This window comes from Thamnophis elegans, chromosome 4 (genome assembly GCF_009769535.1).
Source record: "Thamnophis elegans isolate rThaEle1 chromosome 4, rThaEle1.pri, whole genome shotgun sequence".
NCBI lineage: Eukaryota > Metazoa > Chordata > Lepidosauria > Squamata > Colubridae > Thamnophis > Thamnophis elegans.
In genome coordinates, this window is record NC_045544.1 from 7584936 (window position 1) to 7657024 (window position 72089).

Consider the following 72089-nt stretch of genomic DNA (forward strand, 5'->3'; position numbering starts at 1 on the left):
AGATGGGCTTCTCCGGTGCCGTCAGCGGGACACTGCCGACTGGCGACGTCTAGGAGTAGGGCCTTCTCTGTTGCCGCTCCGGCCCTATGGAATGAGCTGCCCCAGAGATCCGGGCCCTCCCCACTCTCTTGGCCTTTCGCAAAGCATTAAAACCTGGCTTTTTCCGGCAGGCTTGGGGCCTGTTGACCCTTGATTGAGGCCAGCCCCCTCGTGATTGGGTGCTTGTTGTGTTTCCCTTTTAACCCTTGTTGTGTCCAATTGGTGTTAATATTCTTTTTAATCTTTTTCATTTCTGTAAGCCGCCCGGAGTCCTCCAGGATTGGGCGGCATAGAAATTTAATAAATGAAAATGAAATGAAGCGGCCTTACCTGCCACCATAATTCACACTGCCACCTGAAAAGCTGTTAGGAGGATTGGGGCACATGGCATAAAATGTGCACCATGGTGAATATAGGTAAAGGTTCCCTCGCACATATGTGCTAGTCATTCCTGACTCTAGAGGGCAATGCTCATCTCTGTTTCAAAACCAAAGAGCCAGTGCTGGCTGAAGACTTCTCCATGGTCATGTGGCCAGCATGTCTAAAAGCCGAAGGCACACAGAACGCTGTTACCTTCCCACCCAAGGTGGTTCCTATTTTTCTACTTGCATTTTTACATGCTTTGAACTGCTTGGTTGGCAGAAAGTGGGAGAAGTAATGGCAGCTCACTCCATTACACAGCACCAGGGATTCAAACTGCTGAGCTGCCGACCTTTCTGATCGAAAAGCTCAGCGTCTTAGCCACTGAGCCACCATGTCCCTCTTATATGAAAAAAGACCACTATAATAATGGCACACAGATAACCTATGGAGAATTGCATACATTTAAATGTAAGAAAATATTCTAATATGGAATTCTAGTTAAAGTGGTCTCTGGAATCTTGGGCCATTCATCTCATCCTGGCTGAGAGAATCATAGCGCAGTCTTGTGAATATGCAAATTACTTAGTATTAATTACCACCAGAAGCCATTTATTCCACGTTAAAGTGTTAGAACTCAGACAAGGCAGTAAGACCAAAATCAGGTCAGTCTTCATAATTCACATTTTTATCATTCTTCCTAAAGCAATCCACAATTGACTTTTACTGCCATGAGAGGGCATAATGCTAGTATATAAATGTACTTATGGCACTTAGTTATAGCTGTTGCTTTAGAACAAGGCTGTCAGGCCTGCAATTATATTCCTGTTAGGATTTTTGCCTGCCACACTTTCTCTTATTTCATTATGCTGTTTCATTAGTATAGTTGATGGGAGAGGGGAATAGAAAAGAGTAGGATTGTGGAATGTATTGTTGTCATTCTTTCTAGAAGACCAAGATCATCTTTGTTGCCGCACTTTTACACCTGACAGGAAGCAGCTGGGTGGAGACGCCAGCATGGAAGAAGAAGATTGGACCATGTGATGGATTGTGGGTGTGGGGACAAGTTCATGAACTTTTAACTGGGTGGAATTCTCATGTCATTTCCAGAATTGGGATTCCACAGCAATGTGATAAGATGTCTGCTTTATTAAATTGGAACTTTAAGGATCGTTTTGCCTTGGACTCTGATTTAATTCTACATGATACTTGGAATGCTGACAAAGGCTGTACTAGTCACCTGTTTTAAATACCTGAGTAGAAACAACAGGATTATCAGTCCTAGAGCAATAGCTAATCACACATTCAGTTTGGCCTCAAATTTATTTGCTTCAGAAAATAGTTAGATTTAGCCCATATCAAATCAAAGGTTGCCAGACTTGGATTTATGCCTAGAACAAGAATATGACAAACACTTGTAACTTTTTGATCTTCTCATCCTAAATGAATAGAATTAAAGTTCTAAGCATAAACATCCCAAAATCGGTGAAGTGAAATTAGACCAGGGCTCCCTCCTGATTCATCTGCCAATCTAAAACCGGTACATACAGTATGATCCTGTAACCTTTCAGTAAGTCCATGGGAAACATCCTGAAGACAAGTATCCAGCGAATTGAGCTTGACGCTTCACGGCGTTATGAATGTATTTATGCAGGTTTTGGATAAACACAAGGTTTTTTTTAAAAAAAAGAAAAAGAAAACTTGTTCAATTTTCAAGAAGTAAGATGTTCCTCTTGTTAGAAGAAGAGAATGAAACTTCCCAAGGGTTACCAACCATTCTAAGTGTATGGGACAGTTCTTTTGATCTCTGGTGTGTGTGTGTGTGTGTGTGTGTGTGTGTGTGTGTGTGTGTGTGTGTAGATAGATAGATAGATAGATAGATAGATAATAGATAGATAATAGATAGATAGATAGATAGATAGATAGATAGATAGATGATAGATAGATAGATAGATAGATAGATAGATAGATAGATAGATAGATAGATAGATAGATAGATAGATATTTCCCATACACTCAGAATGATTGGTGACTCTTGGGAAGTTTAATTATAAACACATACACATACACATATGTATACATACACGTACACATACACATACACCAGCTGATTGGGAGGAAATGGGGATTTTACAGTATCCTTCCCCCTGCCATGCTCACCAAGCCAAGCCACACCCATCAAACTACACCACGCCCCACCAAACCAGGTCCACAGAATTCAGAATTGGTAATAACAATTTTGAATCCCACCACTGACATACACATACATATATATAGTATGTGTAACAAAAATATGAAATAATAACCAGAATAATATATCCTAAAATTCAGTCATAGTTCCCATATATCATTAGAATAATCAATATTAGGCATAGAATCATAGGGCTGGAAGGGATATCCGAGGTCTTCTAGTCCAACCCACTGCCCAAGGCAAGAGTTCTTATACCATCCCAAGCAACTGACTGTCCAATCTTTTCTTGAAAAACTCCAGTGATGGAGCACCCAGAGCTCTGGGAGGCAATTGTAAACTTTAATTATTGGTTTATATGGTTTAATTATTCTCGCAGTCAGGAAATTCCTCCTTAGTTCCAGATGGACCTCCCTCTGACGAACTTCCACCCATTGCAGTGGTGGGATTCAGCCGGGTTCGCGCCTATTCGGGAGAACTGGTTGCTAACTTTCTAAGCAGTTCGGAGAACCAGTTGTTGGAAGAAATCTCCTTTTGTTTTTTCCCACTTTGCAGAGCTAATCCTGTAAGGATGGCAGGAAGGAAACATTCTGGTGTTGTTTCTAGCCTCATCTTTATTGCCCTGCTTACAGAAACTGCCTCTCCAGTTAGCCCTTATACATTATGACAGCTAATGCAAACCACCCATCGACCTGAGTGACATTGAGTTGGCCACGCCCACATGGTCACATGACCAGCGAGCTACAACTACCCAACTGGTCATTAGGGCAGAGATCAGTTGTTAAATTATTTGAAATCCCACCACTGACCCATTGCTTCTTGCCACATTCTCTGATGCTATGGATAATATTATTATTAACATATATAACCCTTTCACTTCCAATAATATGCAACTCATCCCTTTCTGAATTTAATATTTAAATTTTATCACTGAGTTTTCCAAGAACAGCAACAGACGGACGGCAATTACCTCCACTCGACCAATTAGATCCCATAGATTAGGCCTCCTCCGAGTTCCATCTGCCGGTCAATGTCGACTGGCAACCACGCGGAGGAGAGCCTTCTCGTTGGCAGCTCCGACCCTATGGAATGATCTCCCCGTGGAGATTCGTACCCTCACCACCCTCCAGACCTTCCGCACAGCCCTTAAAACCTGGCTGTCCCGTCAGGCCTGGGGTTAAAGACCGTAACCCACCCGAATTGTATGAATGTTGTGCTTTTAATGATGTACTGTCTTATGTGTTAAACCTGTTTGTTCTCTCCTTTCCTTCCGAATTGTGAGCCGCCCTGAGTCCCCCCAGGGAAAAGGGCGGCATATAAATAAACTACTCATACTCATACTCATACTACTCATGCCAGTTGTCTATCCAAATTCTAGCCATGCCTAGATTTACTTTGACTCAGAGTGGTCGCCAGCTGTCACCACCAGCTGAAGCCTCTATGAACACTAGTTCATGTCATGTTTTTTTTTAGAATGAAAAGCATTTCTTCCTTAAAAATGTTCTCAAGTACTTCATATACTGGGAGATGGAAATATTCTGACTATCTTGCAGGATAAACAACAGACAATACCCGTTTATCCATCAATCCAAAACTACTCTAGTTATTAAAATTAATTGAAGTGGGAAAAAATGACGGGGGGGGGGGAAGCTCTATCCCAATCAAGCTTGACATAATAGCTGGGAAAATCCCGGGAAAGATAATCAAGCAGTGGATGTGTGAGCATCTAAAAATGAACACAGTGGTTGTTGGAAGTGAGCATGGGTTTCTTAAGAACAGAACATGCCGGACAAACTTTATTGCCATCTTTGATAAAGTGACTAAATTAGTGGATCAGGGAAATGGTTGTGGGTATTGTATACTTGAACTTCAGTGAGGCATTTGACAAAATAGACCATAGCCTACTTCTTGGAAAGATAAAACAACGTCGAAGAGACATACTACTACCAGGTGGATTTGTAGTTGGCTGGCCACCGCACTCAGTGCATGGTCCTCGATTGAACTGTAGGAAGTCCTTGACTTACAACAAAGAGAAGGTTTAGTGGTGACATGATGGCTGTCTTCCAATACCTGAGGAGCTGTAACAGAGAAGACAGGGTTGACTTATTCTCCCAAGCAGCTGAGGGTAGGACAAGAAGGAAGGGTGGAACAGAACAAAAGAGATCCAACTTAGAACTAAGGAGAAATTTCTGACAGTGAGAGCAATTAATATGAATAGCTTGCCCCCCAGACACTGTGTGTCTGTCTGTCTGTCTGTCTTTCTGTGTGTGTGTGTGTGGTGTGTGTGTGTGTTTCACAATTTTTTTTTGAAACCTCTTCTGTAGGTGTGGCCTGCTTTCCGGGTCCACTGATGGAACTTCTTCTAACCGGTTCGGTAGATTTGATGACCGGTTCTACCGAATAGGTGCGAACTGGTAGGAACCCACCTCTGGTTGGTATGTATGTATGTATGTATGTATGTATGTATGTATGTAATAATTGCTATATATATATATATATGGCTGTGAAAATTGGACCACAAGGAAGACTGAGTGCTGAAGAATTGATACTTTAGAATTGTGGTGTTGGAGACGACTCTTGAGAGTCCCTTGAATTGCAGGGAGATCAAATCAATCCTAAGGGTAATGAACCTTGACCGTCCTTTGGTAGGACAGATACTGAAGCTGAAGCTCAATACTTTGACCACCAAATGAGAAGAAAAGACTAGTTGGAAAAGACCCTGATGTTGGGAATGATTGGCGGAAAAAAGGAGAAGGAGACGATGGAGGTTGAGATGGCTAGATAGCATCACTGATGTAATGAATATGAATTTGGACAAACTCTGGGAGACAGGGGAGGACAGGGGAGCTGGGTATGTTATGGTCCATGGGATCTTGAAAAGTTGGATATAACTTCCAGATTGAACAATAACTATATATGTAATATATAAAATTATATCTCATTTCAGTCTTTTTAGAAGTCATGTTTATATTGGTCCCATAGAGGCTTCCCTTAAGTATAAAGAGGACTATGCCACAGGAAGGAGTTACAGGCTGTTTTTCCATCCATAGTTAAATTATCATTTACTCAATGAACCCACATTTCTAAATTCTTAGGGGCTATATTATAACATACTGCTCTACATATGAGCCAACCCTGTTTTAGACTAATGGGCTATTCAAATCAAGTTAAACATTCACTTTTCTCACCAACAATTCAAAAGCTGGCTCATTCACAAAATTAAGATCGGTTATTTGACCTTGGAAAAACACAACAAAAAATGCTTCTTTCAATTTGTATTATACGCAACTCGATAAGAAATCACAGAATCTGCACCCAGCATCCTATTTAGACTTTGAGATTTTAGGTCAATAATATAAGAAAGTAGGAAGCACTTTGTGCTATTTTGAGGTGGGAAACATTAATTCTGTTCCTTTCTTTATTTCTAGTCTAACTTACGTACCTTGTAAAACAAAATTATGGTATACTAAAGATTGGGTTCACCCACGTGCTAAATCCCAAAATATATTATTTTTAGTTCGGCACATTACATGAATTGATTCTATGATGATTGTTCAATAAAACATGGCTAAACAAACCATGACTTCATGCTATAGATAAACATCATCTCTAAGTTAATAAAAGAAACCAGCTACCTTTTATAAATAGACACAAGTTTAAAACCGGGACTCATGACAAGGATAAAAGAATACAATTTAATATCCCAGGATACTCCACAGCAAATTGTTGACCTTATATACATTAAAAGGATTAAAACAATTTCAGGTTTCAATAAATACAATGAGTTTTTAATACATTGCAATTGTTATCTGAAAAACACTTTTGTCCCACACGTACTTCCAACTGCATAACCAACCTATCTTTTCCTTCCATTTCCCCTCGCATCGTTCCTTTCCCAACTCTCCAATTTAAGTCCTGAATCACCCAGCTACAAGTGCATCTGATGAAATGAGCTGCAAGCATGAAATCTTACACCTTATCATTACATTTGTAAGTTGGAGAAGGTGCAACTAATCTTATTATTGTATGCGCTCTACATGGGGCTGCCCTTGAAGAGTGTTCAAAGACCTCCATTTAGTCCAGAATGCAGCCACGCAAACGATTGTGGGTGCACCAAGGTACACCCACGTTACACCTATCCTCCGCGAGCTGCACTGGCTACCTATTAGTCTCCGAATCCACTTCAAGGTGCTGGTCGCTACCTAGAAAGCCCTACATGGCATCGGACCTGGGTACCTGAGACACCGCCTCCTGCCGATTACCTCTCTCAGACCAATAGATCGCACAGGTTGGATCTCCTCCGGATTCCATCTGCCAGCGAATGTCGGCTGGCAACTGCCCGGGGGAGGGCCTTGTCTGTTGCAGCTCCGGCCCTCTGGAACGAGCTCCCTGTTGAGATCCGGACCCTTGCTACCCTCCCGGCCTTCCGCAAAGCCACCAAGTCCCTGGGCTGTTCCAGCAGGCTGGGGGGGGAGCTGAGAAGCATCTACCTCCACGGAAATTGTGAATGTTGGTTTTGTTTTTAATATGTTGTCTTTGTCTCGTTCCCCCCTTTCCCTTGTCTTTTGTGAGCTGCCCGGAGGTCCTCCGGGGAGTGGGTGGCATACAAGACAAACAAACAAACAAACAAACAAATAAATAAATAAATAAATAAATAAAATAAATAAATAAATAAATAAATAAATAAATAAATTCTTAGGATCTTTGACATTGTGGATTAACATGGTTCGCCCCCCGCTCACAATGAGTTGTCCCTTGCAATTTTTGCAAGTGGATACCACTGCTCTGGACAATACATTTGATGCATTTGAAATGTAGCCAATAAAAGCAACTAAATTGACCCTGGCATGATGCAATTTTAATCCAATATTTCAATAACTCATTAAGAGAGCAATCCTATTTTCAGCTCAGCTCATCAACACCAAGCAACAACCGTGAGCCTTCTTTCCATAGCAATGGGAAGAAATGAATTTTGATGAAACAATTATTAGTTTTGGTAGTTAAAAATACCTTCCGTATTCAGAACCAGCATGTTTTTAGTCCCAATTGTAAAAGCAAAGGAAAAGAAGAAAGCTTGAGCCTTCATATTATGTTCGAAACCTGGTCATTGATCGGAGCTGAAAGCTGTGCTGAATGGGATGATCTAACAAAGCTCTTTCTGATTCAATATTTTCTTTCTGTGTAGGCCACTGACCCAGAGATAAGTTGGATCTGTTTTATCAGATACACACTGTGCGTAGGATGGCTGTTCTGACCTCCCTCGTCCAACACCAAAGCATGCCGAGACAAAGATACTGCAAGGATTTATTAAACACACAGACAGGACCTTGGCAGCAATCCAGCACAGACAGACGTTGGCAGCAATCCAGCACAGACTCACCTTGGCAGCAATCCAGCCTGCCAAGCTAGCCACGAGAGTTCTCCAACTCTAGTGAATACGTTGACTACTGCAAAAGGGTGTGTGCACAATCATTCCTTTTATAGTCTTGAGAGGAGCCTAATTACCACCAGCTGAGTGCAATTATCTCCTGTAACTGTGCAACTGTTCTTATGCCTATTAGCTCTTCATTGCAAGCATCCAGGACAACTCCCTTGGCTCCTCCCCACTGCTCAATGCATGATGTCTGGATCACTCTCCTTTTCTCTCCCCACTGGTCCATGGCTCAGGCGCCTCCTGGTGGCCACCAGCCTCTCTGCGCCCTGCTCGGAGTTGGAACCCTGTCCAGGGTCCTCCACATCTCCAGAGCCGACTCATTACGGCCCTCGCTGTGGAGTCTGGTGGCAGCTCCAACGGCTCCTGCTGGGCCACAACAGATGGCTATTAGAACATTGTCTTCAAATTGTATAGAGGGTTTGACTTAAGCTGTCAATGGCATGAATTATCTAAATTGATTTAAATCTTAGCTTCTTCCAGAATAGAAAGACCCTTTTAGAATTTTGGACAAAAATTTGAGAGATTTGAGATTTGAGAAGTTATTTATATGCCGCCCTTTTCCCTGAGGGGACTCAGGGCGGCTACAACTCAAAAAAGGGGGGGGGGAAACAAACATTTAACAGGTAGGACAGTACATCATTAAAAAACACAACATTCATACCATTCGGGTGGGTTACAGTCTTTAGCCCCAGGCCTGACGGGATAGCCAGATTTTGAGGGCTGTGCGGAAGGTCTGGAGGGTGGTGAGGGTACGAATCTCCACGGGGGAGATTGTTCCATAGGGTCCGGAGCTTCCACCGAGAAGGCTCTCCTCCGCGTGGTTGCCAGTCAACATTGACCGGCAGATGGGACTCGGGGGGAGGCCTAATCTATGGGATCTAATAGGTCGAGTGGAGGTGATTGGCAGTAGGCGGTCTTCTCAAGTACCAGATCCACTACCATGAAGGGCTTTATGGGTGACAAGTAGCACCTTGAAGGGTTACACGGAGATTGACAGGTAGCCAGTGCAGCTCGCGGAGGATAGGTGTTATGTCGGTGAAATGAGGTGCACCCACAATCGCTCGCGCGGAAGTCTGTGATTTCTACCATTAAAAAGATGCATTTTAAAATCACGTCTACTGAATGATTGCAGGAGGTGTGTGTTTGTCATTTGGATAAGTTTCTGCTTCAACATTTTACTTTAAAATAAGATGTTTGATGTCTTAAGGAGAACAGTGTTTTTATCATAAAGCTCAGGCCAGTTTAAAGTTAAACCAGACACTTGTTCCATGGTACTAAGTAAATTCACTTCTACACGTCTCTGCAACCTAGTTAATGTTTCTGCTTTGCTTCTGCTTTCTCAAACAAGTACTTCCAGTAACTTCTCTGTCATATCCTGTGTGTTTCTTTAGGTCTTCCAGTTTGCTTCCTATGCTTTTTTTTTAATTGGACTATATTGGACTGATACACCTTTCTTTCTGTAATTTTATTAATAGTTTTCGGTTGTAAACAAACTATGGAATTAATAAAATTTATGTTCTTTAAATCTCTCTCTCTCTCTTCTATATCTATAATTATCATCTATCTATCTATCTATCTATCTATCTATCTATCTATCTATTTATCTATCCATCCATCCATTAATCCATCTATCTATCATATCTATCTATCTATCTATCTATCTATCTATCTATCTATCTATCTATCTATCGTATCTATCTATCATCGATCATCTATCTATCTAATCATCTATCTATCTCTATCTATCTATCTATCTATCTATCTATCTATCTATCTATCTATCTATCATCTATCTATCTATCTATCATCTATCTATCTAATCTATCTATCTATCTATCTATCTATCTATCTATCTATCTATCTATCTATCTATCTATATCTATCTATCCTATCTATCTATCTATCTATCTATCTATCTATCTATCTATCTATCTATCTATCTATCTATCTATCATCTATCTATCTATCTATCTATCTATCTATCAATCATCTATCTATCTATATCTATCAACAATCTAGATCTGTTTTTGTTAAAGATTTATTCCGAACCGGTAGGAACCCAACTCTGGGCACACTGCAGATCCTGTCAGTCAAAGAGTGTCTAGAAGGGCATTTACCGTGTATGGGTTCTGGGAAGTCGGGGGAGGGAAAGGCTGTGGGGGGGTTGGGTGGGAGGGGTGGGAGGGAAGGATGTATATTAGGCTTGATGAGGGGTTGTTAGATTTTAATGTAATATGATTGCACATGTATACTGTCCTTCTCTTATTTTTTCTTTAAAACTACGATATGTTAATTATATTGATATGGAAGCATAAATACATCAACATAGAATGGAGTTTGCTCAGAAACGGAAATACACCAATGAGAGGAAGAGTGGGAAACAGAGGAGAGAAGAAAGATGGGAAGAGAGGGATAGGAGAGGGTAAGGGGGGAAGATGAGGAGGATAAGGAGGAGTGGAATGTAGAGAGAAGAGAAGGAGAAAGGAAGGGGAAGTAGAGTAGGAAAGGAGATGATGAGAGAAGAAAGGAGAGAGGTAGAAGAAAGAGGTGTATGGAGAGCAGAAGAGCTAATAATGGGTTTTCATCTTTCTGGGCGTTGATGACAAGAGGAACTGATGTAATTACTACTTAATACAATAGGATATTGCTATGTAATAGTATACATGTGATTGTATGTTATGAAAATGGAAATAAAAAAGTATATTCCGCCAAAACAATCTAGATCTATCCATCTAATCAGTTGGTCTACCAGGTATCATTGAAATCAATAGGCAAGTATATAATTACATCAAGATAGTTGATCAACCTATTCTGAAGCTAATAGGTTGTGCATTTGTAATAACGTCATGACCCACAAGTTGCCATTTCTTTTCTTTCTGACTATGCCCTTGACCATTCATTATAGCTTCCCTCCACCCCCTGCAATGTTTGGCATTGCCACCGCAAACAAACTGTCTACAGGTCTATTAATTTATTAGGCTGATAACTCTTAATGTACATTGGCATGTCCAAATGACTTGGTTATAAATTATTCTATAATTTGTTTTTTTTAGAATATTCATTAAGCTGAAGCCATGTTCATACTCTCCCCTGGGTGTTTGATTGTTTCTCCAATATTCATCAACTTTGTCAGATTCTGATGTACAATTGCCATCATTTCAGAATAACTTGAGACAAATTCAGTTTTGATTTTTTTTTTCACCTTCTGAAAACTTGATGTCATTATTCTGATTGACTGTAATAGTATTTTCAATAATAAAGTCTGTTTTGTAAACATAGGGAACTCACCTGCTCTGCTCCCAAACTCATGTCTCACTGTTCTATTGTTATGCAGTCAAAAGTAGGTCAATCCTAGACTGGAAAACTGTCTACCAAATGGGGATACAGAATGTTTAAGGTAATAGTAATAGCAATAGCCACAGCAGTTATTTGTTTTGTTTGTTTGTTTGTTTTATTTATTTATAGGCCGCCCTTTTCCCTGAGGGGACTCAGGGCGGCTTACAATCAAAAAGGAAGGGGAGTGTAGGACAATACGAAAAAAGAAATGTGCACAAAGTAAATTAGACAATAAAACTCAACATTCACTCAGCATTCGGGAGGGGCGAAATAAGATTATCCCCAGGCCTGACGGGTTAGCCAGTTCTTGAGGGCTGTGCGGAAGGCCTGGACGGTGGTGAGGGTACGAATCTCCACGGGGAGATTGTTCCATAGTGTCGGAGCCGCAACAGAGAAGGCTCTCCTCCGAGTAGTCGCCAGTCGGCACTGACTGGCGGATGGAATACGGAGGAGGCCAGCTCTATGCGATCTGATGGGACGCAGGGAGGTAATTGGCAGAAGGCGGTCTCTCAAATAGCCAGATCCACTACCATGGAGCGCTTTATAGGTGGTGAGTAGGACCTTGAAGTGCACCCGGAGACCAACAGGTAGCCAGTGCAGCTCACGGAGGATCGGTGTTATGTGGGCGAACCGTGGTGCGCCCACGATCACTCGCGCGGCCGCATTCTGGACTAGTTAGACTTATATACCACTTCATAGGGCTTTCAGCCCTCTCTAAGCGGTTTACAGAGTCAGCATATTGCCCTCACAGTCTGGGTCCTCATTTCACCCACCTCGGAAGGATGGAAGGCTGAGTCAACCTTGAGCCCGTGAGATTTGAACCGCTGAACTGCAGATAACAGTCAGCTGAAGTGGCCTGCAGTATTGCACCCTAACCACTGCGCCACCTTGGCTCTTTAAAGGTAAAGTTAAAGGTTCCCCTCGCACATATGTGCTAGTCACTCACGATTCTAGGAGGCGATGCTCATCTCCGTTCAAAGCCGAAGAACCAGCACTGTCCAAAGACATCTCCATAGTCATGTGGCCGGCATGACTAAATGCCAAAGGTGCATGGAACGCTGTTGCTTTCCCACCAAAGGTGGTTCCTATTTTTCTACTTGCATTTTTACATGCTTTCAAACTGCTAGGTTGGCAGAAAACTGGGACAAGTAACTGGAGCTCACTCTGTTATACGGCGCTAGGGATTCGAACCATCAAACTGCTGACATTTCTGATTGACAATCTCAGCGTCTTAGCCACTGAGCCACTGCGTCCTGTACAGAATGTTTATGAACAAATTATAGAATTCATATAAATTTGATTATTTTCTCAAGAACTCATATCTAGAAGAGCCTTATCATACTGTGAAATTATTAACTGAGGTATTGTCCTCTGATTTTGTTTCAACGTATCACACACAGATGTAATTAATCAAGAAACGGCAGGCTACTATTTTTCAGACAGCATAGATAATGAAACCAACTCTGACAGTACTTTAGTCAAAACTTGGGGCTCTCTAGTATTCTAGCTTTTTAGCTTTTTGTGACCATATATAGAAATTGGGTTATTATCTTTCCTTGGTCAACATAGTCCCTTTCCCTGCATCAGGAAAAGTTCCATGTCCTTAAAGTGTGCAATGCAGTTTGCTGGAGTAGAAGATGTAAAATACCATGGTTTGTCTGTGCTGTGTCTTCCCAACATCATGCAGGCACCATCAAACCAGAATGTTATCTTTTTCAATAAGTCAAGCTTTTTAATATATACTGGATAATATATTGGGTATATAAGGATCTTGACAGACTTGAACATTGAGTGCTATCTAACAAATTTAAATTAAATGGTCAAAAAAGTAAGGTTCTACATTTAGGCAAGAAAATAAAATGCATAGGTACAGTGTATGTAGTACCTTGCTCAATAGTAATACTGTGAGCGGGATCTTGGAATCCTAGTGGACAACCATTTAAATATGAGCCAGCAGTGTGCAGCAGCTGCCAAAAAAGCCAACACAGTTATAAGCTGCATTAACAGAGGGATAGAATCAAGATCATGTGAAGTGTTAATACCACTTTATAAGGCCTTGGTAAGGCCACACTTAGAATACTGTATTCCGTTTTGGTCATCACGATGTAAAAAAGATGTTGAGACTCTAGAAAGAGTGCAGAGAAGAGCAACAAAGATGATTAGGGGACTGGAGACTAAAAGATATAAAGAAAGGTTGCAGGAACTGGGTGTGTCTAGTTTAATTAAAAGAAGGACTAGAGGAGACATGATAGCACTGTTCCAATATCTCAGGGGATGCCACGGAGAAGAGGGAGTCAAACTATTCTCCAAGGCACCTGAGGGTAGAACAAGAAGCAATGGGTGGAAACTAATCAAGGAGAGAAGCAACTTAGAACTGAGGAGACATTTCCTGATAGTTAGAACAATTAATCAGTGGAACAACTTGCCTCCAGAGGTTGTGAATGCTCCAACACTGGAAGTTTTAAAGAAGAGATTGGATAACCATTGTCTGAAGTGGTGTAGGGTTTCCTACCTAAGCAGGGGGTTGGACTAGAAGACCTCCAAGGTCCCTTCCACTCTGTTATTCTATTATTATTCTATTATTTATAATGCTTGATTACAGAGATGACTGTCATAGTAGATTTTATAGTCTGTATAAAATTTAGAGGTGTCAATGTGGAGTATCAGCTTTGTTGTTGGGGCAAATAGAGGACAAATAACTGTGGGGTGGTTAGTGCCCTAAAGACTTCCCCCTATCTTTGGATTCATTTTAACAATTCTACCTCTTTTAAATTTTATACACGTTTTTATACATTTAATAATTAATTAGACACCTCCCATATTCTCTCTGTGAGGGAATGGGTGGTTCTTAATGCAATAGCAATAGCAGTTAGACTTATATACCGCTTCATAGGACTTTCAGCCCTCTCTAAGCGTTTACAGAGTCAGCATATCGCCCCCACAGTCTGGGTCCTCATTTCACCCACCTCGGAAGGATGGAAGGCTGAGTCAAACCTGAGCCGGTGAGATTTGAACAGCCGAACTGCAGAACTGCAGTCAGCTGAAGTAGCCTGCAGTGCTGCATTTAACCACTGCGCCACCTCGGCTCTTGAATAGGATAAATCAATGAATGAATGAATGAATGAATGGATGGATGGATGGTTTTTGATGATGAGCTAACTTGTTTTCTTGTAGACGTTTCATTACCTAACTAGGTAACATCATCAGTGCTAGTCAAGTAGAGTAGCATTGATGATGTTACCTATTTTGAGTGCAAGGAAAACAAGCAAGTTCAGAGAGCACTAAGGATCCCTCATTTCATATCTGGCTACAAATACCCTCAATTAATTAATTAATTTTGCCTGGCTCTCATCAACAACAAATTATATGTCATCGTCATCAAATTATAAAAATATGTGATTGTTGTTTTATTCTGCTATTTTCCGTACAAAGATTTCCATCGTTTCAAAACAATCCAAGGCATTAATTCTTAGCTTTCCAGATTTCTGGCATGTATGCAGATGCCCTTTTTTTTCATCTGCCCATTAATTTCCTAAACAGAAAGCGCACACTGTTCTCCTTGTTGAATAGTCAACAAAACACTGCCAATAAGATGTTTGCTTTGGGGGTTTACGTGGTTGCATTAAAGATCAACTTGCTTTATCTCCATTTTTGCTGGACTGTTTAAACAGCATGTCCAATAATCTCCCCCGACAGAAGGGTTTCTGTTTCTATGTCCTTCTACATTATCTACGGGAGACTTGCTCAATAGATTCTCCATGAAGAAATTCAACCTTCATATATCTCCCGGTGAAAAGTATCTAGGAGGGTTGGGCGTCTTGATAATACAAAGAGTCATTCTCTTGTGTAACTATGTCGGAGTTCAGTAGGCATCGTATTGTGGAGTTTCAGTTTTCTTGGTTTTGTGGATTCATCTCACTAAGAGCATCTTCCAGGCTCACCAAGAAGATCAAAATGGCAGACAGTCGTGAAGGATGATTAAGTCTTTACAGGCCCATCTTTGTGATATGTGCAACACTCTCTCTCAATCCACCTACAGCAGAGGGTTGTTGTTGTTGTTGTGGGAAAAGAGGAGGGAAGAGTAGAGGTAGACAACCAACTTGCCTTCCACTGTACACTGCACGGGTCAAAAAGAGGGCCGTCAAAATATTTACAGACCCCTCACATCCTGGACATAAATTGTTTCAACTCCTACCCTCAAAATGATGTTATAGAGCACTACACACAAGACAACTAGACACAAGAACAGTTTTTTTCCCCGAACGTCATCACTCTGCTAAACCAAATAATTCCCTCACTACTGTCAAACCATTCACTAAGGCTGGCATTACTATTGCTATTAGTCCTCTCATCGTTCCTATCACCCCTCTCCTCCCACTTATAACTGCAGGACTGTAACTTTGTTGCTTGAATCCTTATGATCTATATTGATATTGATTGTTTCCTGATTGCTTATTTGTACCTTATGACTATCATTAGTGCTGTACCTTATAATTCTTGACTAATGTATCTTTTCATGTCTTTTTATGGTAGACTGAGAGCATATCACCAGTGCCGGGTTTCAAAAATTGTTCGAACCTACTCTGTTGGGTGTGGCCTCCTTTGTGGGAGTGGTTTGCCGCCCATGTGACTGGATGGGAGTGTTTTGCCGCCCATGTGACCGGATATGAAGATGCCGACGACACTTGTCAGAACCATCTTAAATTACCTCACACACAGCACTGGCATACATAAGAATATGATGTAACTTGTTTTTTTAAAAAGGCAATCTTGGGTTGCGTTAAAACAACTTCAAACACACGGAATGTTCTGATTGCACCACAAAACGCAGGAGTCATCCTCACCTTCCACAGAGGCACTGAGTTTTATAAATATGAGCATGATAGTGTAGAATAATCATATCCAAGGACCAGTGGTGGGTTTCAAATAATTTGGAACCTCTTCTGTAGTGTGGCCTGCTTTCCGGGTCCACTGGTGGAACCTCTTCTAACCGTTCGGTAGATTGACGAACCGGTTCTACCGATAGTGCGAACTGTAGGAACTCACTTCTGATATGCACCAAAAACAAATTTCAAGTGTCCAATCACACTTGGCCAATAAAGAATTCTATTCTATTCTATTCTATTCTATTCTATTCTAGACTTAAAACCTTTGGTTTAGTGACCATTCAAAGATGCAAAGTGTGAAAAAATGGTCATAAGTCACTCCCTCAGCCCTTCTCTTCTCCCCACCAGCATTGAAGCATGTGATCACCTTTTCTGTTCAGGCTCAAGCCATGTGGTCCTGTCCACCATTAAACCATCTTTCCAACGCAGCCTCCATGTCTCCAGTGTCTTTTTCTCCCCACTTGGAGCCGAACCCAGAAGGACATTTCTTTCATCAGCAGCACCCAAAGCAGGAGAAGGCACAAATGATTTAAAATTAAAAAAACCTCTCTTTCATGAGCAGATTGCCTCCTTTACCTTTTCTTGATTAAACCTATTCCTCTATGCATGACCGTAGGGCAACATTTCTCAAATATCTCGCTGCTTGTTTCAAACCAAGGTTCTGGGAGATTTTGGATTGTCAGGAAATCTAGCCAGGAATGACCTTCATTCTGTATAAAAAGGCCCTTCTTTCCTTTTGTAAGGCAGAAGCAGACAGCCTGGCAGGAAAGATACAAGCGAGGCAGCATTTCAAATGTAGACCAGAGTCAATGGGACTGCTTTCTTCGTAGTTATCTCTTATTTTGGAAAAGACAAAAAAAGACTTTGCTGCAAAAGGGAAGGAAATGTGGCAAAGAACGAGTTTGCATGGAAATCTATTGGGCACAGCCCTGTCAATATTCAGAAGCGCGGAATGATGTATTCATCTGAATCCTTTTAGCATTCAATGTAAGCTACGGCGTGAGTCATGCTACAACTTATCAATATATGCTTTGTTATGCAACAGATCACAGATAAACCAAACTTAAGGCAGATTGCTTCATTCAGTAAAACCCAGCAATACGCTAGCAGTTCAAGGGCTCTAAATCATATTCAGCACTTCAAGGCTAAAAATCTTCGGCGTTCAGTTTTCCATAATGATTTCAATGGATGGTGTTTTTTTTTCCTGTACTGTAGGAGAGTTTGTAGAAACAAAGTTTCATCAAGTGAATTAAAAATGCCCTTTAAAACTATCCCTGCCTACATCAGAAACTAGATAGGGTCAGTGATTGTCATGGGTTGCTACAAGCTTTGATAGTATGCTACAACAAGTTTCCGTAATTTGAATTTGAATTTACTTTATTTGTATGCCGCCCTTTTCCCTGAGAGGGACTCAGGGCGGCTCACAATTCAAGGGAGGGGGGGAAAAAAAAAACAAAGTTACAAAACATAAGGACCATACACAGCTAAAAACACAACAATCATACCATTCGAAGTGGGGCTGCAAAGTCTTTAGCCCCAGGCCTGTCGGAACAGCCAGGTTTTAAGGGCTATGCGGAAGGCCTGGAGGGTGGTGAGGGTACGAATCTCCACGGGGAGTTCGTTCCACAGGGTCGGAGCAAGCCACAGAGAAGCCCTCCTCCGGGTAGTCGCCAGTCGACACTGGGCGGCTGATGGAATTCGGAGGAGGCCTAGTCTGTGGGATCTTATTGGTCTATTGGAGGTAATTGGCAGTAGGCGGTCTCTCAAGTACCCAGATCCATACCATGAAGGGCTTTGTAGGTGACAACTAGCACCTTGAAGCGAATCCGGAGATCAACAGGCGCCAGTGCAGCTCGCGGAGGATAGGTGTTACGTGGGTGAACCGAGGCGCACCCACGATCGCTCGCGCGGCTGCATTCTGGACAAGCTTAGATACGCCTTCTGCCGATTACTTCCCTAAATCGACCAATTAGATCGCACAGACTGGGCCTCCTCCGAATCCCATCTGCCAGTCAATGCCGACTGGCGACCACACGGAGGAGAGCCTTTTCTGTTGCTGCTCCGACCCTGTGGAACGAGCTCCCCATGGAGATCCGTACCCTCACCACTATCCAGACCTTCCGCGCAACCCTCAAGATCTGGCTCTCCCAGCAGGCCTGGGGATAGGCTTCCAATTCACCCGCCCGAGTGTTTGATTGTTGAATGAAAGTTGTGTTTTTACTATCTTTTCTTTGTTCACATATTGTTTTGTTTTTGACCTTGCACCCCCCCCCCCTGTGGTTGTAAGCCGCCCTGAGTCCCCTCAGGGAAAAGGGCGGCATATAAATCCCAATAAACCTAACCTAAACCTAAGCTGAAGTCGCCGAATACTCTTCAAGGGCAGCCCATGTAGAGCACGTTGCAGTACTCCAGCTAGAGGTCACAAGGGCACGAGTGACTGTTGTGAGAGCCTCCCGGTTCAGGTAGGGACGCAACTGGTGCACCAGGCGAACCTGGGCAAATGCCCCCTAGTCACAGCTGACAATGGTAATGGTTAGATGTCAACCTTTTGAGCTGGGCCAAATCAGGAAGCAGACACTGCAACACCTGTTGGAACCCTGTTGTAGTAGCAGAATCTTACAAACCACACTAAATCAAGGCGTTATTCTGAATCTCATTCTCATGCTCTCACCCAGGCTAATATGGTAGAAGCAGTCCTTGACCTATGGCTGCAATTGGGCAAAAAAACTCTGTTGCTAAGCGAGACTGTTGTTAAATGAATTTTGCCCCATTTTGTCATGGGGGCACCCAGGTACTCCCATGGTTACACTCCTTTTAGGCGGCCTCCACTGGTTGCCGGTTGTCCTTCCGGGTGCGATTCAAGGTACTAATTATGACCTTTAGAGCGCTCCATGGCTTAGGCCCAGGGTACCTGCGAGACCACCTACTGCCACCGGTAGCCTCCCACCGTCCAGTGCGATCCCACAGAGTTGGCCTCCTCAGGGTGCCGTCGGCCGGACAGTGTCGGCTAGCGACCCCCAGGGGGAGAGCCTTCTCTGTGGGAGCCCTTCCCTCTGGAATGAGCTGCCCCCGGAGCTTCGTATAATCCCCGACATCCGGTCCTTCCGACGCACCCTAAAAAGTTTGGCTTTTCCAGCAAGCCAGCCTGGCCTGAACAAAACAAATCAAAGTATTGATTATTGTTAATTTTAATTTGAATTCTTTTAAAAAATGTGTCATTGTTAATTTTAATTGGGTTTGGGGATATCCTATTTAATTTCTTTTCACTTTTGTAGTATGTGTTTCTTTTATGTTGTACGCCGCCCTGAGTCCTTGGAGAAAGGACGGCATATAAATCGAATAAACCTCAACCTCAACCTCATTTTGCAACCCAATCTTTCTTGCCAGAGTTGTTAAGCGAATCATTGCACTTGTTAGTTACTAACATGGTTGCTAAGTGAATTTGCCTTCCCCATTGACTTTGCTTGTCAGAAGGTTGCAAAAGTGATCACATGACACCACACCAGGATACAACAACCGTCATAAATATGAGTCAGTTGCCAAGCATCCAAATTTTGATTATGTGACCATGCCACAGTCATAGTTGTGGTCCTAAGTCACTTTATCCAGTGCCATTGTAACTCTGCACGATGACTAAATGAACTGTTGTAAGTCGAGAACCACCTGTATTTTCCATTTCTAGGTACCTGTCTCCTCATCTGGAACAGGTCAGAATCTTTAAAAAGAACCGAGGTGGCGCAGTGGTTAATGCAGCACTGCAGGCTACTTCAGCTGACTGCAGTTCTGCAGTTCGGCTGTTCAAATCTCACCGGCTCAAAGATTGACTCAGCCTTCCATCCTTCCGAGGTAGGTAAAATGAGGAACCCGGATTGTTGTTGGGGGCGATATGCTGACTCTGTAAACCGCTTAGAGAGGGGCTGAAAGCCCTATGAAGCGGTATATAAGTCCAACTGCTATTGCTATTGCTATATCTTAATAGTGCCCTGCTCATTTATACAGTAAATGTTAAACTGCTAAACTTGCTCCTAACATTACTATGGAGGTCTGCCCTTAATACCTGAATAACAAAAAGGATATTAAAAAGATACTCAGGTTAAAGAACTTCTAAACTTTGCACCTAAAACTGAAACTATATCAGTGGTGAGTTTCCCATTGTTTTACTACCGGTTCGGGAGTACTCGTGCTCACACAATGTTTCTGTGCATGCGCAGAAGTGTCCAGGCGGGTGGGCGGAGCTTCCCACTGCCACTACTACTGGTTTGCCCGATTTGGGCCGAACCGGGAGCAACCCGCCTCTGAACTATATATTAAAAAAACATATTTTCAAACTGCCATCTCAAGGTGCCACACAAAAAACAAGATGGTTACCAGAATCAAATGGCCTCAATTCCCACTTCCTCCATGTATTAAACATATGGAAGTATAGATAAGGCTAGAAAGGATGTTCTGACCCCCCCTCCTCCATCCAGTAACGGAGCCGAGACAAGCGTAAATGAATGTTCTTTAATAACAAGACCAGAATCTCGGTGGTTGAAAGCTAGTAAACAAACAGATAAGGACCCTTGGCAGCAAGTCCGACACACCTTGGCAGCAATTCAGACTAACTCTGGCAGCAATCCAGCCTGCCAAGTTAATTTCTCTTTAGTCCAAGTGTTGACTTCTGCAAGAAGGGCGTGGCACAAGCAGTCTCTTTTATAGTCTGGAGAGGAGCCCAAATGACCATCAGCTGAGCGTAATTACCTCCTGTAATTACATAGTTGTTCTTGACGCTGAGTAGCCCTGTGACAGCATGCATCCCGGAACAACTCACTGTTGGTTTCTGGATCACTCTCCCTTGTCTCCTCCCCACTGATCCAAGGCTCAGGCGCCACCTGGTGGCCAACCAGTACTCTCTGCCCCCTGCTCGGAGTCAGAACCCTGTCCAGGGTCCTCCACATCCTCCAGGGTCGACTCATTAGGACGCCTCGCTGTCAGAGTCTGGTGGCAGCTCCAATGGCTCCTGCTGGGCCACAACAAAAGGCTATGAAGGAAAGTGGACGTAGAAGTTATTATAGTTGTTGCTATGTTTTATAAACTTTCTGAAAACATATCACGCTGAGATGTAAGGGTTTATCATTCACAGTATACAAGAGTCAATAAAAAGGAATTGCCGTCAACCCAAGTAAATTGCTTTAAATTGTGCACCTTGCAAGAAAACTGCAAATTAGGTTGTCTGGGGAAATAATATCCGTGGTCCTAATTAAAATGTGATAGTTTAGATACACTTATAAATCCAAACAAACATGAACCGCCATGTCTTTCTCTGATATGTGCAGGAGGCATATTAATCAATAAGCTTATCAGGAGTAAGCAATTCATCATAATTCCACAGAGAAAACTGTTCCTTACTCCAGACCACTAATTACTGAAAGCTTTTAAAAATCTCCTCATTTCTTCTTTTATTGATGACAGCTTGATTATTTTAAAGAAACCACAATTTTTAAAATGTCAAGCCATCAATTATTGTATGCCACAGACGATTAATTTAGTTTAGGTCACTCATTCACACAGAAAGGAGTAATCTGATCCAAGAATTTGAAATATGAAATTAACTGGACTATTAAAGAGTGTTATAAAGAAAGAAATTAATGTAAATTATTAAAAAAGGATTATAGACAGTAAGTACTTTGTGGAACTTTGGTGGCCATAAAACTTTTCTTATCATTGTAGGTTCTTCTCAAAGCATGATACAGCTGCTGAAATTACATAATTAATGCATTTTGCTCAATAATATCACAATGGTACCATATCACAATGCCCCCATTCCCTAGTCCAGGATGTCCATGCTTACCATGATTTTATATTAAGGATCATTTCAATTATCTGAATATTAGTTCTGATGCAGCCCAAACCATGACCCAACAAATGCGCGTCCGACAAAAGCGCGCCAACAAAAGCGCGGTGAGACAACCACAACATCGAAATTGCAGCCACAACAGCGCACCAACAAAACTGCACCCACAAAAGCGCGATTAGGGTTAAGGTAAGGGTTAGGGTTAGGGTTAGGGTTAGGGTTAGGGTTAGGGTTAGGGTTAGGGTTAGGGTTAGGGTTAGGGTTAGGGTTAGGGTTAGGGTTAGGGTTAGGGTTAGGGTTAGGGTTAGGGTTAGGGTTAGGGTTAGGGTTAGGGTTAGGGTTAGGGTTATTACGTTGTTTTCCGCGTTGTTTGTTGGTGGCGCGCTTTTGTCAGCGCGCATTTGTCGGTGCGCTGTTGTGGGCACGATTTCGACGTCGCGGTTTTCTCACCGCGGGTTTGGTTGGCACGCATTTGTCATGTGTGCATTTGTCGGTGAACTGCCCAAACAATATCATCCACACAATCAGGGCAGATATGAGGGCTTTGATTTACTAAAATTAAATAATATATATATATATATATATATATATTATATATATATATATATATATATATTATATATTATATATATAATATATATATATATATAATATATAGATATATATATATAATATATATATATATATATAATATATATATATATATATATATATATATATATATATATATATATATATATATATATATATATATATAAAGCCAGCCAAAACAGTGAAGAACCATTCAAGTTGATGGTTGGTGAAGAGGAAGCATCTTCAAGTGATCACTGAATGATTCACCTACAGTAGGGAGGAGGAGATTGGACAGCATGCCCTTAAAGATGTTATGGGTAACCCGATAGACCACTCAACTCTAAAAAAATTATATTGCATCTGCCATTTGTTTAAAACCGATTTATCAGATTATTAGCAATATATAGTCCTGCCAACCTAGCAGTTCGAAAGCATGCAAATGTGAGTAGATAAATAGGTACCACTTTAGTGGAAGTTAACAGCACTCCATGACATCATGCGGGCCCCATGATCATAGAAATGTCTTCGGACACTGCTGGCCTCAAGGGCCTTGAAACAGAGGTGACAACCGACCCCTAAAATCTAGCAATGACTAGTGGAATAAAATCCTCAGAGACTCCTTTACATTAGCAATAGTAAGGATTTGAAAGATTTTACAAAGAAATGGGACAGACTATGGATACTACAAAAAATATGATGGGGTTATAGCCCCAGAAATTAAGGAAGTGAATGAAAATACAGAAAACAAAGATAAGAACTCAGATGAACTTATAAATGGAGGTAAACGTGAGTGAACGTGACAGAAGGGAGCTGGAAAAGTGACTTTGATAATTGGTGTTCCACCCCAAACTCCAAGATGTAGGAGCAAAAAGAAAGAGTGAAAAAGATGGAGTTAATAAGACAAATCTACTCAGAAACAAACCTGACAACTAAAGTTAAGCTTACATTAATAACAACTCAAGAGCAACAAAACTACATGAGAGATCGTTCAAGCTTCAATGTGCGGAGAGAAGTCTTAAACCCTGGAAGGTTCTGGATATAGAATTGGTACACAACTGGCGAGAGATGAAAGACCATTTTGTTACTGGAAAGATACTGGTTAATAATGCCATTGATGGAAAAAAGCTAGTTAATTTTTGATGATTATTAAGTAGAGATTTTAGTACCTTATTGACTGTTTTAAATTACCACTGAATGTTTATCCATTAACTAAATTTACTATGATACTAGCAATATGTAACCTTAGGTAGAGATCAAAGCAGATGTTCTCCCACTTCTGTTCAACAGCTGCACAATGGAGGTGAAGCAAGACAAAAATAGAATAACAGGATAAAAAAGAATGATGATGCAAGCATAGTGGCAACATTATACAAATGTTGTAATCATGTCCCTTACCTCCCGACTTCTGATGGAAATATTTAAGTTGTGCTATTGTCATGCTTACAATCACACACAGTTTGTTACTTCCATCCTTGCTCCCCCCCCACCACACAAGAGATCCATGTTCACATAGCAATAGCAATAGCAGTTCGACTTATATACCACTTCATAGGGGCTTTCAGCCCTCTCTAAGCAGTTTACAGAGTCAGCATATCGCCCCACAGTCTGGGTCCTCATTTTACCCACCTCGGAAGGATGAAGGCTGAGCGGGTGAGATTTGAACCGCCGAACTGCAGATAACAGTCAGCTGAAGGGCTGCAGTACAGCACTCTAACCACTGCGCCACCCCTCGGCTCTTAGGTGTTGGTCAATTTACAAACACAATATTCAATTACGAGACTTAAAAAAATATTTAGTTTAAACATGCACAATTACAAGACAATCTTTAATCCTAAGAGATTTTTGAAAGAATTAAAAGTCTCAACTAAAATACAAGTTAAAAGAAAAAAAGGAAGAAGGAAAGGAAAGGACAAAAATATATTACCTTATAGTTTATTCCGTCAATAGTCACTGGGTTACTAATAAATTCACTAATATAATATCAACAACAGAAAACGTTATTGAAGAAAACTATCACAAAACTTCTATCATAGTAACTGTAACCATTCATTAGTGGAAAACAAGGCCTTTTCTGAAATGGAATAATCACACATTTCCAAAAACCCTTCTTTCACATCTGGTGTAATATCACTTTCCCAATGTTTGATATATCCAAAATTCCTGAAAACAGTCAAATTCCTAAGCTTCAGTATATAATCAGCATTGCATCATCATGTTTAACATTTAAAGATTTTCCTACGAATCTAGCTCAAAAAGGATACTAAATGATCACATATGGGTCAGAATAACAGAATTATACAGAGTTGGAAGGGACCTTGGAGGTCTTCTAGTCCAACCCCCTGCTCAAGGAGGAGACACAGGAGATACCATTTCAGACAAATGGTTTGTTCAATCCCTTCTTAAAAACTTCAGTGTTGGAGCATTTACAACTTTTGGAAGCAAGTTGTTCTGCGCTCATGTTTAAATAGTTCTAGCTAAAACAAATCTGGTAGCCATCCTTTCAAATGTTTGGAAAGGTTTAGGTATTCAATATACCTAAATATAATTTTCCACAAATCGCACTTGTGAGATTATGAGCTTTTTTTATGAGAATTTTTAAAAAACAAATGTTACAAATATGTACTTCTCTCCACAAATCCCCCCCACACCCCCCCCCCCCCAACCCCCCCAACCCCCCCCACCCCCCCCCCCCCCCCCCCCCCCACCCCCCCCCCACGACTTCCCAGAACCATAAAATTTACCCCTCAGTTATTTTGTTAGGTATAATTACTGATTGTACAGTTGTAGAGATTAATTTGATTTTGCATTTAATACTGCAGCTAGATTGTTGTTGGCGCAATACTGGAAGAAGGAAGATTTGCCTATTATTCAAGAATGGACATTGAAAGTAACAAACCTAGCTGAGATGGCTAAAATATTTGCATATTTCAAGGACCATTCAAATGAGAGATATAAACTGGAGTGGAAAAGATGGATTGATTATACTTAAAATAAATATGGGACTAAGAAAATTCCAGATAGCTATATGATTAAAGACCAGAAATGATATAAATGTCTAGTTTAGCAAGGAGGAGCTAAAGCTCAATCGAAAGATGTTATCAACTATCTTTTTTTTTTCTTTTTAAGTGTATTTTAGATTGTTTTTGTCAAAGATTTATAACCCTGTATTTGTTCTGGGAAGCTTTTTTTTTTTCTTTTTTTATAATTTTATTTTATCAATTTCATATATACATTCACAATTATAGATCTCATAACTGTTATTAATAATATGTATTTATGACAATTTTTCCCTACAGTTGGACAATATACTTGAAGATTGCTTTCTTAACATCCCATAGATCCATCTTATCTTACAAACGGTCCTACTTCTTCTTCCCTCCCTCCCTCTTTCCTTCCCTCATTTCTTCTCTCCTACTCCCTTCCTTCCCTCCTTCCTTCCTCCCTCCTTCCCCTTCCTCCTTCTCTCCTTCCCTCCTTCCTTCCCTCCTTCCATCCTTCCTTCCCCCCTTTCTTTTCTCCTTCTCTCCTTCCTTTCCCCCTTCCTTTCCTCCTTCCTTCCCCCCTTCCTTCTCTCCTACATTTCCTCCTTCCTTCCCTCCTTTCTTTTCTCCTTCTCTCCTTCCTTTCCCCTTCCTTTCCTCCTTCCTTCCCCCTTCCTTCTCTCCTACATTCCCTCCTTCCTTCCCTCCTTTCTTCTCTCCTTCTCTCCTTCCTTCCTCCTTGCTTCCTCCCTCCTTCCCTTTCTTTTTTTGTACTCACTGATCTATCCTACTTACTTCTTTTCCAAGATACCACAGAGAAATTTGAGCTTGGCTGACTAACTCAAGTTGGGCACCTGCTAACTTTTAAAAGTTTTTTTTTAAGTGAAACATTCCTATACTGTATAATATCCCTCCCCCCACACACACACTTTCGGTCCTAGACTTCAAATGTAATTCATAGCTCCAAAAAAGCAGGTAATCAATTTCACAAGCAGAGATGATCAAAATGCCAGCCGACTCAAAGGGCAGGTATATCATTAGCTAGGTTTATTACTGACAGCTAGACTAGTCCAGCTCTGTCTAATAGTCGAATCCGAGAGTGAGTAATGAATTACAGCAACGTGTGTGGACGGAAACTGAAATAAGTTAGCATACGCTTCTGCTGTCACATTGTTTTTTCTAACTCCAAAGCGAAAATGGAAGACAAGTCTGCAAAACCAATTTGACAAACATCTTTATGTTATGATGCTTGTTTTAGGGTTGTTGTTTTTTTTTGGGGGGGGGGTTGTTTTGCTTTAAGTATTTTTTAGGTGGGGGGGATTCATTTCATTTCATTCATTTCATTTATTATATTTATATGCCGCCCTTTCCCCCCCGAAGGGGACTCAGGGCGGCTAACAAATCAACTCAGGGAAGGGGTGGGGGTACAGACAAAAAATAAAAAATAAACAATACATAACAATACATAATTTAAAAACACACAACAGTCATACCATTCAAGACGGGGGCAACAGCTCTTTAGCCCCAGGCCTGTCGGAACAGCCAGGTTTTAAGGGCTTTGCGGAAGGCCTGGAGGGCGGTGAGGGTTCGAATCTCCACGGGGAGCTTGTTCCAGAGGGTCGGAGCAGCCACAGAGAAGGCTCTCCTCCGGGTAGTCGCCAGTCAACACTGGCCGGCGGATGGAATTCGGAGGAGGCCAGCCCTGTGTGATCTAATGGGTCTTTGGGAGGTAATTGGCAGCAGGCGGTCTCTCAAGTACCCAGGTCCAATACCATGAAGGGCTTTATAAGTGACGACTAGCGCCTTGAAGCGTATACGGAGACCAATAGGCAGCCAGTGCAGCTCGCGGAGGATAGGTGTAACGTGGGTGAACCGAGGTGCACCCACGATCGCTCGCGCGGCTGCATTCTGGGCAAGCTGAAGTCTCCGAATGCTCTTCAAGGGCTGCCCCATGTAGAGCACGTTGCAGTAGTCCAGTTCAGGTCAGTTTGAAGTACTAGTTGGTTATGGCAGTATTCTTAGGCCCAGAGTTGCTATGGTGATGTGCCATTACTGGTGAACAAACAGTTCTTTTCAACAGTAGATATATTCTTCCATCAAGCTTGTCAAAGGGTAACAGGCCAGGAGGCTGTTGTCTATTTTGATGCTGAACCATAATTTTCAGATGACAGGCCTGGCAGCACGGTTTCCGTCGCTTGTACGCTGTGATTTCTGTTCTTTCTTCCTCCCTTTCAACTGACTGCAATAACAACATGAAAAGTAAATGTACATCGAAGAATGAAAGGATTTTTTTGTGGACAACTAAATCACTTTAGTAGGACAGATTGATAGATAGCGATGTTGTGGATGGAGATAAAGGGAATATAAGTCTTTCTGTATTATTTTTTAAAAAAATATAAGCACTATGGTGTGAGGTATTATTTCTACAATCATTTGATGAAACACTTTCCGTTGTATCATAACATAAAAAAAACTACAGTTTTGCAAAAATCGCACCATTTTAAAATGGAAAGAGTAGAGCCACCTTTTGAGCAAGGGAAAGGGAACATGTAGACTTGAGCAGATATAAAGAAGGAAGCAAGTAGTTTGCTTGAGGGGCGCAGTGGTTAGAGCGCAGTACTGCAGCCACTTCAGCTGACTGCTAAGCTGCAGTTCGGCGGTTCAAATCTCACCGGCTCAAAGGTTGACTCAGCTTTCCATCCTTCCGAGGTGGGTGAAATGAGGACCCAGACTGTGGGGGAAATATGCTGACTCTGTAAACCGCTTAGAGAGGACTGAAAGCCCTATGAATGTTGTTGAATGTTTGAATGTTTATTTCATTTATATGCTGCCCTTTTCCCCCGAAGGGGGACTCAGGGCGGCTCACAACTCAAAGAGGGGATACAGACAAATTAACAACAACACAAAAACAATACATAATTTAAAACACGCAACAGTCATACCATTCGAGCCGGGGCAACGGTTCTTTAGCCCCAGGCCTGTCGGAACAGCCAGGTTTTAAGGGCTTTGCGGAAGGCCTGGAGGGTGGTGAGGGTGCGAATCTCCATGGGGAGTTCGTTCCAGAGGGTCGGAGCAGCCACAGAGAAGGCTCTCCTCCGGATAGTCGCCAGTCGACACTGGCCGGCGGATGGAATTCGGAGGAGGCCTAGTCTGTGGGATCTAATCGGTCTGGTGGAGGTAATTGAAACGGTATATAAGTCTAACTGCTATTGCTATTGCTATTGCGAGAAAATAAAGATATTCCTAAGCAAGTATGGGCCTCCTGTTGCATGCAGGCTACAAAGATTTAAAAAAAATAAAGAGGGTGGGGGCTATTTGGCAGGGGGATCCTGTGAAGTCACCACCCAGCTGTGCTTTCTTGTTCTGCTTGGGCTCTTCTCATAAAGACAAACTTGATTCTCTACAAGTGTCATCCAACATCTGCTTTCTCACCTTGGAAGGTGAGTGAGACACTTGGAAAGGTATTTTCTTCCAACATAATAAAGATCTCTGTGGAGCAACACATGAGGCTACTAAGACAAGATAGCACTTGTGGAGCAAAAAGGAAATGTAGAAGACCACACAACACATTCCCCGTGTCTGCAATTTAACAGGGGCTTCCTCCGTTACAACACTGAAGATTTGCCTACTCCAATGGATTTTATCCAATCTACAAATTGTCATTTGGTGCTTTGTGCAGCTCGATGAATTAAAAAAAGGGGTGTTTGGTGAAATATTTGCAGGTCAGGGGTCACCCCAAGGAGAGACACTAAGCAGGACTCATTTCTCAATAAGGAATTTTTATTTATGGCCAACTGGATGGATGTCATTTTCCCGGCAGAGAGCATCTTGAACAAGGGCTTTTATACCTTTCTGCATTGTACTATACATTTACACCAACATGGAATGTTATTAGTTTTATAAGGATCCTGTCAGCATTCCAAGTATCATGCAGGATTAAATCAGAGTCCAAGGCAAAATGATCCTTAAGTTCCAATTTAATAAGGCAGACATCTTGGCACATCTGTGGAATCCCAATTCTGGAAGATACCTAGGATTCCCACCCAGTTAAAAGTTCATGATCTTGTCCCCACACCCACAAATCCATCACATGGTCCAATCTTCTTCTTCCACGCTAGCATCTCCACCCAGCTGGTTCCAGTCAGGTGCAGAGGTGAGGAGACAAAAGATGACCTTGGGCTTCTACAAAAGAATGACAACAACACATTCCACAATTCTACTCCTTTCTATTCCCCCCTCCCAACTACTACATTAATGAAACAGCATAATGAGAGTGTGGCAGGACAAAGATCCTAAAAGGGATATAACTGCAGGCCTGACAGATAATTTGTCTAGGTCTTAATGCTTATGCGCCTCTCTCACCTTGACCTAGTAGCAGCTTCTGGAGCCTAAACATATGAAGAACAGTTGCAGGAATTGAAATATATAGTTTAATGAAAAGGAGGACTAAGGAAGACATAATAGCAATATTTGGGAAGACTGCCACAAAGAAGAGGGGGTCAACCTATTGTCCAAAGCACCTGAAGCCAGGAGAAGAAACAATGCATGGAAACTAATCAAGGAGAGAACCAACCCAGAACTAAAGAGAAACTTCCTGACAGTGGCAACAGTTAATCAGTGGAATGTCTTATCTCCAGAAGTTGTGAACGCTCCATCACTGGAAGTTTTTAAAAAGAGATTGGACAACCATTTGTCCCAAAAGGTATTGGGTCTTCTGCTTGAGCAAGGGACTGGACTAGAAGACTATCAATGTCCCTTCCTGTTATTCTGTTATTCTCCGTAAGCATGTTTTCAAAAGCAGCAGTCTACTCTTAGAAAAGAGAAAGTGCTAAAAAAAACCTGCAAAAAATTCAAGGACCTTGTATCACCCTCTGTTTATTTTTGGTATATTATTTATGAGCCCAAGATAATCTTAACCATGTTTCCATAGCTCTGGAAACAATGTGTCAACTAGCTTATTATGTACAGACTCGAGGGGGGAATAGTCTTGCAAAGTTTCTGTTACTTTAGTGGAACAGCAACTGATTTTATTTTAATTAGAACCTGTAAAGTGATAGCACTATTCAATTTTCACCTATGTAAAATACAGATACTGTAAGTCTGATTGAACTCAGTGGAACTTACTTCTAGTAATTTTGTGTGTGTGTGTGTGTGTGTGTGTGTGTATGTATATGTATGTATACGTGTGTGTGTGTGTGTGTGTGTGTGTGGTGTTTGTGCTGATAAATAAATAAAGGAAGACTAGTATAGATTTATTTCAAGCTATTTAGCTCCCATCAGCTAGCCATACCCTTACTGGGATTCGAACCTGGGCTATATTACATATTAGGTAGATGAATTAACCACTAAGCCACAGGCTGTCCTCCGTTATCAGCTGAGCCAGGGAGAAAGGTGTGTGTGTGTGTGTGTGTGTGTGTGTGTGTGTGTGTTGTGTTTGTGCTGATAAATAAATGTAACAAAGGCAACAGTAAAAATATTGGGTTTCTGTCTGGATGGTCTCTTATGACGAGCCTATATATATATATATATATATATATATATATATATATATATATATATATATATATATATATATATATATATATATATATATATATATATATATGAGTTACAACCCCCGGTATGCCCAAACATGGGAGGAAGGTCACTACTTCCATTCTCTGTCCTTCGGCTCGTCACAAGAGACCATCCAGACAGAAACCCAATATTTTTACTGTTGCCTTTTTGTTACATTTGTTGTATTTGTGCTGATAAATAAATAAAGGGAGACTAGTATAGATCTATTTCAAGCTATTTAGCTCTCATCAGCTCATTGATTCCCAGTAAGGGTATGGCTAGCTGATGAGAGCTAAATAGCTTGAAATAGATCTATACTAGTCTCCCTTTATTTATTTATCAGCACAAATACTATATATATATATATATATATATATATATATATATATGTATGTATGTATGTATGTATGTATGTATGTATGTATGTATGCATGCATGCATGCATGCATGCATGTATGTGTATATATATATATATTTATTCACAACTGCTTTGTTTATGTCCATTAATGTACATAAACGTTAAAGTGCACATTATTAAGGGGCTCATAGTGAATGTTGCTATATATATAGTAGTATAGTATATCCTATATTAGTAGTATATCCTATACTATGGTTACTATACTGGACTATAGCATAAGCCTTAGGGTTTATTGTCTTGAGTCTACACCAGATTTTGAGTAGCGTTTCGATGGCTCCACCCCAAAAGATCCTTGGGAGAGGGTAGCTGAGGAAATAAAATGGATGTTTTAATTCACTCCTTAATTCTCTCTCCAGCCAAATTCCAAAAGAAAGGAAAAGAAAAAAAGAGAAAGGAGCGGGAGGGAAGAGGAGAGAAGAGAAGGGAGGGGAGGGGAGGAGAGGAGAGCTTGGCCTTACCTAGTGTGTATGGGAGTTTTGAAGCCCTGGATAAAAATACTCTCGGGCTGTATGTCACTTCTTGGTTTCACATTTGTACCCCTCCATATGTTGTTCTATGACCAGAATGAAGCTTTGATTGATGGATTGCATCCCTCTACTTCACCCCATCTTTGGAGAAGGACAGTTGTCCATGACAAGGAAATGCATATACTATAAGTGTCCAATTTGCCTGTTCAGTGGAATAGATAATGGCACCTTTTGCAACTGAAGGTGGACAATATTCCATTTTTGTGAGCATTCAGCTGGCAACCAAAGCCCTCTCCATTTCATCCCCATCCTATCATTTCGCTCTCAGAAGCCCTCATTTCATCCCTTAAAAACCCTGCAACTTCTACCACGGTCCTGGTTGCTAAGCAACACCCATTTCTATTGAATATGTGCCAGCCATGTTTTCACAAAACTACAAATTTACGTGTTTTCGGGACACACAACTGAAGGTGTGCAAAAGGTTGCAAAGAAGAAAGCACGTGAGCTCGTATCAATCATTTTCCAGCATTTTGTTCCATGCCTGAGAGGCCACATTAGTGTGTGATCCCGTCTTTGGGAGAAAACAGGTACTCAAGGGGCGCTCTTTGGAACGTTGTGGCTGTTGTGAGGATTATGCTTGAGTTATGACTACTCATTTTATGTATTTTTACAACTTGTCCAATATAATTGACGCCAAAGGATTCTGGGTAGATTAGCAAATCAAAGAAAGAGAAAAAACGAAGAGCAGAATGATAAATAACTACATCCAAAACAGTACAGAAAACAAACAACTCCCAAATGAAAACAGAAGGCAATAATGAAAGGTTCACCACCAAATGCACGCTCGACAAAAGCGCGCCGACGAAACCGTGGTGAGAAAACCGCGAGTTCTAAATAGCGCCAATTAATGAGTGCAGAAGTGCGCCGACAACAGCACGCCAACAAAAGCGCGCCTTCAACAAACAAGTAATAACAACTTAATAACCGTAACCCTAGCCCTAGCCCTAGCCCTAACCCTAACCCTAACCCTAACCCTAACCCTAAACCAACCCTAAACCTAACCCTAAACCTAACCCTTACCTTAACTGAAATTGCGCTTTTGTGGGCGCGGTTTTGTCAGCGCATTGTTGTGGGCGTGTTTATGACGTTGCGGTTTTCTCACCACGGTTTTGTCAGCGCGGTTTTGTCGTGCGCGCATTTGTCGGGTCACGATAATTAAAAACTCCACATAAAACCCAGGATGGGCTCCCCTAATCAGCTCCTTGGTCCAAAAAATTCAGTTGAAATAAAATAGCTTTAGTTTCTTTATAAAATGGCAGCAAGGTGAGTCTGCATATAGTTTGGGGGCTAAGGAAGCCCCATTTGAAATTTTTTTGGGGGGCTCTTGGAGAAAAGACCTACCATCTCACTAATGCCCTGTGAATCTTGTGAAGGGGGGGGGCAGAGGTGGGATTCAAATAATTTAACAACCGGTTCTCTGTCCTAATGTCCATGTGGGTAGGCGGGGCTCGGTGGTCATGTGATCATGTGGGCATGGCCAACTCAAGGTCACTCAGGTCGATGGGCGCTTCGCCTTAGCTGTTACAATGTAATAAGGGTTAACCGGAGAGGCAGTTTCTGTAAGCAGGTCAATAAAGATGAGGCTAGAAACAACACCAGAATGTTTCCTTCCTGCCTTCCTTACAGGATTAGCCCTGTAAAGTGGGGAAAAAACAAAAGGAGATTTCTTGCAACAATCGGTTCTCTGAACTGCTTAGAACGTTACGAACCGGTTCTCCCGAATAGGTGCGAACTGGCTGAATCCCACCACTGAGGGGGGGGGGGATTCAATAACCCTTCTCTTAATGAGGGGGGAATACCACGTTGGAGGTGGTTGATGGTAGATTCTATCTCCCTCCCCTGGGCATCTTGATTCCTCCCCTGCCATCTTTTAATTATAATTTTGTACTGTTTTAGATGATGATGATGATGATGATGATGATGATGATGATGATGATGATGACGATGATGATGATGATATGCATCCAATTGTGTTTTGGCAATTCTATGGGCCAAGTCTCTCCACATCTTCTGATCTGAAGCTATTTCTTTGAGTTGTTTTATGCTCTAGTTGGTATCAACTTTGATGGAATCCAGCCGCTGTGTTCTTCGGCTGCCTTGTTTCCTTTTACAACTAACTCTTCGGAACATAATTACTTTCTCCAGTGAATTCCCTCACATGAGCAGGCCAAAATAATTGAGACATCATTTTTTTTTTTTTTTGCCTTCCAGTGACACATCTGGTGTCATGAATTCCAGTTCTTGGTCACCTTTGATGCACAAGGAGTACGCAGGAACCTTCTACAGCATCATGGCTCAAAAGTGTCAATTTTCTTCCCATATTTGTTCCCACTGGTACAAGCCGAGGTGGCACAGTGGTTAAATGCAGCACTGCAGGCTACTTCAGCTGACTGCAGTTCTGCAGTTCGGCTGTTCAAATCTCACCGGCTCAAAGATTGACTCAGCCTTCCATCCTTCCGAGGTGGGTAAAATGAGGACCCGGATTGTTGGGGGCAATATGCTGACTCTGTAAACCGCTTAGAGAGGGCTGAAAGCCCTATGAAGCGGTATATAAGTCTAACTGCTATTGCTATTTCTCTTTTAAGGCCCAACTTTCGCAACCATAGGTAGCTACAGGGAACACAATAGAGCTGACTAACCTGCATTTGGCTGAAAAAGGTGGTTTTCCTTGCCTTTCCATATTGGGTTCATGCTCATCATTGCTGTGCGATCCAGTGCAATCTGATGTTTTATTCTTTTAATTATAACCCTATGGTATTCTTATGGTCAGAGTTTCATCTCTTTTAATGGTGCAAGCTGCCCAGAGTCGACTTGCAATGAAATGGGTGGCAAATAAATTTAATAAACAAACAAACAAATAAAACGAACAGACTGAATTGGACCAAATGGACATATTAATCATGGTTAAAAAAAAAAGTGCCTGGTGTATTTGGGTGCTATTATTGTTCTTTATTGAGTTTACCAATGGATTGGTTCCTGTTTTGATGCCCCTCGTCCCACACCAAAACACTCCAAGCCAAAGATACTTTACGGAATTTATTCACAGACAGACAGGTCCTTGGCAGCAAACTGGCACAGATAAGCCAGGATAGCAATCCAGCACAGATAAGCCCTGGCAGCAATCCAGCCTGCCAAGCTCACAATACTGTTCATCCAACATTAGTTAATGCGTTGACTTCTGCAAGAGGTGTGTGTGCACAGGCAGTCTTTTTATAGTCTGAATGACCACCAGCTGAGTGCAATTACCTCCTGTAACTGCGTAACTATTCCTTACGCCTATAAGCTCTTTGATGGTGTGCATCCAGGAACAACTCACTGCAGACATCTGGATCACACTCCCTTGTCTCCTCCCCACTGGTCCAAGGCTCAGGGGCCTCCTGTTGGCCAACCAGCCTCTCTGCACCCTGTTCGGAGTCGGAATCCTGTCCAGGGTCATCCACATCCTCCAAAGCCGACTCTTAGGACCCCTCGCTGTCGGAGTCTGGTGACAGCTCCAATGGCTCCTGCTGGGCCACAACAGTTCCATTCCAGTTTGTGATGGTCTTAGCTAGGATAAGGCAGTGGTGGGATTCAGCCAGTTTGCACCAATTCGAGCAAACCAGTTGCTAAGTAACGTCCCTCCCTCCCCATTATCAAACAGGATCCTGGGTGCTGTGCTGCACTACAGTTGAGAAGCAGGCTAGCGCAAGGGAAAGAGAAGGCCATTCTCCCTCTTCGTTCTCCATGCTCTTCCTCCTTCCCTCGTGGTCCATTTCCAATTTTTTCATTGTAGTGCAGTGCCCAGGATCCACTTTGATGATGGAGGAGGGGGTAATTTGACAACCAGTTCACCCAGGGTCACGTTGGCCATTGCAGGAGGTTCACCCTGCAAGAGCCGGGGTGGCGCAGTGGTTAAATGCAGCACTGCAGGCTACTTCAGCTGACTGCAGTTCTGCAGTTTGGCTGTTCAAATCTCACCGGCTCAGGGTTGACTCAGCCTTCCATCCTTCCGAGGTGGGTAAAATGAGGACCCGGATTGTTGTTGGGGGCAATATGCTGACTCTGTAAACCGCTTAGAGAGGACTGAAAGCCCTATGAAGTGGTATATAAGTCTAACTGCTATTGCTATGTGCAGCAGAGCTGACGGACTGGGATGGGCCACGCCTCCCACTACAGCTAACCTGACCCTGGGTGAACCAGTTGCTAAATTATTTGAATCGCACAACTGGGATAAGGTATAACAATAGCAACAAGCAATAGTTAGACTTATATACCGCTTCATAGGGCTTTCAGCCCTCTCTAAGAGGTTTACAGAGTCAGCATATTGCCCCCAACAACAATCCGGGTCCTCATTTTACCCACCTCGGAAGGATGGAAGGCTGAGTCAACCTTGAGCCTGGTGGGATTTGAACAGCCGAACTGCTGAACTGCAGTCAGCTGAAGTAGCCTGCAGTGCTGCATTTAACCACTGCGCCACCTTGGCTCTATAAGGATCAGGGGGAGTGTAAGAGGGGAAACCAGCAATTATTTAAAAATATCTTCTAAGGATTGAGTTCCAGTCACTGAGGATGCAGCATTGCAGGGAAGATTCTGGCTGGCTGATTCCAAGCAATGATGAACATTTCTCTGAATTGCTGATTAGTCTGTTCCTTTTCTAATCCTTCATCATGATTGCATTTCATGTTGTGTTGTGTTTGAGCTTTCTTTTACAGGCAGGTCTCTATTAAACCGCAGCAGGAATCCAATGGAATCAGATGAGTAAGGCAATGGCAACAGGCAGTGCTCGCTTACGCAAGTGTTGCTAACGCTGTTGAATTTTTCAAGTGGCGCAAACACAAAGTCGGTGTTGCTTGATTCGTTGAGCTTTAGGACATGTGCTGGGTGCACTCGACCTTTGCGGTTGGGTATGGTTTGAAACTGAGCTTTCAGAATGCATAGTTAAAAGTGTAAGGACTTTTATTCTAATTTAATAGTTGATATCCATGTGCAGTTTGTACCTGTTTTGTGCCTTGCTGTTCATAAATGTCCAAATCTATGTAATAGATGGATCAAGACTGGAAAAAAACCATCAAAAATACAATACCTACTCAGTCTATCCACCAGAAGTCCACCCATTTCTGATGGTACCTGTTGTGGCCCAGCAGGAGCCGTTGGAGCTGCCACCAGACTCTGACAGCGAGGGGCCCTATGAGTCGGCTCTTGAGGATGTGGAGGACTCTGGACAGGGTTCCGACTCCGAGCAGGGCGCAGAGAGGCTGGTTGGCCACCAGGAGGTGCCTGAGCCTTGGACCAGTGGGGAGGAGACAAGGGAGAGTGATCCTGACGGCAGCAGTGAGTTCTTCCTGGATGCCCGGCACCGAAGAGCTCATAGGTGTAAAGAACAGTTGCGCAGTTACAGGAGGTAATTTCACTCAGCTGGTGGCCATTAGGCTCCTCTCCAGACTATAAAAAGACTGCTTGTGCACACGCCCCTCTTGCAGAAGTCAACGCATTGACTAAAAGTTGGAGAACTTTTGTAACTACCTTGGCAGGCTGGATTGCTGCCAAGATTTGTCTGAGTTGCTGCCAAGGTCCTTATCTGTTTGTTACGCTTGGCTTTCAGCCACTGAGGTTTTGGTTTCTTGCTATTAAAGTACAATCCAGTTAAGCTTTTCTCGGCATTCGTTACTGGATGGAGGAGGGGGTCAGAACAGGTACCTAACTAATTTTATTAGGGAATTACAATTTGTGGCGAGTAAATGCATTGTTTTTAAAGTTACTGTGTCCTATAGCCTCATCATTTAAACAAGATGCTCAGGAACCTAATAGGGGAACCTCCTAATACAACACATGCTCTGTTTATTTGGTCATGTGACATTTCTTTGATATCTGGTATTACATCACCCTTTCACATACCAACTATGACATGCAGTATCCTCTAGATTGGAACTGCCATTTATACCTTGAGGAAGTCAACCTGCGCCATTTTTTTAAAAAAAAAAAGGCTGAAGAAAGATATCCGGTGGGTATGGAAAGGTCAGATGCCTTTATATACAATCCAAGGAGTGTCATTTCTACAGCAAAAGTCCTGATTGTCAGGGTTCCAAATAGCATCCAAAAGTAAATCAGTGTCCAAGGCAAAGTATTGCTCAAAGTTCCAATTTATTAAGACAGCCATGTTGGCACATCTGGGAAAACCCAAATCTGAAAGCTTCCCAGTTTTCCCCACCTAGCTGAAAGTTCAAGATCTTGCCCCCACACCCATGAGTCCATCACATGGTCCGATCTTCCACTGCCACCCATCCAGTTCCAGTCAGGTGCAGAGGTGCAAAGACAAAGGATGACCTTGGTTTCCTAGAAAGGATTTTGTTATGGCTACATCACATCTCACTTCTATAATCCCCCCTCACATTTTTCCCACAATAGAAAATGCATAGTAGAATAATAGAACACCAAAGATCCAAAAGAAAATGTGGCTGCAGGCCTGACACTTATTCTTTAAACTGAAGGATTCTTGGGAGTTCCTGATAGGGGTGTTGCCTAGTTAATTAGGTCGAGATGACATGTTCGTGACATGACATCAGTGGTGGGTTTCAAAAATTGTTGGAACCTACTCTGTGGGTGTGGCCTCCTTTGTGGGAGTGGCTTGCCACCCATGTGACCGGATGGGAGTGGCGTGATGCCCATGTGTCTGGATGGGAGTGGCTTGCTGCCCATGTGACCGGATATGAAATTATGAATTAGTACTTAGGTCGGTCCAAGTAGCTATTCAGAAGTTAGTGGTTAGAAGCAATCATAAAGCAAGATATGGAATTAAAACCAGAAATATCTTGTTGGCTATTTGAAAGGGAGTATAATATATATTTAATTTTACACATGTTAGCAGCTGCTGGAATTGTGTTTGCACAACAGTGGAAAAACAGAGATATGTAAATGAATAAATATTACAATGTGCAGGAAAAAAATAAATTGACAATTAAAATCAAGAAGGCTTTGAATACTTTTTCACGTGGGATTGGTTTTAGCAATTGCCAACTAACAGAAACAGAAATTAGAAATCCAAAAGTATGAAAGAAAACACCAATTATGTAAGGAAAGGTCCCTGAAATGTATAAGGAAATATTACTAGATCATTATTAATGCATAGATAACTGCGGGACATTACACACCCACCAGTGATGGGTTTCAAAAAAATTTGGAACCTCTTCTGTAGGTGTGGTCGGCTTTCCAGGTCCACTGGTGGAACCTCTTCTAACCGGTTCAGTAGATTTGACGAACCGGTTCTACCGAATAGGTGCAAACTGGTAGGAACCCACCTCTGCATGACATGTACACACCTGATCTGTACATGTTCTCCGGGGATACTTTGCTGAACCTTGGCACTGGGCCTGCTCCAGTTAGTTCAAACATCATGCTCCTGTCCTTCTTCTCCTTCTTGCTAAAGACAAGTGCTTGACAATGGGAATTTAATGTACCAGAAAGCTCAGAATAAATGCACTTTCGTTAGGTTGGAAACCAAGGTGTTCCCTTCAGTGTTCAGGGGAGAATGCGGAGAACCAATTCCAGGTTTCCCATCTTGCCCGACTGAGACTTGGTTGGTTAAGTCCATTATCTTGTCCAAGCACGGTTTCAGAATGCCAGCTGCCTCAGCTACTTTATATGAAAAAAAGAGATAAATATCAAATTCAAGATTGATCCTCAGCAGAGTGTCATATCTGAGAGGAAGCTGTAAACATTGAAGGAGCAACTTGACTTCTTAGACCATTATGCGGAGAAAAGTATTTCATTATAGCCAATATGTAGATGGCAAGGGTCTTCCTACAGTGTAGAGAAATCTGCACGTTGTCCACTTGTGAACATGCACGGCGTATTTTAAATGCATCATTAGAATTTCTTTTATTGCCTTTAGCTCGGGACATTATAACTCAATATGCAAAAACAGTATATTGCAAGAACAATGCATATTTTCCATGTGCGTCATTTATGAGCATTGATTTTTTTTAAGCCAACAAATGTGATTATATTAAAAATGATGGATATCAGCAAAATATACCTTTGTTTATGCAAGCATAAAAAGCATATCTTATATAAGCATAAAAAATTAGAGCTGAAAAACTGTACTGTTGCATTAACTACCCCCTCCTTTTCTGGGGGAGGGAAACTATTCTAAATACATTTTTTTACTAGGCAATCATATATAGAATGGTTTTTCCACTAAAAAAACAGTCCATTGTCTTAATGTTTAGATGGAGGGGGGAAAGGAGGAAAGGAGAGAGAGGGAAGGAGGGAGGGAGGGAGGGAGGGAGGGAGGGAAGGAAGGAAGGAAGGAAGGAAGGAAGGAAGGAAGGAAGGAAGGAAGGAAGGAAGGAAAATTTCTGATCTTTGCCAGTTTCCCACAAGGAAACTCAGTGGGGAAGTCAGCCGGAAGTTGACAGTCACTCCCATCCTTGCTGCTTTAAAATCAAGTCTGATGAACAGCAGGTGATTTGAGAAGCATTATCCTTGGACTGAGGAAGCAGGATTAGGCCAGTGGCATTTTCTGATGAAATAGCATCTTGTTCTGACCCCCCTCGTTCCACACCAAAGCACTCCAAGCCAAAGATACTTTACGGAATTTATTAATAGACAGACAGGTCCTTGGCAGCAAACCGACACAGATAAGCCTTGGCAGCAATCCAACCTGCCAAGCTCACAATACTGTTCTCCAACATTAGTTAATGTGTTGACTTCTGCAAAAGGGGCGTGTGCACAAGCATTCCTTTTATAGTCTGGAGAGGAGCCTAATTACCACCAGCTGAGTGCAATTACCTCCTGTAACTGTGTAATTGTTCCTTACGCCTATTAGTTCTCCAGTGCTGGGCATCTAGGAACAACTCCATTGGCTCCTCCACACTGCTGACGTCCAGATCACACTCCCTTGTCTCCTCCCCACTGGTCCAAGGCTCAGGCGCCTCCTGGTGGTCAACCAGCCTCTTTGCGCCCTTTTCGGAATCGGAACCCTGTCCAGGGTCCTGCAAAGCCCTTTGCTGTCGGAGTCTGGTGGCAGCTCTAACGCCTCCTGCTGGGCCACAACAGCATCCCCTTGTTCTTTGCTCAAAACCTTACCAAACCCACCAATCACCATCACCTAGCCCAAACAGACTAATAATCCATAAGTTACCACAACACTATGATTTTTTTCATTTTAATTGCTGGATTAATTTATATGGGTTTTTGAAGAAATGTGCATATAGCCATTTACGTATTGCTTGAAAAACAAGAAAAAGCTTTCCATTAAATTTGTATAATCTGTGTACTTAAAGGTTGGGATGAAACCTTTAGAAGCAGCAACACTAATTTAAATTGAATTTGAATACAAATACTGCATATTTAACCTATCTTCAAATAAGGAACTCCTTTACATTCTCGGTAAAGAGGAATGGTGCTTGCATTTACATGAAACCGCTGGGAGAGATCATCCGCAGGCACGGGATTAGATACCATCAATATGCGGACGATACTCAATTGTATCTGTCCGCCCCGTGCCAACTCAATGAAGCGGTAGATGTGATGAGCCGGGGTCTTGAGGCCGTTATGGACTGGATGAGGGCTAACAAGCTTGTGCTCAACCCAGAAAAGACCGAGTGGCTGTTGTGTTTCCCTCCCAAAGATCTGACTAGTATACCATCACTCAGGCTGGGGGGTCAAATTGTATACCCCTCAGAGAGGGTTCGCAACTTGGGAGTCCTCCTGGATCCGCAGCTGTCATTTGACCACCACCTAACGGCTGTGACCAGGGGGGCATTCGCCCAGGTTCGCCTGGTGCGCCAGTTGCGACCCTACCTGAATCGGGAGGCGCTCACAACAGTCACTCGGGCCCTAGTGATCTCCAGGCTGGAATACTGCAATGTGCTCTACATGGGGCTGCCCTTGAAGAGCATCCGGCGACTTCAGCTAGTGCAGAACGCAGCCGCGCGAGTGATTGCGGGTGTACCTCGATTCACCCGCATAACACCTATCCTCCGCGAGCTGCGCTGGCTACCTGTCGATCTCCGGATGCGCTTCAAGGTGCTATTAATCACCCATAAAGCCCTACATGGCAGTGGATCTGGATACTTGAGAGACCGCCTTCTGCCAATTACCTCCCTGCGACCAATAAGATCACATAGATTAGGCCTCCTCCGTATTCCATCGGCCAGCCAGTGTCGGCTGGCAACCACAAGGAGGAGGGCCTTCTCAGCAGTAGCCCCGGCCCTTTGGAACGAGCTCCCTGTGGAGATTCGTACCCTCTCCACCGTCCAAGCCTTCCGCACAGCCCTGAAGAACTGGCTCGCCCGTCAGGCCTGGGGATAAGGATAATTGCCCCTCCCGAATGTTGTATGGATGTTGCTTACTATTTTTAGTATATGTCTCTATTTTGTTGTCTGTATCCCCCCCTTCCTAGTTTTATGTGAGCCGCCCTGAGTCCCCTCATGGAAAAGGGCGGCCTACAAATTCTAATAAAACTACAAAAAATAAAACATTTGGCATGTTCAATTGTATAAATTCCTTTCATTCAAGGGATTTGATCATGATTAAAAATTGCTATGAATAACAATGAGTGATATGTTATAATTTGTAAGCAGAGTAGATAACAGATCAGGAAATACAGTCACAATCCACAACCTCCATGATGTTCATAAAGTTCGTTTGGGGCTTCTCAAATACCTCCAGAACTTTCTATTGCTTGTGTGTCAGTGGTGGGTTTCAAATTTTTTTAGAACCTCTTCTGTAGGTGTGGCCTGCTTTGTGGGAGTGGCTTGCCGGACATGTGACCGGATGGGAGTGGCTTGTTGACCATGTGACCGGTTGGGCATGGCCAACTTGTAAAATGTGGTGAAACTCACTTAACAACGCTCTTGCTTAGCAACCAAAATGTTGGCTGAGGAACTCTGGCATTGAAGCACGCAAGTCTTAAAGCTGCCAAGTTACAAGACCCTCGCACCCCTAACCCTTTAGGGAAAAAAACAGGGTTTTTTCAAACTTGACAGATTTAAGACTTGTGGACTTCAACTCCCAGAATTCCTCCTCTCGCTCTTCATCTTGATGCTGTGCAGATGGACAGGGGGAGGGAGCTGGAACCGGTTCTAAACGGCACTGTAGATTTGTGCAACGTCTTCTACAGAAGAGGTTAGAACTGGCAGGAACCCACTTGTGGTGTAGAACCAAAGTTTCTACATTTTCTACATTTTTCTTTGTGTTTTGGAGTTTGAGAGTTTTAGGGGACAAAAATCCTTTTTTTTTAAAAAAATAGTTTTTATTGAACAGCTTAAAAAACACAAAGAAAGAAAGAAAAACAAAGAAAAAGAAAAAAAACAAGACAAAAAAAACAAATTCAAATAAAAAACAGGTAAAAACACTAACAAACAACATAGCCATATAATATAATTTCACAGCTTCCTCTTTCAGCATGCATATTCTGCTTTTGTAGTTTACTATTCAATTATTGCCTTCTCTTAGTTTTTCACAGTACTAATGATAATGTAATAACTATATTTTAATATAATAATATAGTGCATATAATAAAATTTTACATATACACATTTTTCTTAATAGTATAATCAATAGTTTTTAAAACTTTTATTCATTGTTTTGGCTTCTATTCTCTAACGTCTTGTACACTCTACTCCAAATTTTATGAAAAGGAACAAAAATCTATTTCACCTCTTAAATCTCCTTAACTCGGGAACCTGAGCTCATGTTGTACTAAGTTTTGGATTTACTGTAAATGAGTTCCATTTCACTTCTTAACTCCACCATGTGAACCATTAATTTTGTATGTTGCTAGCAAAAAGAAATGCCTGTCCTTTAATTCAGGGAACGATAAAAAAAAAAAATTGCATCTCGTTCATTCAGTAATTAAAGTAAAAAAATCACAGCATCCATCCAAATCTTCCATTTAAAATATCAATTTTAAAGTATGGATTATTCCCAAAAATGTTGATTTAGCATGATAAAAAGGATCAAAATGCAATTTTCTACAAATGGCATACCACAATAATTGAGCGGCTAAAATAGTGCAGGATATAAGCCTAAGCAGTTATATTTTGAATTTGAAACAGTCCACTTCACTATGTGTGAATATTCCAAAACAGCCCAGGAAAGAAAATGCATATGAATGGAAGCCATTCTAGATTTGGTACTAGTCAGAAGTCATTAATAATGGTATGATCCATGATTCAGAAAACTAAGGCATCATCTGATGGTTGAGAATTGCATCTTTTTCAAGGGTATCTATTTTTCTCAATACATTTTTATTATTTTTATATTTAAAACAATGCAGTACGAAGTGACCATACATTCACCTTATATACAGCTAGTCTCAACCATTAACAATTAGCCTACTTAGTGCATTGTCTATCCTTCTGTCCAATCACAATATATACAGTTTGTTCCAGTCTTGTCACCTTGTCTTATACCAGTCATAGAATCTGTTCCAGACTTCAAAATATTCTGATTCCCCTTTATTTTTAAGTTCAAGAGTGAGCCTATCTGCTTCCTCACAGGCCAACACTTTTCTGATTATTTCTAGCTCTGAGGGTGTATTTTCTTTTTGCCAAGGGTATCTCTACTTGAAGAACCCCATGAAATTAATAACAAAAGTGTATTTGATTTCCGGAAAGAGTTTGCATATGGTTTTTGTTTATATATGCTACATATGTAGAACATTTACCCTTATCTAAAGTTTCAATGGCACTGAAAAAAGTGGCACTTATAATCATTTTTCATACTTATGACCAAAACAGCATCCTTGTGGTCATGTAACAAAACTTCAGCTGTTTGGCAACTGGCATGTATTTATGACAGTTGTTTCCTGGGGTCATGTGATTACTTTTTGCAACCTTCTGACAACCAAAGTCAATGGGGAAACCAGATTCACTTAACAGCTATGTTACTAACTTAACTGCAGTGATTCACTTAAAAAGTGTGGCAAGAAAGGTCATAAAATGGGACAATGCTCACTTAACAACTGTCTTGCTTAGCCACAAAAAAATTGGGCTCAATTGTGGCCGTAAGTCAGAGGTGGGTTCCTACCAGTTCGCACCTATTCGGTAGAACCGGTTCGTCAAATCTACCGAACCGGTTAGAAGAGGTTCCACCAGTGGACCCGGAAAGCAGGCCACACCTACAGAAGAGGTTCCAAATTTTTTTGAAACCCACCACTGGTAAGTCAAGGACTACTTGTATATAATGACAGTATAATAGAAGTGGAAAGAAGGATCCCAGGTGACTCCGCTCTATATTGTTCCATGAAGTGAACAATTTGGTGGATGGGTATAATGTAGCTTTAGTGTTTGTACTTAGTATTATAGATGAATGTTCCTGCTTTGCCTTTTAATATCCTGCAGATATGTGGAGGCAGAGAAGCAACACAGGTGGCCCTTCCAATGCAGAACAGGTTAAGGTGAAGATCAAGTGACACCTGCCACTATCTGGTTTGATTGTTCCTTTCTTGGGATGAGTAAATGTTTTTAGCACTATTACTGGCTATTACCCGGAGGAGGGCCTTCTCTGTGGCAGCTCCAGCCCTCTGGAATGAACTCCCCGCAGGGATTCAGACCCTCAACTCTCTCCAGGCCTTCCGAAAAGCCGTCAAAACCTGGCTTTGCCGGCAGGCCTGGGGGTGATGAGTTCCCTCCCCTCTCGACATAGCAATAGCAATAGCAATAGCAGTAGACTTATATACCGCTTCATAGGCCTTTCAGGTCTCTCTAAGCGGTTTACAGAGAGTCAGCATATTGCCCCCAACAATCTGGGTCCTCATTTTACCCACCTCGGAAGGATGGAAGGCTGAGTCAGCCCTGAGCCGGTGAGATTTGAACCGCTGACCTGCTGATCTAGCAGTAGCCTGCAGTGCTGCATTTAACCACTGCGCCACCTTGGCTCTTTGCATGTATGGTTTGCATGTATGGTTGTGCGACTGTTGTCTACTTTTATTATTTGTATTTTGTCTTTTATGTTCCCCCCTTTTTCCCCCTTGAATTGTTCGCCGCCCTGAGTCCTCCCGGAGAAGGGCGGCATACAAATAATAAAATAAAAATACAAATACAAATACTATGGTAAAAATGCTGCTTTCACCAGCAGAACCTTCATAATAATGTGATTCTTCCCAAGTCAATTTCTTGCCTTTCAGAAACTCCTGACAAAAAAAAACCCTCAGTAAAATTTCAAGGGCTTCAGAGTGTCCTCCCTCCCCTCCCCATCCCCCCAAAATACCAGAATAAAATGAAATAAATAAAATATATTAAACAATGGAACAACATATAGCAGGGCAATTTGACTTGATGGCATCAAGACTCTAGCCAGAATCGATGACAATAGAATAAGATTCAGTGCCTGATGCCTTCAAAAGCAGCACATTGCGAGACACTGAAATTACTGTCAGCATTCAGGAATAGCCTGCAGGCGGTTCCATAACTCTGGGAAAAAGTCAGCATGACTGGTCTAAAGAACGATGAAATATTTCGCTGAACTCTACTCTAAGGGCAGATTTAAAGCCATTGATTAAAACATTGCTCTTTTGAAATTCACTCACAATGACAATTTACAAGTGTCCTGTGTCAAAGTGAAAAAAGTTAATGCTTATCAGGGGGTGGAAATTGCGAAATAAATCCCAACTTCAGTGGCAGCAATTATATTTTTCTGTGTACTTTGAAAAGAACAACAAAACTTTAAGCTGCAATAAATATGACATTTCTATTTTATGCAGAAGTTTACATAACAACTGGGAATAACACGACCAAATGCCCCCGTTCAAAGCATTAATCCTACAGCTTGTTGTACTTTCCAGTCCAAATTTTGCTGCACCTTTCACTGGATTTCATCTAATTCACATTTTGCCACGTTTTTAAAAATAGAACAGCATTTAAAGCGACAATACCAACCACAATGCTATCTTAATACACTAATTACGTCTTGCTGCTGTTGAGATTCACAAACAGTTCATGTTCCCAGATATTTATTTCAAAGGTCAAAGGGAAATGCGGTGAGTACTTAATTTTAAGAATTTTGTCTAATAGGAGCATTTCTGAAAGCTCAAATGCTACGCACAACAGGAAATAAATCACAGTGCTGTATGTTTGTATGTATTCATGGATGAAAGGCCAAAATATCAATGCTCTTTCAACTGCTTCCCTAACCTTTCCAACCTAATCAAGAGCACTGCTTCAAAGAAAGAAGCCCACATAATTTATTATCTCTCTCCCCTGCGCTTTCCAGAGATAGCAATAGCAATAGCAGTTAGACTTATATACCGCTTCATAGGGCTTTCAGCCCTCTCTAAGCGGTTTACAGAGTCAGCATATCGCCCCCACAGTCCGGGTCCTCATTTCACCCACCTCGGAAGGATGGAAGGCTGAGTGAACCTTGAGCTGGTGAGATTTGAACCGCTGAACTGCAGATAACAGTCAGCTGAAGTGGCTGCAGTACAGCACTCTAACCACTGCGCCACCTCGGCTCTATGAGATGGGTTCCTATTGGTTCGGACCAGTTCGGCTGAACCAGTAGTAACTTGGCGGCCTGGGTCACTGGGACCGGCAATGACCCAGGCCTGCCACGCCCCCGAACAGGTTGTCTTGGCGGTGCCGTAGGCACAACCATCTTGTTTTTGCCTTCTGCATATGCACAGTGCAATTTTGGCTTTTTTGTATAATATACACTCTACAATATCACAGCTGTACTAATCGGCCAGGCTAGAATGGAGCTGGAATAATGGCAAGCATCTTTGAAATATTTCTACCATAGTCTCCCTCTTAAATTATTTTTGGACATCCTGGCTCAGGTGAACAGTCTTGATGGCAGAAGACCACTTAGAAGACCAACCGGCCTAGACATTTCAGAGGGAGGAAAAAAAGTCGAAAGAAAATATGTAAATTATTAAGCCAATTTTTTTTTTCCTGTATTGACTAAGTACTTAATACTATTCATGAAATTGTTGATACTGGAATATATCTGGAATATACCTGTGTGCTGGTGAGTGTCTGTGTTTGGGTATAATTTATAAAACTTCCCAGTCACATAAGAGACTCTGGGCAGCTTGCAAGGATTAACACACACACACACACACACACACACACACACACACACACACACACAGACACACAAACACACACACACACACACACACACACACAGACACACCCAATATATCATCCCCAGGTCCCCAACAATAATCCCATTCACAGAAAAAAACACATTTAGCTCATCCTAACCTAAATGCCTGTGGGACAAGGTAGATCTTCTCATTGTTGCAACTGAAGTAGGGAAACCTGATTCACAAACAGTGATGCAATTCAGTGGTGAAATCTAACCCCCTCCCCCCCAGTTCTGTGGGTATGGCTTGGTGGTGGTGGTAACTGGGTGGGCGTCACCAACTTTTGCCCCCCCCCCCCCACTTTCAGCTATTTTTTAAAGCTTTTTCAAGCATTTTAAAAATGCTTTAAAAATAGCTTCCCACGATCATGCGGCTCACAGCTGAGCTATGCATCCTCGGAAGCTTTTTATTTTTGACTGCCAGTTCTCAGAACCAAGAATAATCATCCCTAACGGTTCGGCCGAACCAGGTGGACTTCACCTCTAGTGCAATTCCTGCCATAGGCTCTGAGTTCTTTTTTTTATAATGATACTTACTTGTGTCCTATGGTCTCGAGATTCTGGGCATACCAACCTTGCCAGGTAGGCCCATCATGAGGACACGCCAACAAATATTTCTGAATGATTGGAGTACATGAAGTTATCCTCTACTTGCTCTGGTGGCATAGTAGCAATAGCAATAGCAGTTAGACTTATATACCGCTTCAAAGAGTTTTCAGCCCTCTCTAAGCGGTTTACAGAGTCAGCATATCGCCCCCAACAACAATCCGGGTCCTCATTTTACCCACCTCGGAAGGATGGAAGACTGAGTCAACCTTGAGCCTGGTGAGATTTGAACAGCCGAACTGCAGAACTGCAGTCAGCTAAAGTAGCCTGCAGTACTGCACTCCAACCACTGCGCCACCTCGGCTCTTAGTGGTTAGAATGTCGTACTGTAGGTTACTTCTGACCGCCAGCTGCCTGCAGTTTGGCAGTTTGAGTCTCACCAGGCTCAAGGTTGACTCAGCCTTCCATCCATCCGAGGTCGGTAAAATGAGGATCCAGATTGTTGGGGGCAACATGCTGACTCTGTAAGCTGCTTAGAGAGAGCTGTAAAGCACTATGAAGCAGTACATAAGTCTAAATCAGGGGTGTCAAACTCAAGGCCGGGGTCCAGATCCGGCCAGTAAGGTATTAAGATCGGGCTCCTTGGGATGCCCTGGAAACAGCAAAGGATTGGCCCGCGGTGCCCGTGCCAGCAAAAATGGAGCCCAGGAGCCCATTTTCGCTGGCAGAGTGCTCAAGTCACACAGGCACCCTGCAACAAGTGAAGTCGAGCTGGCCATGCCCACTCTGGCCACACCCCCTGGCCCCTGAGGTCAAACACAACCCTGATACAGCCCTCAATAAAAATCGAGTTTGACACCACCGGTCTAAGTGCTATTGGTATTGCCTTGAACCAGTGATGGGATTCAGCCAGTTCGCACCTAGTTGGGAGAACCGGTTGGTAACTTTCTAAGTAGTTCAGAGAACCAATTGTTGGAAGAAATCTCCTTTTGTTTTTTTCCACTTTACAGGGCTAATCTTGTAAGGAAGGCATGAAGGAAACATTCTGGTGTTGTTTCTAGCCTAATCTTTATTGCTTACAGAAACTGCCTCTCGGGTTAACCCTTATTACATTCTAACAGCTAAGGCGAAGCGCCCATCGACCAGAGTGACCTTGAGTTGGCCACGCCCACCCAGTCACATGACCACCGAGCCCCACCTACCCAGATAGTCATTAGGGCAGAGAACCGGTTGTTCAATTATTTGAATCCCACCACTGCCTTGAACCCACTATGAACGCAATGTCTAAAATTGTTTCCTTGTTCTGTAATGAAAATAATGCTTTCTGTCTTGTGCCAACTCAAGTATCATTGTCTAATTTGCCGACTGTGCTTTATTTTCTTCTGGACAAACTTTTGCATTTTGATTGTCTACTATGACCCTGGCAAGAACACCTTGCCCAGGCCTGGTTACTATCTTACAACGCTCTAATCTCTGCTGCAGATACCATTACTAATGGAGTTTCAGTAGCATGGTAGTTATAACAAGTGCCTGATATGTAGAGGATCCCAATAGATTTTTTTTTTGTTAATTACTAAATCCTCTCAGGAAAAGAGGATTAATAAAATTAATCCTCCTTCCCTGAGCTATCCACTTTTCTTCTAGACTTTTTGCTGTTGTTTTTGTTGTTAAATAATCCACTGGCACAACACCGAAACACTGGAGCTCTCTTTTCTTTTTTTCTAAGTCAGCTTCAGATCAATGCAAGTGGTAAGTCCTTTGCAATACTTTTTATATTATTATTGAGCCTGTTGGGAGCTGAAGTGAAACTACCTTACGTGACTGCAGAAACTGATATAGGAGGTTTGGATCTTTTTTAAAAAAAAAAGTAAGGTGGATAGCTAGGGAAAAGAAAATAATAATTAAAAAAAGAAAATCTTTTTAACCAGCTTTTGAACCCATGCCTTCTGACTGTTAGGTATATGTTACAACCACTGTGCTTTGCGAATACTATTGAAAATGATAGCTGAGCAGCAGTGGTGGGTTTCAAAAATTGTTCGAACCTACTCTGTGGGTGTGGCCTCCTTTGTGGGAGTGGCTTCCTGCCCATGTGATCAGACGGGAGTGGTTTCCCGCCCATGTGACCAGATATGAAGATGCCAACGACACTTGTCAGAACCACCTTAAATTACCTCACACACAGCACTGGCATGCATAAGAATATGATGTAAACTTGTTTTTTAAAAGACATCTTTGGTTTGCGTTAAAACAACTTCAACACACGCAATGTTCTGATTGCACCACAAACGCAGTCGTCATCCTGACCTTTCACAGAGGCACTGAGTTTTATAAATAGGAGCATGATAGTGTAAAATAATCATATCCAAGGACCAGTGGTAGATTTGAAAATTTTTTGGAACCTCTTCTGTAGGTGTGGCCTGTTTTCCGGGTCCACTGGTGGAATCTCTTCTAACCGGTTCGGTAGATTTGACAAACCGGTTCTACCGAATAGAGGCGAACTGGTAGGAACCCACCTCTGCTGAGCAGACACAAGGGCATCAAGCTTGGGTAACTTTAAGAAAGGTAGTTTTATTTTAAACATGATTCTTCTGCCTGCATACAGGTATATTTCGATGCTTTAACTTGCAAACTGCTGCTGGAATAAATGTCCATCTGGGTTCAGTACAGAGGTGGCTTGATCCTGGTTGGGACCCAGATTGGGTGAACGGGTAGTAGCTGTGGCAGGAGGCTCTGCCCACCCACCCAGATCCTTCTGCGCATGCGCAGAAGTGTCGCACAGCAGTGCAGCCAAACCGGTATCAAAAAAATTGGCAACCCACCACCGGTTCATTTCCAAGTGGGGAGAAAGACACTGGAAAACTGGAGACTACTTGGAAAGATGGTTTAATGGTAGATAGGACCACATGGTTTGAGGACCTGGGCAAAAAAGGGAAGAGATGGTGAGAGTGCCTGGGTTTTATGTCTCTCTGGGCTTTTAAGTTTGAGCTTGTGTTCTGATTGGTTGTCAGACTCCCATGGGGCCATGCAGGGGTAACTTTGTAGGTTCTGTTTTGAGTCTTAAGTTTGGTTACGTCTGATTCAATGATGATGTAATGAAAGGCCTTTGGGCAATTCCTACTATAGTTCTGCCTGAAGGAAGATGATCTTTATTTGTAGAATAAACTGGCCCAGGCTTTAATGGCCCATTGACAAAGTTGAGGGGGGGATGGCTGGGTTTCTGCCTCCCTTTTAGGAGAAATATTCTGCCCTTTTAATATTTCCTAAAATATTTCATTTTCCTAGGAGAGTGCTGGGTGCTAACTTCCTACATTGCATTATGTTTTTTCAAAGAGTATACCCAATATCTCTTTCCAGTTGGATAAGCCCTCTTTAAATGTAATTTCTAAGCCAGATGGGATCCTTCTAATAGATGCTATCCAGCCCATTCTTAACTAGTTTTCTAAACAGACTGTCATGGGATATTTTGTCAAATGGTTTGCTGCAGACAGATTATTGCATTCCCAGAACCTATTTGGAAATCAACATTCTGTATCCAAAAATAAAAGAGAAAGAAATAAGATTAACAATCCATATTGATATCTAGAAACTACATTTTTGTCAAAGTTTGACTGGTAATTACTGTATGTCGAATTGTTCTTGAATTTTCCAAATATTGGTATCAAGTGGTTTGTAAATCTCTGGGTGATCTTTTCATCTCTCTCTTTTTTTTCTGAAAAAGGGACAGTGTTCTGACCCCCTCCTCCATCCAGTAAGGAAAGCCAAGATGAGCTAACTAGAATGTACTTTAATAGCAAGACCAAAATCTCAGTGGCTGAAAGCCAAGCAAACAAACAGATAAGGACCTTGGCAGCAACTCAGACAAACCTTGGCAGCAATCCAGCCTGCCAAGTTAGTTACAACAATTCTCTTTAGTCAATGTGTTGACTTCTGCAAGAAGGCCGTGTGAACAAGCAGTCTTTTTTATAGTCTGGAGAGGAGCCTAATGACCACCAGCTAAGCGCAATTACCTCCTGTAATTGCGTAATTGTTCCTGACGCCTAGTAGCTCTTTGATGGCATGCATCCAGGAACAACTCACTGCTGGCGTCCGGCTCACTCTCCCTTGTCTCCTCCCCACTGGTCCAAGACTCAGGTGCCTCCTGGTGGCCAACCAGCCTCTCTGTACCCTGCTCAGAGTCAGAACCCTGTCCAGGGTCCTCCACATCCTCAAGAGCCGACTCATAGAACCCCTCGCTGTCGGCAGCTACAACGGCTCCTGCTGGGCCACAACAGGACAGTATATACTTTCTTCTAGTCCAAGGCTGTCAAACTCCCGGGCTGCAGGCTAGATGTGTCACACATTGGCCACGGCCATGCCCTGTTTGGCAAAGGGAGAAAAAGCCCTAATACATCACGTGACACTCCCATGATGACATGAGTTTGACATCCCTATTCTAGTCTGATTCTTTCCAGGACTTCTCTAGAAGACAATGGATCAGGGTTCGGACAGCATCCTTTTCTATCATCTGTCATAAGACAGACATGATTCATAAGATAATCATAAGGTTATCATCAATCATAAGATTCATCCTTTATTTCCTTGACAACTTGAATTCATACAAGGTCTGTAGGTATTCTCTGCCTATACTTAAGTCGTACGATTATTCCTTTTCTCTTCCTTTTATTTTAAATTTATCTGAAACAGTGGTGAAATTCATTTTTTTTTACTACCAGTTCTGTGGGCGTGGCTTGGTGGGCATGGCAGGGGAAGAACACTATAAAATCCCCATTCCCTCCCCACTTCTGGAGGAAGGATATTGTAAAATCTCCATTCCCTCCCCACTCTGGGGCCAGCCAGAGGTGGTATTTGCCAGTTCTCCAAACTACTCAAAATTTCTGCGACTGGTTCTCCAGAACCTGTCAGAATCTGCTGAATTTCACCCCTGATTTGAAGAATTCTAACAATCCTTTACTAACTTTAGCACATTCTAAGGTTTAGTTTTCCTTGATCTGTCTCTAGAATTCTGGGGACTTGTATGTACTCTTCTATGCAGATTTTTTTTTAACCTACAGCTAATCCTCAGTTTATGACAGAATTGGGACAAGAAGTTCTGTTGCTAAATGGTGTTGTTGCAAAGTGTGGTGCCATATGAACATGCTGCTTATCGGTAGCAATTCCAGAAGTCCTGGCTGCTATTATTAAGCACAATTATTATTAAGCTGCCTAATGTGACTCATTAACAAGGACCTCACTTTATTTCCAATTTCCAACAAGCTTCTCCTTTGACTTTGATTGTGAGAAGTCAACAGGAAATGTTGGATATCACACTAATGTGATTGTTGGGATACTGTGACTCAGGGACGTGCAGTCACTAGAGGCAAGGGAGGCAGGGCCTCACCAGTCTCCTCAGGGAAAGGAAAGGATTTTAAATAATTTTCTTAAAATAATTAAAGCCAGGGTAGTTGCTACCAGATTTCAAGTCACAGTGGCTTGGTGTCTGCTCTCAGTATTAACTAGGAGGAGGCCAGAGAACTAGGGGCCTCTTTTGCATAAGGAATTTTTCGCCTTTTAAGAGTTAAGCAAGGGTTAACAAGCAAAGAATTCCTTATGCAAATGAGGCACGTATTCTCTCACCTCCTGTAGAGGGCATTTTTAGAGGCTTTTTAGAGTTCTCTGGGAGCAACTAGCTCAGTCTGACAGAGCTCTGGCCTTTCATGAGGGGAGGGCAGGGCAGGGCAGGGAGAAGTAGAGTTGAAATCGTCTCTGAAACAGCTGGAAAAGGTGCGTGTGGGGAGGGGGGAGGAATTCAAAAAGTTTGATCGGAAGGCAGCAGGGGAAGGGTAGGGGGTATGGCAGAACAGCTGCTTTCAAGCCTTTGGAAAATATATCCAATCCAACTTCTGTGTTTGTGTTTGAGAGTGAGTGAATGAGAGAAGGATTGAAGTTCTCTGTTTGTGTGTGTCTGTTTGAGAGAGGGGGGAGGGAGGGAGAGAGGGAGGAAGGAGGGGGAGGGAGAAGAAAAAGAATGGGAAAACTTATTTTGCAAGGGGGAAAAATGCTGTCGCTTTAAATCGGAACTGAGCATGCCTGGCTGTGGAATTCTGGGAGTTGAAGTCCACAAGTCTAAAAAGTGCCTCACCAGGGCTAAAGCTGACCGCACGTCACTGCTGTGACTGATGGAACTTGTGGGCCGGTGATAAGAATTCTTTATTGGCCAAGTATGATAGGACACCTGAGGAATTTGTCTCTGGTGCATAAGCTCTCAGTGTACATACAAGCAAGAAGTGATAAATCGTGATTGTAATCATAGAATACATTAATTATAAATCATAAGATACAACAGTCAATGATAATCATAGGATACTGTTCTGACCCCCTCCTCCGTCCAGTAACAAATGCCGAGACAAGCTTAACTGGAATTTCACAGCACTTTAATTAACAGGAAACATAAACTTCGGTGGCTGAAAGCCCAAGCATAAACAAACATAAGAACCTTGGGAGCACTCAGACTTCGACATAGGCAGATAACAGCTTCTCCAGCATTATGAATGAAGTTGAATCCTGCAAATCAGACTCCTCCCCGAGTCCCTCCTTAAATACAATCTTGAGAGGAACCTAATTACAACCAGCTGAGTCCAATTATCTTTTGTAACTGCGTAGCTGTTTTCTCCGTCGATCTTCCCGGCGTTGCCTGGCATCCAGGACCACCTCCCTTGTCTCCTTGTCACTACTCCAAGGTCTGACGTCATGAGCACACTCCCTTCGGCTCTCACCACTGCTCCATGCCGCAAGCGCCTCCTGGTGGCCAACCAGCCTCTCTGCGCCCTGCTCGGAGTTGGAACCCTGTCCAGGGTCCTCCACCTCTTCCAGAGCCGACTCAGAGGGCCCCTCGCTGTCGGAGTCTGTTTGCAGCTCCAACGGCTCCTGCTGGGCCACAACAGGATACCATATAAATCATCCTAGGATACCAAATAAAACCATTAAAATAAATTGTAAACTACAAGCAGCAAAGTTATAGAAGATAAGGAAATAGGTAATAGGAAAGATGAGAAGGATAATAGTAATACAGCCCTACTATGCAATTTGATAGTGTTGTGGGAATTAGTTGTTTAGCAAAGAGATTGCATGTGGGGAAAAACTCTCCTTGTGTCTAGTTGTTTTGGCACGCAATGCCCTCACTTCTCAACACTGTCATAACTCTTGAATGGTCATTGAAGAAATGATCGTAAGCCAAAGTCTTCCATTATATGTATAATATCATTTTTCGTTGCAGAATTTCATTACATTTTTTGCTATTGGCTATTTCTGCTCGTTTCCTCTCCCACCCCGTAACTGGGATTGTTTGCTTTTGTGCTTTTTTTTTAGCAGCTCTTACCTAGCTCAGCTTCTTTCCTTTTTCCCATTAACTTCTCCTGCCTCCTGCAAATCAGACTCCTCCCCAAGTCCCTCCTTAAATACAATCTTGAGAGGAGCCTAATTACAACCAGCTGAGTTGTATCATTGCTCTGAGTCAGGGCTAGCTGAAGGAGACGTGCTGCCTCTAGGCCACATTTTCTCTACTTCCTGCCAATGCAAAGATTTCCACACTTAGAATGATATGCAAGGAGGGTTTGGGTTGGTATTTCTTAAGTTTCAGCACCCTAATCCAGTGCTCACTCAGCCTTAGCCTAATGCTAGCCCTGCTTGTTTATTAAAATCTACTTGCTTGAAGTCCCAGGCATGCCTTTATTATATTCAAATTAATATTCCCTTAATATCAATAATTCCAGCATTACATAGTCGTCTTTGCCCAGAGACTTCACTTTCCATTCTGTTATTAAGTTTTCCTTGATGGTTAATATCAGAATTAATTATCCCGTTCTTTCTTCTTCCCCTCTTTGAAAGACAGAATTGTAAATCAGATAGCTGAGGAATTTCCTGGATAGATTATGCTGGATTCCCTTCAGTTTCTGTACTGCATTTTCCTCCCCTTCTTTTTAATCAGATGGTACAACCAGAGGTGGACTGCTACAGATTTGCCCGGGTTCGGGAGAACCTGTAGCTAACGTTACAGAGAACGTTACGCTGGTTCAGAGAACCTCCAAATGCCAACCCTGGCTGGCCTTGCCCACCCCGCCCCGCCCCTCCCACTATGCCCCTCCCCTCCCAGGAGTTTCCACACAGCCTGTTTTGGATGTGCAAGGCCCACACGGAGGCTCAGGGAGAGGGGAAAAACAGGATTCCCAAAAGGTGTCCGCAGCCTGGGGGAGGCAGTTTTCACCCTACAGAGGCTCAAGGAAATCCTCTGGAGCAGGGGTGGGTTTCTCGCCCCGTTCCAACCAGTTCAGTTGGAACGGGGCCAGCAGCATCCTCACACACGCGCGCGGTGCACGCATGCGTACTAGCATCTGTGCGATGCTCCAGCTGCTCCTGGAGGATCGCGCAGGCCCTGTATGCATCCTGCACATGCGTGGAAGCGCAGAACGTGTCAAAACCGGGTAAGGAGCGCGCGCGGGTGTGCGGGTGCGTGGGCGCACAGGAAGTTACTTACTTCTGGGTTCGCCGACCAACCGGTTCGCAGGGACCGCCGCGAACCGGTTGAAACCCACCCCTGCTCTGGAGCCTGAGGAATATCCCCCTGCCATGGTGCAGGAGGCCAACTAGGCCACACCCACCATGGCCACACCCACCCAGCAACTGAGCAGTAAACCCATTGCTGAAATTTGTGAAGCCCACCCCTGGGTATAAGTATTTATACATTTGAATTGCCTCTGTTACTTTTGAGCAGGCTGAATTCTTTAAGGGCATTCTTCCATTCATCCTAAGTCTCAGATACATCTACTACATCAAATGTGTCTTCCTGTGACAGGAGTTTGAGCTCATCTTGTTTATTTTCCATTCAATGGTCATTAATGAATAGGTAGCAAAGACTATGAACTATGGCAGTCAGCATTCTTCCTGAGTTTTTTTTTTATGTAGTAGTCATTCTCTTACTGTTCATCATGAACGGAACCATATTTATACTGCAGATGTCGTCTAGCTCCAGGAAATCAAATCTTGGGTAAGAATTCTCCTCTTCCTCCTCTTCTTCTTCCTCCTCCTCCTCCTCCCCTCCTCTTCCTCCTCTTTTACTGCTTTAGTGTCAAAGGAGAAAAAGGGTAAGAATTGGCACAGAGAAATTCCTCATTAGTTAGACGTGGGATTCATACCTACAATAACAATATATAACATGAAGCTAAATCTTATTCCATAGTAAGTGCTTCATACATCCAATTCAGATCAAGAGTCTGTGCTTTTCTGCATAGTTCAAGTTCAGTCCTTCCCAATTTTTAACTACATAGGGAAATTCCATCTTTCCCAACTTCATAGGGAAAATGCCATCATTTGCTAGCAGAAGCAAATGAATTCCCACTCATGGTTCCAATCCGAGTGCCTCAATTAAATCCTAGATTTTGGTTTAATCTTTCTTCAGCAATGGGGTGACCTGTATTGGTGATGGTAAGAGTTGGGCAACAAAGCCTTCTGAGTCCCAACTCAAATGCCTGTATATTCAAACCAAGTTCAACCATTTTGGTAGAGGTTGGTGAAGCATTGTTTTGAATGTGTACATCATTCAGTTCTATGTAGAATTCGCTGTCTAGTTTATACGATATTTTCCCTTGCAACTTTCTAAAAAAGATACTAATAATGTATATCTTTCATTATGCAACTGTAACTGTGTGGTTGACTAAACCTTCTATTCTGCTATTTGAGCAATAGCTTTAATCTTTACTTCGGTTCATCTGCTTGTCTGTGCTAATATTATGACCTTGTTTTTCAGCAATGTAATGTTATAACGCTTTTATCAAAGGGACTGATGCTGTTTCATTTTGAGAAGCAACATGTACTACGTTATGGGCAAAGCTATGGTCAGGAAGAGTGGAGATTGTCAGTTGGTTCTTTATTATTTCATCCTGGAAGACAAAATAATATTTTAACTGTGATTAAAAAGTTTCAAAGGAGTAAACCTATTTTTTATAGATAAGGCAATTTCTTTTTCATAATTCTTTGGAATTTCCCTGCTTTTAAAACTTTACAAAGCCAGAAGAGCAATATAAACCAGGAGTTCAAAGAAATTCGGTGCCATTGGTTTATGCACCAGAACAAGGATCTTCTCACTTACCTTAACAGTAAACAGTAAGTAATTATTGCATATTGTACAGGTAACTAACTACTAACCTTCAAATATATCTCAATTATGGAAAATCTTTTCAAAAACCTGGTTGAATCTGTTGGGAGAAAAATCCATCTGGATCAGTTCCCAGCTGGGACAAAGACACTGGAATCATGTAGGCTGATTGGAAAGAAAGGTTTATTGATGAAGCAGAACCACCAATCACATGTGATTCTGGACAGCTGACAAAATGGTTGAATGAGTGGATCAGAGGTGGTATTCAGCAGGTTCTGACCAGTTCTGGAGAACCGGTAGCGGAGATTTTAAGTAGTTCGGAGAATGGGTAAATACCACCTTCAACTGGCCCTGCCCCCATCTATTCTCTGCCTCCTGAGTCCCAACTGATCTGGAGGGAATGGAGATTTTATAGCATTCTTCCCCTACCATGCCCACCAAGCCACACCCACAGAACTGGTAGTAAAAAAAATTGAATCCCACCACTGGAGTGGATGGTTCTTTATAGGTTTCTGTGAAGTTTGGACTGTCCTGGGGGTGGTGCAATGAAGGGGCTTGTGTTCGAAAGGGTGTTGGGCAGTTCCTATTGTGGCTAATTACTTTCATCCTGTGTTGGATCTTGAGTGAGGGCCTTCTAATCTGCTTTCTAATCTTACCATTCTCCCAAGGAGTTTCAAAATATCCTGTCTTGAATGGATTACCATGTCTGCATTTCTAAAAGCTGCCCTCCTCAGTTTCTGCTTGGGGGCAGGGAGACTGGTTTCTGTCTCCCTTAAGAGCATGCTTCTCCATTTCTCCCTTTGGAGAAATATAATATTTGATTTAATTTGATTTATTACATTTGTATGCCGCCCTTTTCCCCCGAAGGGGACTCAATATCTTGCCTTTTTAATATTTCTCAAAATATTTCATTCTTCTAGAAGGAGGGGGGGGGCTTCCCACAAATCTTTGGATCATCTTTTTTGTACAGACTAAAACCTAACCCTATCGCTGAAAAATACTGAGGCAACCTGGTTTAATATCTTCAGGCTAACTCCTAGCCCTTCAGTTTAGATGTTTTTGCTCGGTTGATACAGTTGGATTATTTTAATAGGGGAAAAAAATAATCATTGAGAATTCTGCAGGTTAGACCTTGTCAGGGAAAGAAAAAGCCTTTCCCCCCTTTATATGTGAAGAGAAAGTAGTTTAATTTATGTGCCTCTTTCATCTTGCATAAAAAAAAAGTTGAAAGAAGACAACTCAACACAGCCCATGAATCAAACATTATTACAATAGCAGACAAGCTGTGGTTCTCCAGGTATTGCTGAACTCCAGATCTTGACAACTTTCAGTGTTCAGTAGGTTTGGTCAAAGAGCTCCTATTCTTCACAGCATCTTGATACAATGAGAGGAGAAGCTGTCATTTGGAAAGCTGCAGAAAGAAAACTATATACTGTAACTTCTCCAAACTAATTATTCCCTGTTCTGTAGATGCTAATGTTTAGATACTCACAAGGGCAAAAAACAATATGGAAGACTTCCCATCTCCCATCTGTTTTCCATATCACAGTCCCCTGGCTGGTATCTTCTTACCGATGCTCTTATTGAACATATGAGAGTGGGAGGGGAGGGGGGAGAGGGGAGAGAGAGAGAGAGAGAGAGAGAGAGAGAGAGAGAGAGAGAGAGAGAGAGAGAGAGAGAGAGAGAGAGAGAGAGAGAGAGAGAGAGAGAGAGAAGTTACTTTAAACTAAAGAAAGTGATTTTTCAAACCCATTCCTTCAAAACCTTGGGGGTGCAGTGGTTAAATGCAGCACTGCAGGCTACTTCAGCTGACTGCAGTTCTGCAGTTCGGCTGTTCAAATCTCACCGGCTCAGGGTTGACTCAGCCTTCCATCCTTCCGAGGTGGGTAAAATGAGGACCCGGATTGTTGTTGAGGGCAATATGCTGACTCTGTAAACTGCTTAGAGAGGGCTGAAAGTATATAAGTATATAGTATATAAGTCTAACTGCTATTGCTATTGCTATTGCTATTTATTCATGCCCCAGAGGTGGGTCAAGACTGTATGTTAAAAGGAATTGACAACATTCCTTTTAAAAAAAAAAAACCCATTCCTTCAGGAAACAATGTGTGGTTGGCTACTGCTTAACATATAATATTGATTATCTTTATGAATTAGATCTAATTTTATTTTTGCGAATAAGCAAAACTTAACAGAACTTAACAGTGTTTGCTTGCTAAAGCAATGATTATTTAGCAGCTATGGATGAAATAAAAGCTTTGCAAGTGGTGACAGAAACAGATTGCTTGCTATATTGGAGTACTGTACAAGCTAGCTGGCTTTAGGCACTTTGGAGTCCCATTGATTTAACTGGAAAACCTCACTTCCCCATTAAAATCAATGCCTTTTAAAAGTGCCTAACAGTGCCTAGATCAATTCAATCAATGTTATTTATGGCCATAAGGGCCCAAAGGCTTAGATAATATCCTTGGGGTTTTTTTGTAGTTACCATCTGCCAGCAAGTTTTAATATAATTGATTCTGGCCTCCAAAATGAACTTCTAAGGAAAACTTAAACCCATGCCAAGTTTCATTTTGGGACCCTAGCAGGTTTCAAAAATTGTTCGAACCTACTCTGTGGGTGTGGCCTCCTTTGTGGGAGTGGCTTGCCACCCATGTGACCAGATGGGAGTGGCTTGCCACCCATGTGACCAGATATGAAGATGCCGACGACACTTGTCAGAACCACCTTAAATTACCTCACACACAGCACTGGCATGCATAAGAATATGATGTAAACTTGTTTTTTAAAAGGCATCTTGGGTTTGCGTTAAAACAACTTCAACACACGCAATGTTCTGATTGCACCACAAACGCAGTAGCCATCCTTACCTTTCACAGAGGCACTGAGTTTTATAAATATGAGCATGATAGTGTAGAATAATCATATCCAAAATTCTAGGGTGAATCCGTTCATTTGGAACAAGCTTGACTGTAGCAACTGCTGGAGAGATTACATGACTCTAAATAAATCAGTTTACAACCTGTAGCCAAAGATTAAAATAGTTGCTAAGTGCCTTATATTCGTTTATTTAAAAATGTCAGTAAATTACAACAATTATCTTTCCTAGTGAAATCAATAAAATCCATATAATATGCTGTTCGTATATGTGTATGGGTGTGTGTGTGCATGCATGAACACATACAACCAGTGGTAGGATTCAATTTTTTTTAATACTCTTTCTGTGGGCGTGGCAGGGAAAGGATACTGCAAAATCCCCATTCCCTCCCGATCGGGAGGCAGAGAATAGATGGGGCGGGGCTAATCAGAGGTGGTATTTACTGGTTCTCCGAACTACTCAAAATTAGAGCCGAGGTGGTGCAGTGGTTAAATGAAGCACTGCAGGCTACTTCAGCTGACTGCAGTTCTGCAGTTCAGCTGTTCAAATCTCACCAGCTCAGGGTTGACTCAGCCTTCCATCCTTCCGAGGCGGGTGAAATGAGAACCCGGGTTGTTGTTGGGGGAAATATGCTGACTCTGTAAACCACTTAGAGAGGGCTGAAAGCCCTATGAAGCGGTATATAAGTCTAACTGCTATTGCTATTGCTTTTCTCCTATCGGTTCTCCAGAACTGGTCAGAACCTACTGAATACCACCTCTGATGTATACACAAGTATATGCACACATGCCAGCAAGTGTTAAGAAGGATATATAATAATAAACCTCTCAGGAGGATTGCATCCACGGAGTATTACTTTGAGAGATAAATCAGGGAGATTGGAATGATATGTTTTAATCCTGAAAATTAGTAATAGTAATATCACTTATATTTAAATAATTTTCCCAATATTGAGACCTTCCATACATGGAGAAAAAAAAAACCCCAGGCCATGAACTTCCCTGCAAACAGATGGTTACTTATGGCCGGTAGTCTAATGAGAGACCGCCTGCTGCCAATTACCTCCCACAGACCCATTAGATCACACAGGGTTGGCCTCCTCCGGGTGCCATCTACCAGCCAATGCCACCTGGCTATTACCCGGGGGAGGGCCTTCTCTGTGGCAGCTCCGGCCCTCTGGAATGAACTCCCCGCAGGGATCTGGACCCTCACCTCTCTCCAGGCCTTCCGAAAAGCCGTCAAAACCTGGCTTTGCCGGCAGGCCTGGGGGTGATGAGTTCCCTCCCCTCTCGACATGTATGGTTGTGCAACTGTTGTTTACTTTTATTATTTGTATTTTGTTTTTTATGTTCCTCCTTTTCCCCCTTGAATTGTTCGCCGCCCTGAATCCTCCCGGAGAAGGGCGGCATACAAATAATAAAATTCTATTCTATTCTATTCTATTCTAATACTTCATTCTGCAATTGCTGGAAAACAGGTTCCTTCCGTTCTGTATTCTTTTGCATGAGGGGAAAGCATTTTCTCGGAGGCATATTTGCCATCCTTCCCTTCTCTCTTCCAAACCTTGACCCCCTGCCATGCTCTCTGCCACCCAGCAAGCTTTGCAAACTAATTTGGGGGGAAGAATATAAAAGCAAGCTGTTTTAGCCTTCCACTGCCACATCATGCAGTGCTTTGCCAATGCAGCAGATGGCGGTATGGCTGCTGTCCCGCCTGCAATATTTTGCACCAGCTTTTGTTTCTGATCAGTATTAGTTTTGGGCTGAGTGTACAGAAGTAATTACATTTACAGCATAAAGAGCTAACAGACCTAGGCTGCAAATATCTGGTTGACCACTAGGTGGTGGAATTACAGTTTTCTAGATCTGTTTGCTGCTATTTCAGCAGCTCCAATCATAAAACCCTAAACTGAAAAGGGCCCATTTAGAACAGATATTTTCCTTCGTTATCTAAAATCGCTTAGCAGAAAGTATTTTTTTTTTTTACAGCTTGCCAGAAAATCTAATTTAAATGTGCCTTTTGTGATTGGGCAATGGGTTCATAAAAAGGACACAGTGGCTCAGTGGCGAAGACGCTGAGCTTCTCGATCAGAAAGGTCAGCAGTTCAGCGGTTTGAATCCCCAGCGCCGCGTAACGGAGTGAGCTCCCGTGACTTGTCCCAGCTTCTGCCAACCTAGCAGTTTGAAAACATGAAAAAAGGCAAGTTGAAAAAATAGGAGCCACCTTTGATGGGAAGGTAACATCGTTCCGTGCATCTTTGACGTTTAGTCATGCCAGCCACATGACCACGGAGACGTCTTCGGACAGCGCTGGTTCTTCGGCTTTGAAAGAGAGATGAGCACTGCCCCCCTAGACCAGAGGTGGGTTCCTACCAGTTCGCACCAGTTCGGTAGAACCGGTTCATCAAATCTACCGAACCTGTTAGAAGAGGTTCCACCAGAAAGCAGACCACACCTACAGAAGAGGTTCCAAAATTTTTTGAAACCCACCACTGACGCACACACACACACACACACACACACACAGACTCACACAGAGAGAGAAAGAGAAAGAAAGGAAGAAAGAAATAAAAAAGAAAGAAAAAGTGAGAGAGAGATGAAAGAAAAAAAGGAAAAAGGGACAGAGAGACAAAAGGAAGGAAAGAGAGAGAGAGAGAGAGAGAAGAGAGAGAGAGAGAGAAAGAAAACATATGGCCGGCAAGCCACTCCCACCAGGTCATATGGCCAGCAAGCCACTCCCACAAAGGAGGCCACACCCACATAGTAGGTTCCAAAAATTTTTGAAACCCACCACTGCCCTAGAGTCAGGAACGACTAGCACATATGTGCGAGGGGAACCTTTATCTTTTTACCTTTAATGGGTTCATGTGTCATTACCTAGAGAGAAAAAAAACACTTTTAGCCAATTTGAGGAAATCTACCCTGGTTTGAGAAACCCTGATTTAGGGTTTCTCAAACCAGAGTAGCCTTTTGGGTATGGGAAAATGGATGCATCTGAGAATTCTTGAGAATAAGAATCCAGCCTGAACAATGGTTATCGACGCAATAACAAGAAAATGATTTATTCAAGGTAATACATGTTAGTGTGTATGAAAGCTTTGCATCTAGCTAACTATATCCCATCAGGAATCAGAAAACAAGATCTCCCTGAATGTGTTCTTGAGAATGAAGGCGTAAGAAATCAATCTGCGATCAGTCATTTCATAAAGGAAGAGCAGGAGGAAAGAGAGGATAGAGGAGATAGAGGAGAAATTCTCTGTCAACAACCCATTGCCCCTGTCAATAAATTGTACAGGGCTGAAGATTCAATGCTACTATAGTCAGCCTTCCAAGAATCCATCCTCTGGTCAGTGGAGGAATCCAGAAATGATACTTTCAAGAGATACCTGTCTATTTGAACGTGTTCAGTGAAGTTTGACTGTATTGACGTTTGAATTTATGTAGCCAAATCTGCCCACCGCCTAGGAAGGATAATTGTACTAACTCTCTGACATTTTAAGTAAGCAAATATCAGTTGCTTACAACTATTTTAATCTCTTGTTACAGGATGTAAATGGATTCTTTAGAGTCCTTTGATCTGGCTGACAGTTGCTACATTCAGAGTACCATTTCTCTGTTTATAACTCGGTTTCTGGTCCCTTAAGCTATCAGTTCCATTCTTCTCTGAACTGATTACCATCTATCAGATTCCTTTTGAAAGTGTGTGCCAAATTGTACATGATACCTTAGGAAAGGTGTGACTATTGCAGAATAAAGTAGAATGGCTATTTCCTTCATTTTTTTTAAAAAAAAGTATTTCTGTTATGACAGACTAAAACTAGAATTGATCTTTTTTGAAGGTAAAGCATATTGCCGACACCTGTCATCTAAGATTGTAGTTAACCAGGGCACAAAACAGACATAGTAAAAACATACTCTTATGTATAGGCATCACCTGAGCATTTCAGCATTGTCTCGCCAAGGAACAGACTTTTGGGGGATGTGCAATGTAACCGAATATCATCATCATTATCATCGTCATCGTCATCATCATCATCATCACTATAACAATACAGTAATTATTATAATCATGGAATTATAATGTTCTTAATTTGTACAAAATATTTAAGAAACAAAAGATGACCTTGTACTTGTACAATTTTCTTCTTCTTGTGCCATATCCGTCATCGGATGTTGGTGATCATGTTGGTGATCCTATTTTTTATCAACAGCCACACGAAAAAGTGCTGTTGAGTTTTATCCAAACCAGTTCCCTTAGGTTTTGACGCCATGATGTTCTTCTTCTGCCTGGGCCTTGTTTGCCTTCAATCTTTCCCTGGAGGATTAAGTGAAGCGGCATATAGCAATAGCAGTTAGACTTATATACTGCTTCATAGGGCTTTCAGCCCTCTCTAAGCGGTTTACAGAGTCGGAATATTGCCCCCAACAACCCAGGTCCTCATTTTACCCACCTCGGAAGGCTGGAAGGCTGAGTCAACCTTGAGCCGGTGAGATTAGAACCGCCGAACTGCAGTTAGCAGTCAGCTGAAGTGGCCTGCAGTACTGCACTCTAACCACTGCGCCACCTCGGCTCTTCCATTTTTCCAGGTGTCACATCACATGTCCAAAATATTTGAACAATACAAGGCCAAAAATTCACCAAAGTTAAAAACTAAGCTTAACATGTACTTACAATGCTAATGTTAAAACTCTTTAACTAATCTGATTAAATACATGTTGCAAATGAAGTCACTGGGTTATGAACTTCATAATGCAAATTGTAAATTATTTCTGTGGGGTCCTTGGTAGTCTCTGAACTTGGTTGTTTTCTTGCAGATGTTTCATTACCCAATCAAGGTAACATCACTAGTGCTAGTGACTAGCACTGCTGATGTTACCTAGTTTCAGTAACGAAATATCTGCAAAAAAAACCCCAACCAAAGATTAACAAAGACCCTTCATTTCAACCTTGAGCTACAAATATTCTCCTTTATTGATACTATATATGAACGTCAAATGTTTCAGAAAGCACGCAAATGGGGGGGGGGGAATTGCCTGTAGGCACACTTCCACCCACTAGCCCTGATGATGTTATCTAGTGTGGGTAATGAGATGCTTATAAGAAAACAACCAAGCTCCGAGAGCACCTTTCCAACCCTGAGCTACAAATATTCTCCTTTATCGATAAACCATTTTAATCAATTGATCAGCTAGTTCAAACAATATTCCATGAATTACCCTCTACCCAGTCTACTTTCCAGGTTGTGCAGCTAATGTTTCAGTGCCAGCCTGAAGAATTCTAGCAATGTGGTAACAAGGTGGTAACCTCTGCAGAGAATATGCTCTGCAGCAGTCTTGCTTCTGAGTTAACAGCTACTAAGCTGAGTATGTCAGGCAAGAACCTGAGCAATAAGGCTGGGGGGCAGCAAGGCGATGTGGCTGAAGCCTTCCCTTGCAAGGGGAAGCACTGAGGCAAGTGCAATACCCATCATTTGAGAGATTTAAATAGAGCTTTGATAGCCATTTATTGCGTGACCCGACAAAAGCGCGCACGACAAAAGCGCGCCAACAAAACCGCGTCGCTAAAACCGCGATGTCATCAATGCGCCGACAACAGAGTGGCAACAACAGCATGGAGATAGAAGGGCACTTTACAACATCACGTTGACACAAAGCCGATTTAACTTAAGGTAAGGGTTGGATTTAGGGTTAGGGTTAGGGTTAGGGTTAGGGTTAGGTTTAGGGTTAGGTTTAGGGTTAGGGTTAGGGTTATGGTTAGGGTTAGGGTTAGGGTTAGGGTTAGGGTTAAGTTTAGGGTTAGGTTTAGGGTTAGGTTTAGGGTTAGGTTTAGTTTTACAGCACTCTTTTGTCACCGTGCTGTTGTCGGCGCGATTCAGCGCTCATTCGTCGGAGAGCTTTAGAGTACGCAGTTTTGTCACTGCGGTTTAGTCGGGCACGGTTTTGTCGTTCGCCCTTTTGTCGGTGAACCATTTTTTGTAGTGCATCCTTCAAGGGCATCCTGCAGAAGGGGTGGAATTCTTGTTTGTTTGTTTGTTTGTTTGTTTGTTTGTTGGATTTATATGCCGCCCTTCTCCCAAAGGACTCAGGGCGGTGTACAACAGTTAAAAAAAACACATATTACAAAAGTTAAAAAAAAATTAGATAGAATATCCAAAAAACAAACCCAATTAAGATTAACAATAACATCTAAAATTCGATTAAAATTAACAATGATCAATAATTTATTTAGTTTTGTTCAGGCCAGGCTGGCTTGCTGGAAAAGCCAACTTTTTAGGGCGCGTCGGAAGGACCGGAGGTCAGGGATTATACGAAGCTCTGGGGGCAGCTCATTCCAGAGGGAAGGGGCTCCCACAGAGAAGGCTCTCCCTCCTGGGGGTCTCTAGCCGACACTGTCTGGCCGACGGCACCCTGAGGAGGCCAACTCTGTGGGATCACACTGGACGGTGGGAGGCTACCGGTGGCAGTAGGTGGTCTTGTAGGTATCCTGGGCCTAAGCCATGGAGCGCTTTAAAGGTCATAATTAGTACCTTGAATCGTACCTGGAAGACAACCAGCAACCAGTGCAGGCCGCCTAAAAGGGGCGCAAAATGGGAGCACTTAGGTACCCCCATGATAACCCGCACAGCCACATTCTGGACCAGTTGAAGCCTCCGGGTGCTCTTCAAGGGCAGCCCCATGTAGAGAGCGTTACAGTAGTCCAGGCAAGAAAGGATGAGGGCATGAGTGACTGTGCACAGAGCATCCCGATCCAGGAATGTCTTCAGGAATTCAGTGAGTAGCATATTCAAATATCAGTATGTATGTATCCATACATATTGTACCCCTTCATGGATTACTTCGTGATGAAGCATTGAGCTATGCCATGCAGGGCCACCCAAGACGGACAGGTCATAGGAGAGAGTGCCAACAAAACATGATTCACTGGAGAAGGAAATGACAACCAACTCCAGTATCTTTGTCATGAAAACCAATGGACAGTACCAAAAGGCACAGGCCTGGAGGAATGTTGTCCATGAGGTCACGATGGGTCGGACACGACTTTGTAATTAACAACAACAACAACAACATATATCCATAGATCCAGAGTTGGGGAAAGTATCTGTGATAGCAGTCCTACTCAACTTAACCAAACATATTAAGGTTTAAATACACAGAATCATAGACTACATTGTTGTAGAAAAGACAGGACACGCAAGCCAGCTCTTCAGGGAAGGAAATGTTTATTGCGCAGGTTCGGAAACAATGGCCTCAACAAAGAGTGAAAGTCAGGAAATTCCTTATATAGTTTATCGCTTTCAGCTAAAGCCATCTGTTAGTTTTGGAAACACCTCTCAAGATTTGCCCCTGAGTTACAGGAAGTTACAGGAAGTATACATAGGTCAGCTAACGGAGCAGCGTAGCTCGTATTTTGAGGAACTGACAACAGATTTACAACCAAGCCAGCAAATAGGTTAAAATAGATACTTTGCTTCAGCAGATTTCATGTGCAGACTTCCTTCTAACTCGTGTCTAATTGCACCATGTTCTAAAAGCAAACCTTTGCAATTTCTATATATGAACAGTTAAAGCTTAATATCATGAAACCGTATTTGGTTCAGGCTTGAGGCCTACTTTGGTTCAGACTGCCAGCTTAACATCAATGTCTGCCTCACTACCAAGGGAAAAAAAACACATCCCCACCAACATTGGTAAGATAAGCTACTGTATATAAACAAGGAGCAAACCCCACACTCACTAGAGCTGATGATGTTACCTAGTTTGGTCATGAAATGTCTGAGAGCAAACAACCAAGCTCGGGCAGCACTAAGGATTCCACAGCTCAACCTCGGGCTGATATATTTTCCTTTACTGGTAATAATAATTCAGTTTAAGCTCTTAAATAATGCCCCTTATTCCATAACATTCTCATCAAACGCATAATAAATATTCATAGTGCAACATGGCGTACACATTCTATATAAATCTGAAAAGTGTGAAATAATCAGAAATGGAGATTTTTACACTATAACCCATAAATCCAGACCATCTTTCATTACAAATCCTTACTTCCTTTCTATGAGTTACCGCTTGCTCAGCAACCTGAGCTAGCCACACATAAACCTCTTGAATGTTTATATCATTCATCGCTGCAATATCTTTTTCTTGCAAAATGAAATCAGCTTGCTGGACAATTTATTTAGGAAACCTAAAATTATTGCTTTATTTATACATAATGCAGATCCTACTGTAGTATCAAAATTGAAATATAAGTCACACTAGCACAGCTGAATTATAAAACCTGATCATTCAGTTTGCACCATGATTTTCTCTTAAATGGGTGTAAAAGTATCGGAGTCAGTCACCTCAGAGGGTCTATAAATATACGTTTCATCATTTTGATAATTCTTTCATGTGCAATCAGGATATACCTGGTGGGGAAATCTGAAAAGCCTTTTAACTTTGCTAGAATAATTTTGTTTGATTCCTTTTAAATCAACATCAGTATTTCAAGAAAAACACAGTCTGTACATTTCTCTTGAGGCATAATTTATGTGATTGTGGCCAATTTTAAGTATAAATTTGCGGAACAACAGGGTAATTAAATGTGGACGTGAGTAGTTCTTGAATTATAAGCACAACTGAGCCCAAAATTCCTGTTGCTAAGCAAGACTTAAGTTGTTAAGTGAGTTTTGTTCCATCTTATAACCTTTTTTGCCATGATTGTTAATTGAATCATTGCAGGGGTTAAGTTAATAACAAGATTGTCAAGGGAATCTGGCTCAACCATGAAAATCTATTAAACATTATTTCCCCTGTGATTCAAGCAAAGATATATCAAGAGATAATCTTCCAAATATAAGGCTTTTGACTCTTGAGCCTAGAGACTGACTTAATAGCCAATCAAATACATTGCTCATATTATTGTTGCAATTGAACATATGATCAACTAGTCAGTTCGAAACTTTCATCTACTCCCCCCCCCCCAATATATGTAGTCATATGAGTCAATGATCCTATATGAAAATATGTATGCATCATTTAATTTAAAAAAAAACACCATTTAAATATTTCTGCGTATACATGTATGGGTAATGAAATCTCTACAATATTATTTGCTTGCCACTGCTGAACTCTTTTTTAACATTCTGGTTCCTGTTTAGGATTGCTATGATTGTCAGTTTGCTAAGTAGGGAAAATAGGAAATATGTAACATGGCCTTAAAATAGATCAAACATAATACAACTTCCAAAAGCCTCAAAAATCCAGCTAGCCTCAAAAAAATCAAGAAAATTGGAAAACCCAACGAGACTTGATCTTTTCCTTTATGTTCCATTATTCCATATATTGTAATTTTTATGATCATCCAACCATTCCCTGTTCTTGGTATAGCTAACATCCTTCTCTGTGGTTAGTGTTCTCAGCGGTTTCCATGATAGGCCCATCAGGTACCTGCTGCCAATTACCTCCAATAGACCGATCAGATCTCACAGATTAGGCCTCCTCCGAATTCCATCCGCCGGCCAATGCCAACTGGCGACTACCCGGAGGAGAATCTTCTCTGGGGCTGCTCCAACCCTCTGGAACGGGCTCCCCGTGGAGATTCGAACCCTCACCACCCTCCAGGCCTTCCGCAAAGCCCTTAAAACCTGGCTGTTCCGACAGGTCTGGGGCTAAAGAGCTTTTGCCCCCCCCCCCTCGAATGGTACGGTTGTTGTGCGCTTTTAAATTGTGTATTGTTCTGTTCATCTTTTTTACCCCTTATCTGTATCCCCTTCCCTGACTTGGTTTGTGAGCCGCCCTGAGTCCCCTTCGGGGAAAAGAGCGGCATATAAATGCAATAAATTCAATTCAATTCAAATTCAATAACATTTATGCTCAAAACTGTTATGGGCAGAGTTAGTGAGTATCACTGACTCATTGACTGTGGGTATTTTACATTCCTAACAGCCATTTTGTTTATGAAATTGGATTTTAAAATAGGAAAAATCAGGACATCCTCGGAGGGGGGGGGGAGATGAGACAGAAAATCACATCCAATAAATTACTGGGCCTTCTTCATACAGAGGTTTTGGAAAGTCCAGAGCACTGAGAGAGAATGCATCTACTGTTCTGCTGTCCCATCATTGATTTGAAGGTACCTCTACCAAACCATCTGGTTGTGTGATCGACCTCATTTTGTCTGGTAGAAATTGAATAGAATTAGATGTGATACAGGAAGAAGTGCTTCTGTCCTGTACCAGTGGGGATGGGAAGATTCCCTTTGTTGTGGTTGTGGTGCTTATACACAAACTATTAAACATATTGTGCAAGATTGCCCATGACGTCTGTTCTCTGGTTTTCTAGAAGATCTGCATGAAGCAA